The following is a 72089-nucleotide window of genomic DNA, read 5'->3' as shown; positions in this document are numbered from 1 at the left end:
GGGAAAGGAATGTATAGATGTAGTTTACACAATTGATATATGTATGGATTGTGATAAGAGTTGTATGAGTCCCTAATAAAATGTTAAGAAAAAGAAAAAAAGAATATTTCTAGGTGGCACAAACAGCTTGCACTAGACTGTTCCCCTGAGGCTTGATGGGGTAACCAGCCCACATTACTGTGGAAGAACAGGAGATCTGCTTCCACAAACATGATGCTCCAGAAACACTATGGAACTGTTCTGCTCTATAACACATGACATAGCCACGGGATGGAACTAACTCCATGACACCTCACCAAAGGGGAAATTGAGCATGATGATCGCATATTCATGTCTATGTATGCACATGATATTACGTTGACAATATCACTACATCAGAATAGCAAAAATAATTCCCAGTAAGAATCACCATGTCTATAATGAACAACATGTCAGCGTGGCCGATCTAACGTAGTCCATGAAGCAGCTCTACTACTCCCGTGGTTAAAGGACTGGCAGCTCCAGTAAATGAAAGCAGCTGTGTTCTATGAGGTGGCCACCTGGTAACGCATGGATTATAGCCTAGAAACCCTAAGGAGGAGTGTAAGCTGCTATGGCATCACTCATAGAATGCACTGTAGTGCAGTGGATAAAACAAGCCTTGCATCAAGAACACGTGGATAAAAGGCTAGAGCAAAAAAAAAAAAAAAAAAAGGCTAGAGCATTCAAGAATTACCATGCAGTGGGGCACAGAGAAAATGGTAGCTTATTTTAAATAAGATCCCATCTTACTATATGTAAGAGTTGTATATTTGGATGTTGCCTTGTATTAGAAATAATTATGACACAATTTTTAAAATGAGAGGCTATTAGTAGGACACACTTCTTGCCCAGTAAATTCAAACAAAATAAACAGTTAACATTTTTGAAAATAAACCAACAGGATAAAAAGAATTTATATACTTAGAATTTGGTTCCATGAAACTGTTATACGCAGGTCTGAAGTGTAATCACAGCCACACCAAAAAGGATCAAATGAAAAGCTTTACTGGTTTGACACGATGGATGTATGTATAGATTGTGATAAGATTTGTATGAGTCCAAAATAAAATGACTAAAAAAAAAAGCTCTACCGGAGCTGGGCGCACTCCAAAGCCCTCTGAGCCTGAGGGCCATATTACCTACAACCTTGCAGAAAGTGTTCAATGGAGGTTTACTCTCATGTGGGACTCTGCAATCCACGTGAGGACTGAATCTGTGCTGGTATTTGGGGCTGTCACTGCTATCGTACCCTTTTGCAAAGCAAGGTGCTGAAAAGTTAAGCTCTGATACATGTTTGGGTCGGGTCTGAACTAGGCAGCCCCCGTTTGGACTAAGCTGAAGCAGGTCCAGGCCCTGCAGGAGCTTCCCTGCTCATTCCCAAGGTCAGCACCAGCAGGCGCCAGGTAAGATAACCAGAGAAACCAGATGTTACTGGCTCAAAGAAAGCAGCAAGGAGTCCACCAGCAAGGAATCCACCAGTAATTCTCCTGGTTTCCACGCCCATATGCTAATTACCCTACATTCCTCACCACCCTTTTATTGTCCTTGCCCCATGCTGCTGAGCAGACCTCCCTGACCTGTTGGCCTAGGTCATGGAACTTCATCCGGGAGCTCTCCCCACCGAATAAAGCTATTTCTGTTTCTGCTCTCCCTTGTCCTGTCATGTCCATTGTCCTCCCTGTTCCTCAGTTTCGCCTTTACATTGGTGCTGAAACCCAGGAAAGGTAGGGACATGGGCTCCGTGCTCTCCGGGCCCTGCTTCGGCAGGGACAAAGTCCCCATCCCTCCTCTCCTCTTGATGCTTCAGAGCCTATCTGAACGAGCAACTTCTGGTCAGTATCTCTCTGTGTAGGTTGTTCTGTCTCGTTTGTCTTGTTTGTCACTCTGGACACCGAGGACCAGCAAACTCATACAGCCAGTTTTTCGCTCTGTCTACCTTCACTCATGTGGCCTCCAGCCTTTTGTCTCTGTGCTCACCTCCTGGGACTCCTGCTGACAACAGGACTCCTAGCAAGAGGCCAGCAGTCACTGCATTCTGCCTGGACTGGAATGCAGAGGGTGTGTCTGAGCCCTTTCTACCTGTTTGTGTGTTTGTCTTTGCAGCTCTGCAGTGCTTTCTCTAAAATGTTCTGCTTCCCCTTATTCTCACCCTGAACAAAGGCCTGACCAACCTCCATTTTTACCTGCCATAAAACCAGGGCCCCCTCCCCCTGCTCGCCTTCCATTGTGTCTCTCTCTGATCAAAAGTCCCTGTCTGCCTTTTAAAGCCACAGCCCTGCGCTAAGGAACCTTCCTGTTCCACAGAGTCCAGGACTCTCCCACTGGGCCCCTAGCTATGACCAGGACGCTGCTCTGGGTTACCTGGTCACCTCCTGACCGACGGGTTATCCTGCAGTCCCTCGCTGTGCATCTTTTTCAGAATGAGACATGGCTGTGTCCTCCATTTTCAGGTGGTCTATTTGAGGATATCGTCTGTTCTTGCCATTGTGTCTAGAGATGGAGAACTGGCCCTTCACAGTCTGTGTGGGATGTCCTACCAACACTATAAATGTATGAAACCCACTGCCGCCCCTTCTCTGGATATAGGCAGACACAGTACATATTAGAGCTACAGACAGTGAATGCAGACACTGCAGAGGAGAGTCTGAGAGATGCCTCGGGCTGCCTCAAGTCTCCCTCAGATTCCACCAGCTACACCTCTCACTGGACACCTGCAAACATGCAGACATCCTGGATCAAAACTATAGCCCCTATTCACTGTCTCTCACTCATGCCCACTTATACACGCTTGCTATCCATCAAATCATCTTTTAAAATTCCAATAAGTAAACATCAGCTCAATACAGACTCCACGGTAACTTAATGTGTTATATCCTGAATAGGTACACCTGGAAATTCCCAAGCTACAAGACTTTCAGAGCTGGGGCTGCTGGGTGGTTCTCATCAGCAAATGGGGGCTCTATTTGCATACCCTCTGCCTATATATCCATAAGTGAAGTCGAATGACTTCTAGGACGGTAACCCCAAGAGAAGATAAGAATGTTCTAGGTATCTTGGAGAGCCCTGTGGATTTGATTCATTATTCAGTGTGCTGCTAAACGAAAGGTCTGACATTCTAAATCACCAATTTCTCTGCAAGAAAAATACAATGCTATTTCCATTAAGGTGTACAGACTCAGAAGCCTACAAGGGTAGCCCTGCTCTGTTCTACAGGGTCCTTATGAGAAAGAATCGACTGAATGTAAATGTCAACCACAGTGCCCACCAGGTCCTGAGGTCGATGACCCCAATTAGGGAAGCCAGTCCACAGAGAGGATCACATGGCCAGCCCCACTATGAGACATGCCATCCGTCACTGACCCATGGCCCTGCAGGGGACAGCACTGGAGACACTGTGTGGGAACTGCGCTTACCTGATCCCACCACACCAAGTCAAAGCACTGGGGGAGTGCAGCGAAACAGCAAGTGAAGGCAGCGGCAAGGTCCCCAGGGAATGCTGAAAGTGGACTTTGGGGTCAGGGTGTGGTGCCCCAACAGACTGGACTGGAAAACACTCCTAAAGCCCAACAAATGATCCTTGAACTAAAAAAAAAAAATGTCAACCACAGTTAGAGACACTCCCCCAAAATGCGGGCTCTCTCTCTCCACCCCTTTAAGTGTGGTCCTCATTCTTTTAAATATTTCCATAGAAATAGACATTTAATTTGACACAAGCATCCCTTGTCTAATGCTGTTTTAAATTACCTTTTGGAAAAGGAAAATCCATGTGCTAAAAGGAAAACCCTCCCCAGCCCCCACTGGACCTGCCCTTAATTGTTCCCTTGAGCTGGATATGACAGTGGCCCCAGATTCTCACTCCTTCCCTGCAGATATGTTGTGCCTTCACAAGGCTGCTGCACACCAAGCATCTGAAGGTACCGAGTTAACCTTAGAAGTTCTATAGATACTGAAGGTCTCTGCATCCTTCAGAGAAGCCAAAGCTGTAAATTTGCATAACGCACTGGGAAGTTTCCAGGGAGTCTCCCATAGACTAGAAAAAGTCTCCCATGTTTGAGCAGTTGATTGTGTTCTCCAAATCTAGACATTATGCTTCCTAATACTATATGCTAATGACCACAAGGCACTTTGATGCTTTATTCAGAATCTCAAACCTTTAGTTTCTCCAACTTTCAAAATGATATACAACTATCAATTATTTCAAGAATTGTAAAATGATGCTTTTTTGTGTGTCATTTTCTCTTCAAAAGAGATATTTGGGCTGGGAAGTACACACATAGAGTTTCAATCTACTGGCAGTTTGGGGGAAATATAAGGAAGGACAGAAACTGAATGTGTTGAGAGAAGCACCTTGAGGTCAGAATGTAATGGCATAGAGAGGCCACTGGTCCTTCTGGGATTGATGTCAACTTCTCCCAAGTTTGACCTGTTTCTCCCCTGTCTTCTCAGGAAGAACCACGGCTTTTCATTTTCAGGAACTTCCCAGCAGGAAAATAGCTATGTGAACTGTGCTTGCTGAGGAGTCCCTGGAGAGGCTCTGGACTTGGGTAAATTGGGACACAAGAGGAAACAAACATTCAGCACCCTGCACCTGCTCCCATGGAAAAACCTGTGCCTCGTGTACCCTGAGCTCCCTCTGCTGCCCTCTTGGTCCTGACACTTGAGGTGTTTGTCCAATTCCCCTTCACTGTGTCGCCTGGTCCTTTTCCCACATAATACATGCCAGTGTCCCCAGGTTTCAGATTGTTCAGTTAAAACACACTCAGCTGGTTGAGCTATCGTGGTTGCTATGTGTGGATTTTTGAAGATGGGGTTGAAGCTAAAACAGTCACCACTAAGCTTCTTTGCCACATGATACAGGGTTTGTTTCCCAGAGTCTGACAGATCTGGAAACGTGTTATCTGCAGACATGGCAGTGAGATGTAGCCCTCTCAGAAAGCTTTCCTAACACATGACTGCTCTGTAGCAGCTCTACCTGCATGATCACACACACCTAGGAATAAGGGGGGAAATCTAATTTAAAACAGTTCTAAGATGAAAAGCACTATTTTTGACATTGAAGGTGCCCACAGGATAGGTCATCCATGTCACCAAGAAGGATCCAGAAGAGTGTCACCTCCACAGGCATCTCTGATCAACATGTGAAGAATGAAGGCCCAAGAAGCCTGACCTTCACATGTGAGTTGGGAGTTCTCCTGCCATATTTTAGACTGCAGGTGATCCACGTGTTCTGTGTTTGTGCAAGCAGAAGGAGGATGGCTGAGTAGGAGCAGGTGAGTAATGGCCCCTACATTCCTGACCTGTGTTCTGCGATTCAATCTCTCCCCTGGATCATTTGCACTGACTGTAGACAAACAAGTCCTCCTTGAAAACCATGGGTAGTTTGGTAGAAATGCATGTGGTTGGCCTGAGTTGTGAGCCACAATGCAGGAAATCCCTGGGGGTGACATTTTCCTTGGAAGGTTCCACTTTCTCTCTGGGCAGCTCAGTCCTATCCCAAGGAAAAGGGTAGTCTATGAGAAATTCAAGCTGCTGAGTTAAAGTGAGGGTAAAATGACGAGTATTTCTGAGCATCCACTTCTCTTAAAAAAAATCCACATTTTATTGATACTTCATCCACATATCATACAATTTAATAATTCAACCGTAGCAAAAGGGTTGTACAATCTTTCCCACAATCACTTTTAGAATATTTTCTCCCACATAAGTATTATTTATGTAATATTTTCATTTTGCAAAAATATACACAACAAAGCAGTCACCATTTGAACAACTTCTACACGTGTGCTTCATTGCCACTGACCATTCTTTTTATGTTGTACAACCATTTTTATCCTTCTGTGAATTGTTCCACAACCAATAAAATGAATTCACTGCCTCCTAAGCAAACTCTTCCTCCTTCATGCCTAGTAAAAAGTCTGATTTCTGTTTAAAAATAATTTTCTTGATATTCACACTTCCATCGTTAAACCACTTCTAAAAAGGGTTCCATATGCATCATCACAATCAGCTCTAATGCTCCCTCCTGCCTCCGGCTCCACTGATCACTCCCAATTACCCTCTTCCTCCATTCCCAGATAAACAATTGCCTCAGTGATTGTCTGTATGCATCTAAAAAACAAAAACAGAAAGGAATAACAACAAAGACACAAATAAAAATAAATAGGAAAAAAAGAGGGAGGGGGGCACCCACTTCTCTTCTCATTTCCTCCTCTCTTGCCTCAGTGGTTGTGAAGTCTCACCTGTCCCTTTTCCAGGTACTAGGTAGAAGTACCCATGGTTGGTGACAAGATTTAGCTAGATCAGTTCTCTAGGTGATCATATTCTGAGTTCAGGATCTTATAACATGACTCTGCACAAAGCTCGCCTTCATGAGGAAATCACTGAAGATAAGGGCATTAGAGAAATCTGTGGGCAAGAAAGCAAATGACACAAGGCTATAAATTATCTGGCGCCTTAAAAGTCTTGTCTTCAAACAAGCAGCCATCTCAGTGAGGCATTAAGTAAGTCCACCCTGAAGAAGCACATCAGCCTGCATGATCCAAAGATAGTGACAACAAAATCCAAATATGATGAAGGGAAAAGTCTCAAAGCTCAAATTGTGAACCTCCAATTTGTTGAAGGCTAAGTGGACAGTGGGAAGTCAAAATCCATCTGGAGAATATCTAGTCACATTAGACCTTTGGCAGATCCCATTGACAAGCTTTATTATCAGACAGAGATGATTACAATCTTGATCATGGGGGATCAGACCATGGCATAATATGATACTTGGTCAGTTGACCTAACTCTTGACCCAACCTGAATTTGCTCTAAGGTTAAATATTTCTCATTTGTTCCACAGAGATTTTTTTTCCTCTCTCGACTTTAAAATACTGAGGGTGATATTTTCTTTCTTACTCTTTATTTACATTTTTATAATAGTTTTTTCTTCTTGCTGTTTTCTTTCGTGTTTTGTTTTATTGTTTCTATTGGGTATCCAAATTTGTAAAGCACTAAAAGGGTGGACACATAGAGACAGTAACTGATGCAATGGTCTAGGGTATGTGGGGAGCAGAGGTGTCAGGAGGGTCAGCGGTTTGGGGGAGCAAACAATGAATACAAGAGGGAGAGGGAACACAAGAATTCATTACAATGATATATATTTGTGTATATATACATCTATATTTACAACTCTCTTAAAAAGCAATTTAACCTTATAAGTATATTGCATGTGATTATATTAAAAACCCCTACATTACACAAAGGAACAAAGCTTGACCAATGGTTACGATGGGTGAAGGACAAAGTGGTGTTGCTTAGGGGACATTCATTCAATTTATATTAATGGTGGAGGGGAAATTTGTAAAAGAAAATCAATAGTTGTAAGAGTAATACATGAAGCGTATAAGCAAATGCAGTGAGTTATATATGTAATAGTTGTTGAATTGGAGAATTTTTTGTTGTGTATATCTTGCCAAATAAAAAAAAGTAATTATATGAAAAACAATGAGTGTAAAGAAGAAAAATTTGGATCGATAATGATGATTGTATGTCTTTCTTTTCCTTTTCCAGAAACATATTTATTGATACAGTTTTTATTTGCCATCCCTCTGTCATACCCTGAGCTAATTACTATCCCTAGGCTGCCTGGGGAGGTGCAGGGAAAGGAACATATTGGGCAGACAGACGTGGGACAGAGAACTGTGGGGGGTGGTTACTGCTCCTTCACATGGCAGAGGATGTGGAAGGCCACCATCAGGCAGGAAAGCCCCATGGTCATCGAGAAAACAAAGCCCAGGATGACAAAAGAGAAGAGCTGCTGCTTCAGAGAAGAGTTCCTGGTAGAACCAAGGATGAAGCTCCCAAACCCAGTCCCAATGCCGGCTCCAAAGCCCGTCACTCCAACTGTGGCAGCCACAGTCACAATGAACTTGTCTGCTGTGTCAATGTCCCTCGAGATGGCGCTGGCTTAGAAGCTGTGCCTAGGGATCAGTGAGGTCAGGGAACTTGGGTTGTCAGTTACTGAAGTGCTCATCATGAGTGTCTCTGGCTGTTTGTGCAACAATACAGACAGGGTCGGGTCAACAAATGGAAGCTGCTCCTCACCAGGGGAATGGTGGAGACGAAAATGTGCACGCATACATTTTTAGGGGATGAGGGTAGTGTCAGGGGAGCTACTTTTAGTGCAGACAAGACTTCTTGATATGAATAAATTATTGAATTGCTGCATATGTGCCTGAAGTTCCAGTAGAACTTTTAAGAAGGAGAGGTTGTCTGTTACTTACACAGACCTTCAGGTAGGACTATGGGTAACAGGCTCATGGCCCAGGATCTCTCTTTGTGAATAAAATTCAATTAACACACAGCTATGTCCTTCTCTACTGCCTGCTATTGTTTTCACACTCCATCAGCAGGGTTGAGTAATTGTCTCCAAGGCTATATGACCAATGGAATAACAAATTATGGTTTTCAGGCCTTTTTCAAAACCCAAATTTGCTGATCCCTGATGTAGGGGAAGAGTCAGGAAGAAAAACAGCAAGGCTTTCTGAAATACATAATTTTAAACTATGATTATTTTACAAGATATTTTAAAATTTTCACCTGCATGGATAGGTTAGAACTACCAACCCTGGTTGCACAGTGGAGACTTGCCCAGCTGTTAAATGAAAAGTAAATCATTCGGACCCACCAACTGCTCTGTGGGAGAAATTTGTGGTAGAATAATCTCATAAGGAAATAGAGGCTGGGAAATCTTTTTTTAAAAAAACAATTTATTAGGGGCTCATACAACTCTTATTATAGTGCATACATATACATATATCAATTGTATAAGTCACATCCGTACATTCTTTGCCCTAATCATTTTCTCCTCTTTTCTTTTTTTACATTTTATTAGGGACTCATACAACTCTTATCACAATCCATACATATACATACATCAATTGTATAAATCACATCCATACATTCCCTGCCCCAATCATTCTCAAAGCATTTGCTCTCCACTTAAGCCCTTTGCATCAGGTTCTCTTTTTTTTCCCTCCCTCCCCGCTCCCCCCTCCCTCATGTGCCCTTGGTAATTTATACATCGTTATTTTGTCATATCTTGCCCTATCCGGAGTCTCCCTTCCCGCCCTTCCCTGCCGTCCCTCGCCCAGGATGGAGGTCACATGTGGATCCTTGTAATCAGTTCCCTCTTTCCAACCCACTCGCCCTCCACACTCCCAGCATCGCCCCTCACACCCTTGGTCCTGAAGGTATCATCCACCCAAGATTCCCTGTGCCTCCAGCCCTCATATGTACCAGTGTACAACCTCTGCCCTATCCAGCCCTGCAAGGTAGAATTCGGATCATGGTAGTTGGGGGGAGGAAGCATCCAGGATCTGGGGGAAAGCTGTGTTCTTCATCTGTACTACCTCGCACCCTCATTGACCCATCTCCTCTCCTGAACTCCTCTATGAGGGGATCTCCATTGGCCAACACTTGGGCCTTGGGTCTCCACTCTGCACTTCCCCCTTCATTCAATATGGTATATATACATACACATACATGTACACATATATACATGTACATACACACACATATATACATATACACACATATATATATTTTTTTGCGTGATGCCTTATACCTGGTCCCTTTGGCACCTCGTGATCTCACTGGCCGGTGTGCTTCTTCCATGTGGGCTTTTTTGATTCTTAGCTAGATGGCCGCTTGTTCCCCTTCAAGCCTTTACGACCCCAGGCACTATCTCTTTTGATACAGGCTGGGATATCTTATAGAAGTTCTAGTCTGTCCTATAGGATTACTATGAGTTGGAACTGGTCAATGTCAACAGATTTATAGTTTGTGTGAAAGGCAAATTTTTACAATATACTGTACTTGAATAAATGACACCAAGTTTCACACCACCAACTTTACAGCCATTAGCTGAGTCCTTAATAGCACCACCCAGAGACTCCACTGAGTCTGCCTGAAAGATATTCACTGCTGCAGTTACATGATCTCCTATCAACTTGCAACGGAATGAAGTCTAGCCTGTCAATCAGGTCATAGCTTAATGACCTCATTTGGAGGCACGAAGGACCTCACCGAAGGCCAGACACACTCTCTCCCTGCCAAGCATTCCTGTTGACAAGCCACATGGAGCTATGCAAATGGAAGCCAGAGCCTTGTAGCTGGGGAAGCCATATGGAGAGAAACCCATGCAAGCACTAAGATGCTTTCAATGCCACTGTATCCACAAGACCTTCCACCCACTAGCCTGTGATCTGCCTGCACTCAGCATTGTTGCATGAGTCTGAAGACAAACTTAGAAACTGGTATCAGACGTATGGGCTGATATTGGAGTGGGCTGGTATGTTTTCTCAATTTACAATTGCTCTTTATATAATGCTCTTTCTATACACATAGGAATGTCTAAGAATTTTTTTTCTACAGTCCACGCAGACCAACACACTGACCTTCGGAAAACATGCTGATCACCCCTGGCAGAGTAATATCCACTCCATTTAGAACAAGCTCATTTGCTTGGTTTTCTCTCCAAGACAATGTTTTCTCTTCTTAAAACTTTGAATTCACAGATATTAAGGGTAGGTACTGAATCATAAAAAAATATAGATTCCAAGTGGGAAACTGAGAGATGAAGAACCCTGGATTGAAGTAAGAAATCAGACTTGAACCTCCCTCTCCAAATGCTCCTGAGGCAGAATCCTTCCTTCTTTTCAGACCCGTACAGCGCCCTGCAACACAGCTCCCTCCCTGCACGGGCGGTTTGTATCTGTACTCACACTGACTTCCCTCAGTGTGTCTTCACCACAGCAATACATGGACGCGTGATTGACTTTTAGACTGTTCATTCACTGATAGTGTATTCTTAGCAATGTTTCTGGAGATGGTACACCAGCCTTCACAGAATCTGTATACTATGATAGCAACAGTAGTAATATATGAGACCCACTGTAGGCCTGGAGGTTGGCCGATACAGGTCATGGCAGGGCTACTCTAAGTGAATCCAGAGATTGCACAAAAGAATCTCAGAGACATTTTATGGTCCCTCAAGTCTCCTTCAGACTCAACCAGGTGCACATTAGTGTTGACATATGCAAACACAGTATATGCTGGTCATGAAAACCATCACACATTTCTACTGTCTCCTACTCACACACACTCACTCTCAATAACATGACTTGCTAAAATACCTGAGTGAAAAACCCAGACCAGCACAGACTCCATGACGACTCTGTGTTCATATAAACTACTGAATGGGGATACCTGGGGACTATGGGACTGAGGATCTACTCCCAGAGCTGTGTGGTTGGGAATGGTGTGGAGTTTACTAGCACACGGTGAGGAGGAGGGCTCTATTTGTATATCTTCCTATTATACAGTGGCAATTACGGCTAGATACTTTCAGAATGCTCACTCTCCCACCGTACACATAAATATCCCAGAAGGATTTGATGGGAATGGTATTTGGAAATGATTTTTTTTTCTAGTGAGAAAGTGAGTGAGAGAGTGAGTGAGTAAGTGAGAGAGTAAGAAAGTGAGTGAGTTAGTGAATGAGACAGTGAGTGAGTTAGTGACTCAGTGAGAGAGTGACTTAGTGAGTGAGAGAGTGAGTGAGAGTTAGTAAGTCAGTGAGAGTGACTTAGTGATAGTGAGAGAGTGAGTTAGTGAGTGAGTGAGACACTGAGTGAGATAGTGAGTGACTTAGTGAGTCAGTGAGAGAGTCGTTGAGGGAGTGAGGGAGTGAGGGAGAGAGAGTGAGTCAGTGAGTGTGAGTGAGAGAGTGTGAGTGAGAGTGAGAGAGTGAGTCATTGGGCGAGTGAGTGAGAGAGTGAATGAGAGTGAGAGTGAGTTACTGAGTCAGTGAGAGAGTGAATTACTAAGTCAGTGAGGGAGTGAGTGAGTGAGACAGTCTGGAAATGATTTATTATGTGATTGTGATACACAGAATAAAGTCCTGTTCATATTGTTTCATACACAATAAGTGATTTATATATAAATGATTTAAGACCGTATGTATGCTCATTTGCTTAACTTATTTCACTCAATTTATTTCATTTATGTGGCAATAGACCCATAAGTTTATATCTAGCCAGCACGAAGTGATTTTAATGCTCAACATCTTAGAGCAGGAACCCATGTACACCACTATTTCTTTATAGACATTTAGGTTGTTTCTCGTTTCTGGTTTTATAACAAAAGTTACTATTTGGGTCAACATTAAAAAGAGAGGAGAAAAAAAGCATTCACATTCTTATTACCAGAAATTACAGTAACAAACATGGCCATACTATAAACTTTTCTTCAACACAATTGCAATATTAAAAACAACAATAAATATCATATTTTTAGTGACAGAGTTCCCATTAGGACAGAAAACACCAAAGTCTTAATTTTACTAGAGGAGATGTCTTGGATGACATTTAAAGTGCATAAAGTTTTTTCGAAAATATTTAATAGTTTAAAGCTTCTTGTGTTAAAGTGAATAGGATGTCCCAGAAGCACAGACTTAGGACAATACTCGTTTTATTGCAGAACATTTCTTAAGATGTAGATAATAAACAAAAATCTATTTCCATCTAATCCTTTCATGGTGGCTAGGGTAGCAGGAGAGTAATCACTGACAAAATGCAACCAAATTTACCTCTCCTGACCCTTAGCAGAATAAAATCACTGAAATCATAAAATCTATGTCTAACTGGCACAGGTCAGAACAAATGTAAAATTTTGTCCAGAAGCAACTTTCTTTGGTTTGTCTATGTATGCAGCCTTCAATCTGAAGAGGAAGAATATAAAAATTTGTAGCTGAAAATCTTTTTCAGCAAGGGAAAAAGGAAAGGGCAGGCATAGCTTCTCGACCAGTACAACCTTTGCAGGAGGAAAGAAACAATGAGAAAGCCTTATCTCAGATCCAGGTTCTAAAAGAAAAGAAAAGGTCTTTCTTGAGACAATGGGAGTTACCTGGGCGCAAGATGGATGACCTTCAGTGGGGCCTAACACCCTGGCTATCTATCATCAATCCTCCAAGGCCAAGCCAAGCAGCTCTAGCACTGAGGAATCTTGGGCAGATTGCTCCGGAGGTCTAGTGGGATAAACGATCCCACCCACTTTCCGTCAAGTTGGGCAGTCATTTCCCAGTGACCTTTCTGTTCATAGTATGGACATGGCCTTCTTGGAGTTCACAGATTAGGGCACACATTTGCCCAATGCCCCGATTGGGAGCATTTGAAGCCAGGTCTTCATGGCACACTAGTGTGTGGCCCAATGACTAGTTTAGACACACCCACTCTGCCCTGGAGGGCACTTTCTAACATTTGACATTTAACCTTATCTCTTTGTAGCTTATGTAACTTTTCTTGATCCTCCCTAGAGTTGAAAACTTTTCTGGATTGAGAGATCTTGCTGTGAAGTCTGGGGTCCACATTGTAACCTTTTCAGTTTTCTTTTAATGTCTGGAGCTGATTGTGAGATGGAATTTGACTGAAGTACAATGATCCCTTATGGTGTAGTATGGTCTACTTTGGTATACTTAAACCTTCTGGAAGATGTGAGAGAAAATTGGCAGAATTTTGTTTTGGTTCCTGAATGATTTCCCTAATTTTGTAATAACTGACTTCCTTTGAGGCTTTTGGCAAGCCCTCAATGAGATACAAATCATATCATTTTGAAGAACACGGTCCTCACGACCATCGGATAATTCTAATTAGGGTTGTGCTGGGGACTGCCTGGAAATCCATGGGCTTATCCCGGTTCCGTGTATGTACTTTATCACGTCTCTTTGTGCAGCTATCCAGACTCGCTCCCTAACTTCAGGGGTAAAGGTAGTTGTTAAAATCATGTGGAAGTCATGCCAGGTAACATCATATGACTGAGTGAGGTATTTAAATTCTTTACTATAAATGTCTGGGTCCAATGTGTAACATCCAAGATGTTTTCCTAAACTGATGAGTAATTTAACAAGGGATATGAACTTTTACCAAAATCTCTGCTCCTGCGACTTTACAGAGAGCAATGAGGGGGTGAGGATTGAGGACGGATCCTTTGGTTTTGAAGCTGCTGCCTTTATGCTCGACGGAGCTGAACTTAAAAGACTGAGAGGCGGAGATGTGCTGCCAGTAGGGGGCAGGTGTCAGATGTCTTAGAACATGGCAAGGTTGGGAGGGGAACTGGTGACAGAGCAGAGGTGGGAGGAGTGGACAATCATGGTATGGGCAAGGGAGGAGTTTGGGTAGAAATTGTATGAGGTAACAGGTAGGGGATATTGGATTATAGTTTGAAGGCTCAGAGGTGGTGGGAGGAGGTTGAGACAAGGCAGGGGTGGGAGGAGGCGCTGAGGAGGAAGTCTAAAGAAGAATGAGACACGATAGCAGGAGATATAGGGTTACAGTCTGGCAACTGGGAGAATGCAGCAGTTTCCAGGGAGGTTGGAGAAACCTGAAGGGGGTTGTAATGGGGAGGGGAGAAAGAAGGCTCAGCAGCACTTTGGGCAGAGACAATAGGCACTGAAATTGGTGGCACAGCATGATCAGAAGGACTGATCTTAGTCTGAGAGGAACATTTGCCTGAACCAGTAGGACTTGCATGGTGGAACAATTCGGACATAAACGAGGTTGAGCACAAAGGAAAGAGAAAACTTGGATATAGGCAGTATCAGAATATATTTTGTAGATTAAAAGGAAGTTATTGAGATCCTGAATAATTTTTAAATCAAGTATACCACCTGCTGTCCATCTTGAGTTGTTGTCCAATATGTACTGCAGCCACACATTATTACATAAGAAAATCCGTTTTCCCCTTTGGATAAATGAGTTAAGACCCAGTGAATTGAAGTTTGTCAGTAAACAAACTAGAGGTGTTTTATGCCATTGCTTAGTGTGGTGTTTATATAATTGTTTGTGAATTTGATAATTAAGACGCAAGGGGGAGACTCCAGCCTGTCAACCAAAATATAACCAATGGCCCCTGTGTGGTTATGGCCTTCTCCTGACAATTCTGGGAATTCCAGAATTTCCTCCTCGGAGGCAGGACACAGACTCACTCTCTCTTTCGGCTCACTCCCTTAGAGACACACTACTGACCAGACACATGGAACTGTGCTGATAGACCCCGTGCCCTAGGAACTGGAGAAGCCATGTGGAGACCCCTGCCAATGCTGAGATGCTTACCCCACCACTGGATCCAAAGACTTTCTACCCACTTGTCTATGATCATCCTTCATTCAGCGTTATTGCATAGGTTTAAGTCTGAAGAGGATTTTATAGACTGATATTGGACATGTGGGCTAACATCGGACTTATGGGCTTGAACTGGACTGGACTGGGATGATTTCTTAATGTACAATTACCCTTTATATAAAACTCTTATACACATGAGTTCCTATGGATTTGTTTCTCTAGCCTACCTAGACTAAGACACTTAGAATTCTTACAAACCATTTTAAAAGGCTGAACAAAAATTTGAGCTCTCTTAAATGAGGTAGCAAAACAGGAGAGTGTCCTTACACTGAATAATTACCACCTAAGCCCCTGGACGTGGGAAGGCCATCTGACTGCGCAAAGATTTCTGGTATCTGGACATTTTCAGAAAGGCCAAGAGTAAATGAGCAGACGACCTTGGAGTAGGGAACTTTGGATTTAACACTTACCGATGCGTTTTCAGAAGGTCTTTAGCAGAAGATGTGGAGATCCCTTTGCTAGGCTTGCTCGAAGAGGGTCCAGAAAGGCAGCTGGGGCCTCTAGTGAATAGGGAAAGGAAAGTGTCACTCCAGTCCTAGCCTAGACAGCCTCCCCATGCAGGCCACCATGTATTAGGTTTTACAGAGACAAGAGACAGAATGAGACCTTTAATTTATACATTTATTGAGGAGGTGCGGTTTGTAGGGAACAAGAAATCAAAGGAAATTAGGTGAAAGGGGTTTAGGATAGTAATATTTAGAAAGGTTAGAGCTGGCCCATGGTGTAAAGCCAGAGGATTAGCTAAATTAAAAGGTGGAAAGTCCATGAGACCCGCTATTACATAAAGGAAGGAAACATTAGGTTTCATACAGACCCAGGAACAAACTACAGCAGAACTGGTGAGGAAGGGGGTAAACAGCTCTAATGTCAGCAAGAATCTAAGCGGGAGGGAGAGGTAGCCTTAAAGGTAGAATGAAGAGGTGAGAGCAAAGGAGGCCAGAGCAGCAGGAGGGTAAAAGGAGCCCAGTCCAAGCAAGAACAAAGGACCAATTTGGGTATGTAAGTCTTCGGGAGGTCTGCAACTGTTTTTGATAGGAGGGTGTCCCCACATCTTTCTGGTAGGTGTGCATAACGCCAATGAGCTGGCTGCCAGCTCCCACAGACCTACATCACGTAATTGGGCGGCAAGATGGGTGGAGGAAGCTTTGTAAACAGAAGAAACCTACGTTGTCCTTAGTAAAGGCTTCCAACGGACCCTAGAAGGGGCCCAGCTCTTCTATAGAGACTTGTAAGCTTTCCCAAAAAAGACTGGCTTCCCTTTGGCTGAGTTCAAGTTCATGGAACCCCATCTCTCTAGAGCTGGGCCTATCTCTTCTTCACTTGCCAGCTGCCACGGTGTTGACTAATAGCCACCAAACTGGGCCATCTCCTTGAGGTCCCCAGTCCTGGAAGGGCTTAGCCCAGCAACCTGGGAATACCAATCACGTTTCGTGCATGGTGGTTGTGCTGGGATATCGCTTCCAACACCCACCGGGCTGAGTGTGTTCCCTGCGGCCACATACCAGCTGGCACGATGAGCCAGGGAGTTTCCAGACCTGGACCTTGGGTTCCCCCCACACCCACCCCCACCCAACCCCACGCCCTGCTCCTGGGAGAAGGTACCGTACAGGTGACAAGGCTTAGGAAACCTCGGGAGGAAACCCTAACGTTTGGTGCATCAGCTGCAGCCACTGGCTTCCTGGGACACGTTGAGTCCTCTTCTTAGTGAGAGAAACAACAGATGTCGGGGCCTCCCCAAGGAGTGTCTGGGAGAAGGCACCGGTGTATGAAGAGGAAAACATGGAGGGTGGTTAACAGAAAACCACAAGGCAACGAACCTAGGAACCCCGAAGACAAGACCCCCAGCCCGGGATTAGCCCTTTCTCCAACAGGGATTCCCGCCACAAACCCCAACCAATCCAAAGGCTAGGGAATGCGATCGGCCTCCCGGGGCACCCGCTCACCAATCACCACTAGAGGCGCCACATGGGGGAAGGGGAGGAGAGAAAGAGCGCTTGCACCCCAGCAGGGCTGCTGTGTGCACCAGGGTACCCCACTCTGGCCGGTGCCCACACGCAGGTCCCCGGAGAAGGGCACCCCTCACCTAGGAGCTTGGGTTACACAGTGAGGGAGCTCCTCTGGCTCCATTAACAGCGCACAATAAGTAGGACCCTCCCAAGAAGCCACACTTCTGGCTAGGACACCGCCACTTCCTCCCCGTCTCACAGCAACCCTGGATGGGAGGAGCTTGCGGGGTCAGGGTCTCCGCCTTCACTTCACCTTTGAGGCGGCTATGGACCCGCCCATTGCTATTGCTGCTGCTGCTGCTGCTGCAGCTGCTGCTGTTACTCAAACCCAGGTGCCTGGGGAAGTGCGGAGGGGCGGTGCTGTTTGGGCCGGGGGCAGGGGGCGGGGCCTGGGGCGACGCGGGGAGGAGCCAGGGAGAGGCGGTCCTCGGGCAACAATGGGCCCTCAAGCTGGCTGAGGCTGCAGCTGCAAAGGCTCAGGTAATGATGGCTGAGGCACCTGCGGGCAGAAATGATACTTTCCCCCAGCGCCGAGAGCGTGCTCGGGGGACATAAAATGATGCACAATGAACATGTGCAAGCCTGTGATCAGATTCCCCAGATGGGGACTCCTCGTAACTAATGCGAACCACCCAGCCACCCAACCCTGCCAAGGTGTTAATGGGGCTGAAGCAAGAACCGAAACTAATGACCTTTGAGGTGAAGGACCTTTCCGCGCCCCAAAGCATTGTCGTGTATGACTGCCTTTAGGAAAAGAGAAATACCTGGCATCATATGGTCTAGGTAAATTATATGTCAGTGTAACAAAATTTAAAAATAAAACTCATGCAGGAGCACTAAAAAGTAATGGGAGGAAGGGGGCGGGGTGGTTGCTAAACTTGACTATGCTTAGAGTTAAAGTTTGTACTTTTATCTTGTTTTATTTTGCTTGAATGCTATTGGGCAGTTAAACATGACAGTTCAATGATGCTTATCATGATTTCCGCACCCTGATAATTTAATTTATCACTCTCCAGAGGTTCTATCAATCCAGTGGTTTCAAGTGCATGTGCAGAATGTTTGTAGAGCCACTTCCAAACTGAGAAGTCTGGAATTTAAATTGACTTCCTCCAAGTAACTCTTGACTGCAGTGTCTCTCAGAACAAGGGTTTTTGGGGCAGACCAAAGTGAAGCATTTACCTATTAATTTTCATCCATAAGGATTATGCTTCTTTTATGGCTGTTATACTAGAAAATTCCTTTATGAAAGTTCTAGTCAGATTCCAAAGTTGCTGGCTGAAAATGGAGATACAAGAATTTCAACGTATTGTTACATATCCCTATATGGTCAGATAGTTCTGCAGACTATGTAGAAAACTCAGGGTCACTTATCAACAAATATTTACTGAATTAAACTGATTTATATTCCACGTTCTGATGGAGCCACCTTATCCTTAAATCTTGGGAAACAGAGGCTAGATTTGCAACTAAAAGGGATCAACAAGACTTTCCAACCATTGGCCTGTATCTTCCTGCATTCAGTGTCATTGCATGTGTTGTGTGAGTCTGCAGAGGAATTTACAGATTGGTATCGGACATAGGGGCTAACATCTGACTTATAGACTTGATCTGGACTAGGCTGGGATGTTTTCTCAATGTTCAATTGCTGTTGTATATAAAGGTCTTTCTTATACAGGTATGAGTGTCTGTGAATTTGTTTCTCTAGTCTACCTGAACTACCACATAACCCTGAAAGGAATCCCTGTTGGATTCTGAGATTAACCAGTAAACCAAAGCATTGTTCATTGTTCATTGTGACCTCCACCTGCATTTCTGTCACAGCCCTCCAGACATCATCCTAATTAGCAGTCCCACCAAATGTGTAATGAATTTTTTTTTGCCACACTCTCCTAAGGAAAATGGTGTAAGCCTCTGAAATCAGTAAAGGCTTATATGAAAAAAAAGAAACTCAGTATAAATAAAACACTATTAATAAGTTAAAACAAAGTAGGAAGTCTTTAATAACCAGACATTAAGACATATTATATAGCCATGGTAAACAAAACAGACTGGTACTGGTATAACAATTCATATGAAGACCAATGGATTAGAATTGAAAACCCAGAAATAAAATCAATACTTACAGAAATCAAATATTTAGTAAAGGTTTAAAGACAGAGTAAGTGGGGCAGAGATAGCCTTTTATCTCAGAGATGCAAGTTAAGTTGGATCTTCTCCTTCAAAAAAATTTTTTTAAATGAAGAGGACCCAAACTGTCCACCATGTACAAAAATGAACTCACCATAAATCAGAGACCTAAATAGAAACCCCAGAAACATAAAGAGTAATAATGAGAAATTAGGGGCAAACTAAAGGCCACTAACACAGGACACAAACACACTGTGAACATAATAAAATATCTGCAGTATAAAAGAAAAGAACTGAGACCTACTCAAAATGCAACATTTATGCACATCGAAAGACTTCATCAAAGAATTTACAAAGAACGCACAGATTGAGAAAACCATTCAGAAATAATACATCAGATTAAGGGAAAATCTCCAAAACCTGTAGGCAACCACAATATTTAACAAGAAAAATACAAATACCCAATCGAAAAATCAGCACTAGAGAATTCATTATAGATGGCATCCCAGTGTCCAACAATCATATGTGGAAATGTTAATGTTCCCTAGGAAGAAGAGAAAAATAGATTAAAACAATAATCAAATACCACCTGATACCCACATTTTAATCAAAATTCAATAAGACAAAATAACAAATGCTAAAGGAGAAGAGTAGAAATTGGAATGCTCATACATTACTGGTGGAAATGTACAATTTTAAAATCTCCGTGGAAAACAGTATGACCCTTCCTTAAACAAATGCACACACTAATGTCTTATAATCTAGTAGTCTCTTCATTAAAAAAAATAATTTTATTGGTGGCTCTCACATCTCATCACAATCCATACATTCCTTCAATGTGTTCAGCACAATTGCAAACATGCCACCATCATCATTTTCAAAGCATTTCTTTCCCACTTGAGCCCCTGATATTAGTTCCCCATTTCTTCCCCCTCCCTCCCCTGCCTGCCCTCCCTCACGAACCCTTGATAAATTATAGGTTATTTTTTCCATATCGTACACCTTCCTCTGTCACCCCTCACCCACTTTTCCACTATTCGACCCCCTGGGAGGGGGTTCTAGTTTGATCCTTGTTCTTGATTCCCCCTTTTTCCCCAACCCTTCGCTATCCTACTGGTATCGCTACTCTCCTTATTGTTCCTGAGGAGTTTTATCTATCCTGGATTCCCTGTGTTGTGGGGTTTTATCTGTAGCAGTGTGCATGCTCTGGTGTAATCCAATTTGTAAGGTAGAATTAAGGTCATGGTAGTGGGGTGAAGGAAGCACCAAGAACTAGAGGAAAGTTGTGTGTTTCATCAGTGTTAAACTGCACCCTGACTGGCTCATCTCTTCCCTGTGACCCCTCTGTAAGGGGATGTCCAATCTCTACAGATGGGCATTGGGTCTCCACTCCATGGCCCACCTCATTCATATTGGGTATGGTTTTATTCTGGGTCTTAGATGCCTGATCCTGGATCCCATTGACACCTCATGATCATACACGCTGGTGTGCTTTTTCCATGTGGGCTTTGTTGCTTCAGCGTTAGATGGGCGCTTGTTTATCTATAAGCCTTTAAGACACCAGATGCCTTATCTTTTGATAGCTGGACACCATCAGCTTTCTTCACCACATTTGCTAAATGTACACACATTTTGTCTTCAGAAATGGTGTTGGGAAGGTGAGCATCACAGAATTTTGGATTGTTAGAATGGAGTGGTCTTGTGTTAAGGGTGTACTTGAGTTTAGGTCCAATATCCACCTGCAAACTTATTTCTTATCATATAGATATAAGTACATAGGTCTATTCCCCTCATTATATATATTTACATATGTACATTTAATATATGCCTTAAAGAAATAATGTACACAACACAGACATATGCACATCTATGTTTATTGCTGAATTTTCCAAAATGTAAAATACAAGGAAACAACCAACGACACCTATTAGAAAGCAACAGACAAGCCGTGGTACTTCCATGCAATAGAATATCATGCATCAATCTAAACAAAATGACTGTCGGGTTAGGCACAAGTGTAGTGAGGCAAGGATCGCAGACTCAGTTACCATTTACACTGTGTAGACCATATCTCTGCAAAGATGGTCAATGTATCCCAAGCCCAAAGAACTTTCTGTAAGAAGTGCGGCAAGCATCAACCTCACAAAGTGACCCAGTATACAAAAATCAAGGATTCCCTGTACATGCAAGGAAAGTGGCGCTACGATGGGAAGCAGAGTGGCTACAGTGGGCAGACAAAGCTGATTTTCTGGAAGAAGGATAAAACCACAAATAAGATCATGCTGAGGCTTGAATGTGTTGAGCCGCATCCTGAACTGGGAGGTGATAAGAGAAAAAGGGCCATGTGACCCAGTTCTAAGCCTTGTTTTATCTGGTAAATTTGAAAAGTGTTGAATTATCTATATAAGTCATATTATCTATATAAGTCATATTATCATATTATAAGTCAAATATAGTTACATTCTTACTTGAAAAAAATGTCTTAAACACCACAAGGCATGGAAAAAACTATTATGCTTCGCAAACTCAGTCAATTTTACAAACATAAATATTTAATAACCCTAGCATTATAATGAAAAACAAAGATAAAGAAACTTGGATACTTGAGAAGATAAGACTTTGATGACTGTGAGGAAGTAAAGCACAGGGAAAAACAGGGATGTGAGAGCGACAGGTCATTGAGGAAGATGGGGCAGAGAAAACAAAGCGAACCACTTACATGGAGTGTTTAAAATGATATTGCTTTTGATTTCCATTTCTTGAGAGATGGGCTGTGTAAATATTTGTAGTGTACATCTATTTTTAATCCCCCAAGATTTATTATTCCTCCAATCTAAATATTGGTCTAAGTGACTAACAAAAACAAAACAAAACAAAGAGCAGGAAAAGTAAAACTGTACTGGATAAGGTCTTTAACTATAGAAAAAAGTTCACTTCAAACAAAAAAGAAAAAAAATTAGTAAAGCCTTTTTTTAAATGGGTACCAAGCTACTAAGAATCATTGATTTTATTAATTCATTATGCTGGAAACTGAGAGCAGCATAGTAAAACACTACACAAACACGTAAGTAAAGAAGCAGACTAAGACTCGGAACAAGAGAAAAGAGGGAAGAAACTGGTGTTGCTGGTTTTTAAATTGAAATATGCTTTCTTCCAGAGTTGATAATGAACACATTTCCGTGGCAGAAAAATTCATTCTATCTCAGTGTCCAATAGAAATTTTCCTCTGTCAAAGGTCTTTTAATTCATTTTTACCATGATTGCCTGATGATCCCTGACCCCTTTTCATTGTGAGCCCAACTTCTGCTTTTTCACTGGCTGTTTCAATAGCAATGATAAACAATCCTGGCCTCAGAAGAGTTTGGAAAGGTAAAAATCTTGTGGGTCATTGACCATCAAGGACACCCATTCTATATAAGGTATTGAATGGCATATTAGATGAATTCAGATTAAGATAAATGATAGCCCATGTGATTTTAGGTGAAAGAGTGAAATAGAGCAGAAACCTCTTCAGCTAATTTATTTTTTTTTTTAATTTTAACAATTTATTGGGGCTCATACAATTCTTTTCACAGTTCATATATATACATACATCAATTGTATAAAGCACATCTGTACAGTCTTTGCCCTAATCATTTTTTTCTCTTTTCTTCTTTTACATTTTATTAGGGACTCATACAACTCTTACCACAATCCATACATATACATACATCAATTGTGTAAAGCACATCCATACATTCCCTGCCCCAATCATTCTCAAGGCATTTGCTCTCCACTTAAGCCCCTTGCATCAGGTCCTCTTTTTTTCCCCCCTCCTCCCTCCCCCTTCCCCCCTCCCTCATATGCCCTTGGTAATTTATACATCGTTGTTTTGTCATATCTTGCCCTATCCGGAGTCTCCCTTCCACCCTTCTCTGCTGTCCCTCTCCCAGGGAAGAGGTCACATGTGGATCCTTGTAATCAGTTCCCCCTTTCCAACCCACTCACCCTCCACTCTCCCAGCATCGTCCCTCACACCCTTGGTCCTGAAGGTATCATCCACCCTGGATTCCCTGTACCTCCAACCCTCATATGCACCAGTGTACAGCCTCTGTCCTATCCAGCCCTGCAAGGTAGAATTCGGATCATGGTAGTTGGGGGGAGGAAGCATCCAGGATCCGGGGGAAAGCTGTGTTCTTCATCGATACTACCTCACACCCTAATTAACCCATCTCCTCTCCTAAACCCCTCTATGAGGGGATCTCCATTGGTCGACACTTGGGCCTTGGGTCTCCACTCTGCACTTCCCCCTTCATTTAATATGATATATATATACATATATATACATACATATATACATATACACATATATACACACACTTATATCTTTTTTTTTTTTTGCATGATGCCTTATACCTGGTCCCTTGGGCACCTCATGATCGCACTGGCCGGTGTGCTTCTTCCATGTGGGCTTATTTGCTTCTGAGCTAGATGGCCGCTTGTTCACCTTCAAGCCTTTAAGACCCCAGACACTATCTCTTTTGATAGCCGGGCACCATCAGCTTTCTTCACCACATTTGCTTATGCACCCATTTGTCTTCAGCGATCCTATCATGGAGGTGTGCAGTCAATGATATGATTTTTTGTTCTTTGATGCCTGGTAACTGATCCCTTTGGGACCACTCGCTCACTCAGGCTGGTGTGTTCTTCCATGTGGACTTTGTTGCTTCTGAGCTATATGGCCGCTTGTTTATCTTCAAGCCTTTAAGACCCCAGTCACTATCTCTTTTGATAGCCGGGCACCATCAGCTTTCTTCACCACATTTACTTGTTCACACACTTTGGCTCCAGCCGTTGTGTCGGGAGAGTGAGCATCATAGAGTTCCAATTTAATAAAAGAAGGTATTCATGCATTGAGGGAGTGTTTGAGTAGAGGCCCAAGGTCCTTCCGCCACCTTAATACTTGACCTATAAATATAGACACATAGATCTATTTCCCCATCCTCCTATATATATTTGCATGTACATGTCTTTGTCTAGACCTCCATGAATGCCCTTTGACTCCTAGCTCTTTCCTCCATCTCCCTTAACTTTCCTCCTGCCCTACTACCATGCTTCATCGCCACCTGGGCTAGAGTATACCTCTTCTCTAAGCAACCTTACCCTTGATCATTTCCCAGCAGGCCTGCCACTCCCACTTCTCTACCATTTGGGGTCCCATGTTTTTCCCTTGTCCCTGGGTTTGTTAACACCACTTCCTTACCCCCCCCAACCCCCCACCCCAAGTCCCCCCAAAACTGTCGGTCCCGTTGTTTTTCCTCCAGATAGTTCATCCAGCCTGTCCTATTCAGACAGACCTGTGGAGTCACTAACATGCACGAAAACTAGACAGAGGAAAACAAAGCAACAGTATACAACCAGACAACAAAGCAACAAAAACAAACCACTGACAAAGAACAGAATAAAACAGTTCACAAGAGAAAAGCTTGTAGTTAGTTCAGGGATCGTTTGCTGGCCCTTAGGAGCGTTTTCCAGTCCAGTCTGTTGGGGCACCACGCCCTGGCCCCGAAGTCCACTTTCAGCATTCCCTGGGGACCTTGCCACTCCATTCCCTTGCTGTTCCGCTGCACTCCCCCAGTGATTTGCCTCGGGTGGTGGGATCAGGTCAGGTGCAATTCCCACACTGTGTCTCCGGTGCTGTCCCCTGTATCGCCCTTAGTCACTGAGGGGCATCATGTCTCATAGTGGGGCCAGCCATGTTGTTCTCTCTGTGGACTGGCTGCTCTACTCAGGAACATCATCATCACGGCCTGGTGGGCCAGGCTGTGCTCCACTCTCTCCTCCTGCCCCTTCATCTGCTCCCGTGTGCTCTGATCAAATATGTCCATCTCCCAGAGCTGCAGAGTCAATGTCGTCCTTTGGAAAAAATTCTTTTCGGGGGAGGGGCAGGAATCCACTTAATTTATGGTGCTGGGGCCAGCCTCCCAGACCTCTCCACCGGTTCCCTCCTCCACACCGGGATATTGCGTTCACACCTTGTGACACTGGGTTGAAGTCTGGTCCCACTTTCCCTGTGGAGATATAAACAATACCCTCCCCTTGGGTGGATTTATGCCCTATGACCCCACTACACTTTTCTTCCTTGTATTTATCCTTTTGTTTTCCTTTCCCCACCTCCTCCACCATTGTCTACCATGTACATCCCTGGTTTTGGTCTGGTCTCTTTCATACTACCCCGTCTTCACCCCTAAAATGTTTGTATATAGTAGCTTTTTTCCCTGTGCCACTTTTGCTTTTAAAAAAAAAATTTTTTTTTTAATTCTTACCTCAGCGGACTCATGTTGTACTTGTCCTTTTTTGCCTGACTTACCTCGCTTAGCATGATTTCCTCCAGTTCTTCCCATGCCGCTATGTGCCTCATACGTTCATCACTGCTCTTTAGTGATGCGTAGTATTCCATTGTATGTATATACCACAGTTTTTTAATCCAATCGTCAGTTGATGGAAATTTGGGTTGCTTCCAACTCCTTGCAATTGTGAACTGTGCTGCAATGAACATTGGAGCACAGATGTCTGGTCTTGGTTTGCTTCTTGCCTCTTCTGGGTGTATGCCCAGTAGGGGGATTGCTGGGTCATATGGTAACTCTATTTCCATCTGTTTTAGGTATCGCCAGATTGATTTCCATAGTGGCTGTACGTACTTACAGTCCCACCAGCAGTGGATGAGAGTTCCTGTCTCCCCACAGCCCCTCCAACACTTGTTGCTTTCTGATTTTTTGAATTGGGCTACCTTTGAGGGTGTCAGGTGGTACCTCATTGTTGTTTTAATTTGCATTTCTCTTATGGCTAAAGATCGGGAACATTTTCTCATATGTTTGTTGGCCATTCGGATTTCTGCCCCTGTGAAACTTCTCTTTAAGTCCTTTGCCCACCTTTCAAGTGGGCTATTGGTTGTAGATTTTAGTAATAAGGCCTTTGTCTGATGTGTCATTGCTAAAGATGTTTTCCCAGTCTGTGGACTCTCTTATTACTCTCTTGGTGAATTCTTTAGATGTACACAAGTGTTTTATCTTCAGTATACCCCATTTGTCGATTTGTGCCTCCTCTGTGTTTGTGTCCTTCCCTATTTCTGATAGCCTGTGTATTCGCTGCGCCAAAGTTCTCAAGTTGGTCCCAATTCCCTCATTGATGGCCCTAATAGTTTGGGGTTTAACTTCAAGGTCTGTGATCCACCTTGAGTTTATTCTTGTGCATGGAGTGAGATAAGGGTCTTGCTTCATTTTTCTGCATGTTGATATCCATTTTTTCCAGCACCACTTGTTAAAGAGGGCATCTGCTTCCCATTTGATCTTTTTGGGGCCCTTGTCAAAGATCAGCTGTGTGTATGCTGATGCTTTTATTTCTGGGTTTTCAGTTCTTTTCCATTGGTCTGAGTATCTGTCATTGTACCAATACCATGCAGTTTTGAGAACTGTGGCTGCATAGTATGTGCCAAAGTCAGGTAAAGTAAGCCCTCCCACGGCGTCCTTCTTCTTGAGGAGTTCTCTGCTAATTCTGGGCTTCTTCCCTCTTCATATGAAGTTGGTAATCAGTTTTTCCATTTCTTTGAAGAAAGATGATGGTAATTGTATCGGGATAGCATTAAACTTATATAGTGCCTTTGGCAGAACTGACATCTTAACTATATTAAGTCTCCCAATCCAAGAGCACGGAATATTCTTCCATTTGTTGAGGTCGCTCTTGGTTTCTTGTAATAGTGTTCTATAGTTTTCCCTATATAGATCTTTTGTTTTTTCAGTCAAGTGTATCCCTAGATATTTCAGTTTGTGTTTGGCTATTGTGAAGGGTACCACCTTTTTGATCTCTTCTTCTGTGGTCTTATCTGATGTGTATAACAGTCCGATGGACTTCTGTTTGTTGATCTTGTATCCTGCCACTCTGCCAAACTCCTCTATTGCTTCCAGTACTCCCCTTGTGGAACTTTTGGGATTTTCCATATATAAAATCATATCATCTGCAAATAACGATAGTTTCACCTCTTCCTTCCCCAGACGAATACCTTTGATGTCACTTCTTTGCCTTATGCTGTTAGCTAAAACCTCCAGCACGATATTCAATAGGAGTGGAGACAAGGGGCATCCTTGTCTGGTTCCCTTTTTCAGTGGGATTGTGTTAGTCTTTTCTCCATTGACTACCACTTTGGCTGTTGGTTTTTCATATATAGCTTGTATTGTCTTGAGGAACTTTCCTTCCATTCCTATCTTCGCTAGTGTCTTAAACAGGCATTGGTGTTGGATGTTGTCGAATGCTTTTTCTGCGTCTATTGATATTATCATGTGATTCTTATACTTTTTCATGTCAATGTGACGAATAATACTAATGGTCTTTCGTATGTTGAACCATCCCTGCATCCCTGGTATGAATCCCACTTGGTCATGGTGAATTATTTGTTTTATATACTTTTGTATTCGGTTGGCTAGTATTTTGTTAAGGATTTTTGCATCAATGTTCATTAGGGATATCGGTCTGTAGTTCTCGATTCTTGTGGGATCCTTGCCCGGTTTGGGTATCAGAGTTATACTAGCTTCATAGAAGGAGTTTGGGAGTTTGCCATCTTTTTCTATGTTCTGGAAAAGTTTGTGTAGGATTGGTATTAGTTCTTCCCTGAATGCTTGGTAGAATTCTCCAGTGTATCCATCTGGTCCAGGGGATTTTTTTGTTGGTAATCCCTTGATAACCTTTTCTATTTCTTCTATTGCGATGGGTCTGTTGAGATTTTTGATGTCCACCGAGGAGAGTCTAGGGAGGGATTGTTTTTCCAGGAATTTGTCCATGTCTTCCAAATTGTTGAATTCATTGGAGTACAATCCTTCATAGTATTGTGTAACTATCCTTTTGATTTCATTAGGGTCTGTTGTAATGACCCCTCTTTCATCCCTTATTCTTGCTATTGAGATTTGTTCCCTCCTTTCTTTGGTTAGGTTTGCCAATGGTCTATCGATCCTGTTTATCTTTTCAAAGAACCAACTTTTAGCGATATTAATTTTTTCCAAAGTTTTTTTATTTTCCCTCTCCTGAATCTCAGCCCTGATTTTTATAATTTCTTTTCTTTTGCTATTAGTAGGGTTGTCCTGCTGACTCAGCTCTAGTTTTTGTAAATTTTGTGTCAGCGTATCCGTCATGAGTCTCTCTTCCTTTCTCAGGTGTGCTTGTATTGCTATGAACCTTCCTCTGATGACTGCCTTTGCTGTGTCCCATAAGTTTTGGTACGTCGTGTGCTCATTTTCGTTGGTTTCGAGAAATTTCCTGATTTCGTCTCGGATCTGCACCAGTATGCACTCATTTTGCAGTAGAGAGTTATTCATCCTCCAATTATTTGCTCTTATTTTCTTTGTCTTCCTTTTGTTGATTTCCAGTCTTATGGCACAGTGGTCAGAGAGAGAGGTCTGTATTATTTCAATGTGCTTAAATTTATGTAGATTTGCCTTATGCCCCAGCATGTGGTCTATCTTCGAATATGTGCCATGAGGACTTGAAAAGAATGTGAAATTTTTTGTATTTGGATGAAAAGCTCTGTAAATATCTATTAGGTCAAATTGTCTAATTGTGGAGTTTAGCTCTCTAGTCTCCTTGTTGAGTTTCTTTCCCTGTGATCTATCTTTCTCAGTGAGTGGTGTGTTGAAGTCACCCACTATAAATGTCGAGTCTGTGATTTCTTTCTTAATCTTTTGGAGTGTTTGGTTGACGTATTGAGCTGGTCTCTCATTCGGGGAATATATGTTTACAATGCTTAGTGGTTCATTGTCTATCATTCCCTTGAGCATTATATAGTGTCCCTCCTTATTTCTTTTTATGGTTTGCACTTTGAGGTCAATTTTATCCGAGATAAGGATTGCAACCCCTGCTTTTTTTGTGTTGCTGTTTGCTTGGTAGGTCCTTCTCCAGCCTTTGATTCTCAGCCTATTTTTGTCTGTAGCCTTGAGGTGTGTCTCCTGTAGGCAGCAAATTGATGGGTTGTGTTTTCTAAGCCATTCTGCAAGTCTCAGTCTTTTAATGCCTGAATTCAGGCCATTGATATTCAGGGTTATTATCTCCATGTGCGGACTCTGTGAAGCCATTTTATACTTTTTGTGTTGGGAGTTTTCCTACTTTCCTTTCTCATTAGTGTGTGTTTTGTGTGTGTATCATTCTTGACTTCTTTCCATCCTTAAGTCATTGCTATCTTGGGGTCTGTTTTCTCTTTGTTGTGCTCTGGGCGAAGTTGTTCTATGTGCTGGTGTCTTATTTGTGCCTGGTGAGTGTTGTTCTTCTGCCCATACTGAGTCGGCGAGGATCTTTTGTAATGCTGGGTTTGTTGTAACGTATTTTTTGAGTTTTTCCTTGTCTGGGAAGACTTTTACTTCTCCATCGATCTTGATCGATAATTTGGCTGGGTAGAGTATTCTTGGATTTGCGTTGTTTTCTTTCAATTTTTGGAATATGTTACTCCACTCTCTCCTTTTTTTCATAGTTTCTGCTGATAGGTCTGAGCATATCCTTATGTGGGAACCTTTATATGTGATTGCTTGCTTTTCCCTAGCTGCTCTCATGATTTTCTCCTTTTCCTCAAAGTTTGAAAGTTTAACTATTATGTGCCTTTTTGATTTCTTCTTGGGGTCCCGTCGTGCTGGTGTTCTTTCAGCCTCCTGGATGGTTGCTTGGTTTTCATTCATTAGGCTGGGGAAGTTTTCCTCCAAGAATTCTCTCGCTATTGTTGCAGATGACTTCTTTGTTGTGTCTTCCTCTGGTAGGCCAATAATTCTAATGTTGTTCCGCTTCATAGCATCAGACATAGCTCTTAGGTTTTCTTCGGCTTCTCTGATGCTCTTATTAGATTTTTGTTCACGTTTATTAAAGTCTGCTTGGCTGTCCTCCACGCCACTGATGCGGTTCTCTGATTCCTCCAATCGATTCTCAAGGAACATGATTCTGCTATTGTGTTTCGTTACCTGCTCCTCAAGCTCCTGTATTTTCCTTTGGTATGTGTCTTTTATATCCTCTATCATTTCATCCTTTTTCTGTAGTGTTTCCCTCATATTCTGCATCGCTCCAAGCACCATTCTGAGAGCTTCTTTGTATGGCATCTCAATGTCTGCTTCTTCTATGTATGTTGTTATGTTCAGGACATCTTCTTCCTTTGCCTTTTGTTTCTCTTGTTTTTTCGTTGAGGTCATTGGGGGTGATGGCTGTTTGCTTTGAGTTGTTTTTGAGGGACCAGGTGCCATTTTCTAGTCTCTCTCTGGAAGACTTATAGGAATTCTTCTTCGATCTGCCTACAGCTGATTTTGCTATGGGATTAACCTACCACTTTATCTTCCTGTGGCTTCCCTATTAGGGGAGTGCCCCAGATGGCAGATCAACTGCCTGCACCAGTGTTGCAGAGGCTGGGCTGAAGTTCCCGCTATTGGTTTGAATATTGATAAGTGTTGGCTGAGCTGCCTTATGTCCCCAGGTACACAGGCAGGAACTCCCTGGTGAGAAGTCTGAGGAGTATCCCCTGGAGAGCAAGCAGGCCTTACCCTAGCCTTGGGCTATCTATGCAGGGTGGAGTTCACCTAGCTGGGTGTGACCCAGGCGCAAATGCCCTAGGGCAATGGGAGTGCCCCGTAAGTCCGCAATGGAGTGTGAGAGAGCAGGGCAGGAACAAGGGGGGTGAGAAAAATCAAAAAGTGAGACTAGACTGTGCAGGGGTACAGGGAAGCGAGGGAAGCAAAGGAAACTATGTAGCTGAGTCCCACTCCCTGCCTGTGGATCTACAAGGGCTTACTCCCTGCCCCAAGCCCCAGCGGTAGTTCGCAGCTGAGCCCCAAGAAGGGTCGCAAGAAAACTGCTGAGCCGCCCCCAGAGAGCAGAGAGGGGGGACAGAGAGCAGAGATGTTAACAGACGCCGCCGTGTAGCTGAAGCTTGATCCCTGCCTATGAAGCTGTGGGGGTTTGGGTTTATTCCCTGCTCAGACCACACGGCGCGGCTGCGGCTGCGTCTGTGCCTTGAAAAAGCCCCTGCGCAGCCCTCCAAGGCTGTGTGGGAATATAAAGCAGAGACGCAAACAGAAGCAACAATGTAGATGAACCCCGATCCCTGCCGGTGGAGCCGCAAGAGTCCTGTTCCTGCCCTGAGGCAGATAGGGAAAAACTGTGGCTGTGCTGAGACCAAGCCCTGCTACAGGCTCCAAATGGTCCCGGCTTGGGCAGATCCGGCAACTGGACTAGGGTTGAGCCCCAGCCGGCTTCCACTGAGGTAAGCCAAAAGCCCCCAGCCCCTCAAAACCCCGTGGATCTGTGCCTACTTATCTTTATGATGCACCTCCTGCGATCCAGTGGCGTTGAATTTCACTCTGAGCAACTCTCCTGGGCTGGATTCTGGGGAGTCCCTCTGGTGTGTGTCACTCCGTCGCCATCTTCCCGCAAAACTCTGTCTCTTCAGCTAATTTAATTAGATGTTTTTTCTCTCTGAATTGCTAATTTTCAATAACTCAATGATGTGTTCAATTGTCACTAAGACCCATTTTTATCAGGTTTATGCTCACTTTATTACCTCTGTCTACTTAGAACTGTTCTTAAAGGAAAGACTTATCCCATTCAATTTTTTGTTTGTTTTTAATATGATGTACTTTCTCCCTGAATTGCTAATTAACAAAAAAGTCTGATAAATTGGAAAGCATGTCTTCCACCCACCACTTTTCTGTCAGTTTGTCTTTCTCTCATGGGTACTGTGCTGTTGTGATTCAAATGCAAAGGTGTTTCAAATGCAAGCGGGGGGTCATCCAGAGTGAAGAGCTTTTAACAGAACTTCCAGACTAAGAAGAAACTACTAGGAATGGATCAGTTGCCACTCCAGGACCTGATTTCACTTCCAGGCCCCTCCCTCCAGGAGTCCCTCATTACCTCCAGGCACTGCCCCTTCGGAAAGACCCACCCCTACCCAGGTGGTGCAATTTCCTGCCGAACCCACTTCCTCTGACTGAGAAGGTGCAGACTGAGCGGCCCACCAGGGTAAGTGAGTCTCTATTTTCCTATGCTGATCCTGGGCTTTGAGTCCGCTACAGGCCTGGCATATCCAGCTGTGACCCGATCCCTATGGATATTAAAGATCCTGCTCCCTTTCTGCCCAAGTTCCAGGTCGCCGCGACCCCCCGGGATATTTCCAGTTAAATCCTTTCTGAGCTGGTTACAAGCTTCTCTGCCTCCCGCTTTAGGAATATGCCGGTCCCCTTTTCCTGCCCAGAGCCCCTCATTCACCCTCACCCTTCACACCGGAAATGCCCGATTGAGGGTAGGTTCTTGCCTGGGGCCCGGTTCCCTCCTTGTCAGTTACCAGGCATGAGAGCAGGGGACCCCAGAGTGAGTAGCCTTTACTGAAAGGAGAGGCCAGCCTTGCAGTCATCGGGCCACTCCACTGATGACCGAGGTCTCTATTAGCACTTAACTTCTCAGCACCTTGCTTTGCAAAGGATACAGTAGCAGTGACAGCCCCAAATCCCCACACAGATTAGGTCCTCACATGGATTGCAGAGTCCCACACAGAGTAAACCTCCATTACTGCCTTCTGAGCAGGAAGCAAGGTTGTAGGTAATCGGGCCCTGAGGCTGCGGGCTTTGGACTGTGGATTACTTTCCCCTCTCTCCAGGCAGCCTGGGGAGGGGCAGTCTTTCTTAAAAGCTTGCCTGCCTGTGTATCCTTGATGGAGGTCACCAAACTGAAGACAGTACAGGTCTCCTAGCCATCCCTATGTGTCTTGCCCTGATTGCATGGGTCAGAAGGCCCTGGACCAATTGGAAGTGTCTGTCATTGTGATGTATTGTTTCGCCACCAACCATGCTTTTGTGACCATTTCTTTTGCCCTGCCGCTTCCCCACACCCTCTTTATCTCACATCTCAATTATTAGGGGCTCATACAACTCCTATCACAGTCCATACATATACATACATCAATTGTATAAAGCACATCTGTACATTCTTTGCCCTAATCATTTTCTTTTCTTTCTTTCTTTTCCCTTTTCTTTTTTTACATTTTATTAGGGACTCATACAACTCTTATCACAATCCATACATATACATACATCAATTGTATAAAGCACATCCATACATTCCCCGCCCCAATCATTCTCAAAGCATTTGCTCTCCACTTGAGCCCTTTGCATCAGGTCCTCTTTTTTACCCCCCTCCCTCCCCGCTCCCCCCTCCCCCATGTGCCCCCCGTAATCCATACATCATTATTTTGTCATATCTTGCTCTATCCGGAGTCTCCCTTCACCCCCCCCCCTTCTCTGTCGTCCCTCTCCCAGGGAGGAGATCACAAGCGGATCCCTGTAATCAGTTCCCCCTTTCCAACCCACTCACCCTAAGCTCTCTGGGAAGCCATTTCAACCTCCTGGTGTTGGCTTCTCTCATGCAGATGACGTGTGTGTGTCTTTGTGCTGTCTTTGTCACTTACTATTTAACAAATGTTCCCTTTAAACTATATTTAAAATGGGGTTTCCTTTTTACTCTAAAACAGATCTTTCCTGCTTGTGCCTCCTCAATCATTTCTTCCCATGAGAAACTACCTTGTGCTCTGTTTTAGACTGCAAAATGGACTCCAATCTCAAATATAATTTAAGGAGAACATTTATTAAGTCTTAGTAGTGATAAAGAGAACACAAAGATGCAAGCAGAAGTCACCTGGATGAAGGTGATCATTAATGTAAGTCAAGGAAACATTCAAGTCAGGAATCTCATTAAATAATATTGGAACATAGGAAACTGTCACAAGTTGATGGTTGGTGGACGAGCAACATCATTGTTATAAGTGGGACTACAGAAGCAGGGACAGGACCATAATTGGGGCACCCACACTGTCAGAACATTTTATAAAACTGGTCCAGGGCCATCTGATTTAGGCAGTCAGGGCTAAATATAAGGAATAGAGGACCCCTGGATTGGCTGGAGAATGGTGGAGGTTTTCTACTTTCAAAGTTCCTCTGCCTCTGGGCAAATTTAATCTATATGCTTGATTAATAATCAGAAATAATTCAATGGAGAATTAATCTATGTGGAGACCCTTCAATTGGACTTTAGGCAGTCATTGCCATCCACAGTCCTTTACTAATTTGGGTGCTAAGACTTTAATCTCTAACACAGCGCCCAGGACTTGTGTCGTAATCTCTACTGATGCTGTAACTTTCCACTTGTAGTGTGAAGAGTCCAACTTGGGGATGTCTCCCCAAATAAACCTCACCTCAGAGATCTATCCTATTATTGGTTCAATTCTCTTCAGCACTACACTCTGCAACCAACTGCCACCACCCCATACCATCCTATTGGCTCTTAGAGCATTGCTGGCCCAGATATAAAATCCACTCAATTTTCTTAGTACAGAATTTTGAATTCCTTTTATATTCTCTTAATTTGCAGAATCCAGCAATTATTTATTGATGTTTCAGGTCCTCTTATATATTAATCTGGAGAACGAATAGGTTTTCTTCACCTGTAAAGAGTTTGTTTTGAAAATCCACAGGGTAGTTCTCCTCTCTCCTATAGGATCACTATGAGTCAGAATTGACTCGATGGTAGTGAGTTTTGGTTTTGTGCATTAATATTATATTTTAGTGACACATGCCCTCAAGGTCAGCACTTCTTTGGTTGTTTTATTTTATTTTCACAATGACATAGAATTTAAATTGGTCCTTTATCAGTTATCCTAGTGCAGTGGTTCTCAAATTGTGGGTCGCAGCTCCCCTGGCATGTTTTTCATTTTTGACATGGTGATTTCCTAATAAGATTTTTGTGTTTCTGTGCACAGAAATTCTTTGTTTTAGGTCATTAATTCATCACTATGAGGAGCTTCAACACTACAGAAAACTACAGAACTTTCCTCACAAAATGGGTGGAAACAAATTCCCTGTTTCAGGGTCCTTAATTGAATCATTTTGCAGTTCCTTTTGTGTAAGATAACTGCTGTAATTTTGATCAAGATGGTGCTTTCTTCTCCCAAAAGTGGCACGGCTCTCTACTCTGCTAAAGAGATACATTCTTTGAAACCCACAGGGGCAGTTCTACCCTGTCATATAAGCTCTGTGTGAGCCAGTGTTAACTTGATAGTATTGAGTTTGGTTGTTCTGGTTTAAGAGGCTTGTGCAGCTTCCCTAACAATAGATTTGTACCCTTGGAGCTATGCAAATAAGATGTCTAAAAACCTAACCTGGCAATTAGTCACAATGGACATCGCGTTAGGCTTCATTGAGCCATTTCAGAAACAGAAATTAGGATCTCATTACCATCTAGAAAGAAGAGTCAGGAGTTAGGGGCCTTTGCACCCTAGATTCTTGTAATGAAACTCTTCAATCCAGAAGACAGAGAGCTGTGACACAAGAAAGAAAGAATTGGGGAGAAGCAGAAGCTTCGCTGTCAGCCAACAGCCAACTGTGTGACCTTTGGGACACCATCTTTCTTTCGAGGAGAAATATATACATATCAGTTTCAATCTTAAGTAATATGTAAGTTTTTTTTGGAGCCCTGGTTTTGACATGTATTAAGAGTTGGACTGCTAACCTCATGGCGAGAGGTACAAACCCATTAGTGGCCTGTTTTGGCTTTAGAGACTCAGAAACTGTACAGCAGTTTTGTGTCCTATCAGGCACTTACATATCTAACTCTTCTTTCTTGATGGTGCGTTGTAAAGTGTTTCTAAAGTGATTGTGCAATTTGTAGATTTTTTCCTCGAGAAAAATCATTTTCAATGTATAATAGCCTTTTATATAGCCTATTTAAAATATTTCCAGATGCTTTCTTTAACATTATAATCTTCAAAGTTCATTGACTTTATTCTCCTTGAGTGTCACACAGTAAGGAATTGATGGTTTTGTGTGCTGTGAGGTAGGGATCCACCGCTTCTCTTTCTTCCTTTTGACATGTATTTTTGATTGTCCAATCTCTATTTTTTGTAAGTCATCTTATATTCACTTGTCTGAAAATTATGAATTTTAGATTTTATTGCTCATGGCATAAGCATGTTTTCTGTCAGTTAATAAAGTGAGTGTTACCAGTATTGGGGACTTTGAGTTAAGAGGGAAGAACAGTAACAGCACCTGGACCTACAGGTTATGTGTTACATTGTATTTTCCCATCAGCCTGCAGATTGTGCATCACCAGCATCTTAGAGGAAAGAGGAAGAAGTGCCTGGTTTGGGTAATATTATTTCTGTGGTGACCACATGAGAGATTCAAATTTGTGAACATCATTAGGGCTGATCCAGATAAGGAAAAAATAGAGCATCTCAGTTGCCGGCAGTGTTCTAAGGACCAAAGAAAATGGCCAACTTTCAGGTGATTTTGATGTACTTTATCCTTTTCTGTATTTCCTACTCGAATTGTAGAAACCTGTATAATACTGATTCAGTTCATTGAAAATGTGGAGATTTGAAATAGTAGAAGTTAGAGATCCACGTTGATTCTGATTTCAGCATTGTACTGGAGAAGATTAGGAATATATTGATCATAGGACTAACACTAAACTACTGACATTGAGCATAACATGTCACTGATGATTCTTTGGATGATGTTAGCTTTCAATTCATAATTCATTATTCTATGGCCAACCCATGAGAATCATTCAAATGAAATGCTATGCCTTGCTTTTAATGAGGAAATAAGATCACATCTTTCACAAAGTTCATTATTCCATGGGATTTTTGTCTCAGTAAGTTTCTTTAATGTTTCTTTCTGCAGGTGACGTGTTAGGTCTTCTCCCAAACAGCATTCTCTTTAATGCATCTAAAATGGGCCTTGTAGCAATACTGGTTTAAGCTTCTCACTTCCTCTAACTATAGATGTACGAGAGATCATCAGCACCAGCTCTGATTCCTATATGGGAGAGCTTAAACATACCTGTACCCTCCAATGGTTTTCCAATTCTGACAGCAGTTAATTTACCACAGTTCTCTCCTCAGTTCACTAATTCGTTGCAGTGGCCACATAGAAATCACAGTCCAGAGTCATAGGTTCAAGTTTTATTAAGTAACAGAATGTCATTTGGGATCAGAGTCAAAAGGGATTCATACTAAGGAAACATCAGGCACATTTGCTCTTCTTCATTGCAGGCCTGTTTTCTCTTTCCACTATCAGACATTTTTCCTTCTAAAGATAAGCTTATTCCTTACTTCCATCTGCATAGACACCTTTCAGCTCCTTGAGGATATCCTCCTCTTGATCTTGCTTGCCTGTCCCACTATCTTGGCCGAAAAGCCTTCTCTGGACTTGGCCCCATTGGCTCCGTTGCTGTGTCTTTTCTGCCCTGGTCATTATCTCCATTGGTACAGCTCTTGACCCATGAATATTACAGTGCATTGCGCAGGAGCAGCAGTAGACCAGTCCCTAGGAGGTAGAGGTTTAAGCTGTTCTATGATTTACTCTGCAATATCTCACAAAACCAAATAGCCATCAGGTAAATAACTCTTCAGGATGTGGAAGCTGGTGAGTCCCAAATCCACATTTCCGGTATCAATTTGGAATGTTCTTTTTAGTGATGTGTTTGCAAAGGCTGATGAATCAGATCCGCAGGTAGACAACAGTCCACGGCCTCACAAGTTAAAGTTGTTGAATCTGGTCAGAGAGTAGGTTGCCGGGGTGTAGGAGCCCAAATGGGAAGGTCACACAGTTGGCTGTTGGCTGACAGAGTAGTGAAAACTCTCAAATCAGGTCACACAGGTGTCTCCTACTTTCAGGGATGTCAAGAAAATGGTTCATGCATTTCTGGAAGCTGGCAAGTCCCCAAACCATGGGTTCATTATGAACTATGTGGCTACTAGGGCTGACAAAACCAAATCAACAAGCCAGCATCTCACTGTCCCTTTTGAACCATGCCTACAGGCAATTCTCTCTCTCTCTCTCTCTTTCTCCCACGTGCTCTGTCACGCGCATGCTCTTACTCTTTATATGATACGTTCTTGGGCCATCCTAGCGCATTCCCCACCTAGGCAAGATTAAGAGGGCTTCAGATGTCAAGCCAATGGCAACAGAACTAGGAGGGGCCCATTGGTGAGCATGTGATTACAGGTAGCAGTTCCAAAAGGACCTTGTAATTAAAGTGAAGGCAATACTGTCCTGTCCGTAGGTGGCTGAGACGAGTTTGTTGTAAGGTAGGCAATACTGTCCGAAGATGGCTGAGAAGAATTTGGCTATGGTATACAAGAGGCACGTGTCATAAGGTGGCCTCCAAGAGCTTAGAAAGTTGTTCTGCACTCAGGAAGGAAGGTTTTGCCTTTGAGCTTTCTGTTCTTTGTCCTGAGTTAAAGGTTCTTGTTCCTGATTCTGAGTTAGACCTCGTTCCTTAGTAAACCACTTTGACTATGAGTTTTGTTTGGCCATAGCAATGGATTATCAAATCCAGAAGTGAGACAGAGTGGTGTGGGAGGAATGATTTGTGTAAGAATTGACAAAACGTGTTGGAGAGCTGAGGTATGTTTGACCTCCCCCTCATAGGGATCAGCTCTGAATTGCGCCTGATACATATCACAACTAAAGGTACAGAGCATCTCATAACGGTGATACTGCTAGATCTCTTAATTACATTTCTTTTTTTTCTTCTTTTTTGCTTGACTTAAAATTTACTTGCAAAAATGGAGAGACTTAAAGGACCTAATAGCTTCCCAGGATCCAACTACTTTTTTAAAAATTGTTTTCGACAGTTTGTAATTACTACCACCTTTAGAGCAAAAGAAAACATTTCAAAGGAAACATTTCCTGGCAGATATTACTGTGGAACCCAGCTAACTGCTCTTCTTAATTACATTTCACAATCTAGTGTAAACTTGTTTGTTATGTAAACAGGTATGAGTTTATCTAGTGTGTGTGAGTATAAATGTGAGCTATTTCTAGCTCACTCAGCTAATTTCACTGCTAGAAAAAATTCTAATTTTATGAGGGGGTACATTGTTGGGGCAGTAGTGTCTCCAACACTGGATCGGATCCTTAGGAATGACTTTGTGATTGTGGAAAATATTAAAGACAGACAATACAGGCACAGGAACTCCTCTTCGCATGTCAGGACTAAGTGAGTGAATGTATTTTCCACTGGATATATGTATATATAATAGCTCTTACAGATCTTTCATAAGGCATGCACATCACGGAGTTAACATACATAGTCCATGGGTAATATCACTAGGTAACAATAACAAAGCAAGATCATGAGTCACTATCTTGACCTATGGCTAGTTGACGTCCAAATACCCCGTGTCTACCTCTTCCCTCACCTTTCCCAGGGGTTTATTACATTTATGGTGGGTTGGTTACACAACATGATTGCTCTAATCAGCAGATAACCTTGAGGTATAGTAAAGTAGTCTAGTCAACACAAATGATTCCTCTAGTATGGTAGCTCCTTTAAGACTGCTCCTTAATGGAGTGCTATTGCGGGGGGAACATTAGTTGGCCTGGAGAATGTGTATTTGAAAACATTTCTCTCTTGGAACAATGGAGAGTTTTCTCTGAATAGGGCTTGTTTCCTGTGCCTATGGTAGCAAGTAGAAATAAGGTCAAATACTTTCTACCAAGTCCTCAGTTTACCACACACCATGGAATGTACTAGCACAGAATAGTTTTTATTTCTGTTTGGCTTTCTTTATTGTAAATATATTTTTAAATCTTCAATAGAAAATAATTAAATAGACTCCTTTTACTACAGGAATCACTGACATTCAACGACGTGGCTGTAAACTTCACCTGGAAGGAATGGCTGCTGCTGAACCCTGCTCAGAAGATGCTGTATCAAGATGTGATGTTGGAGAACTATCACAACCTGGTTTCCATTGGTGAGGACCATTTTGAAGTCATTGGTTTTTCCTATCTTATGTGTTAAAATCTTTGCCGTGTCTGTGGTGTTCTCAAAGAGGTAGATTCTCATTGCATTCTCTAGTTCTATGTTAGTGGGTAAGGTCTTCTACCCTTGAGAGAACACCCTTTCCTCTGTTCCTTTGAACATGATTTTCCTAGAAATACAACATTCTGCAGGCTTTACAAATCTTAGGTTCATTTTGGTGTGTCTGATTCTGTAATTTCTCATGAACCAGGTTATCTAGTTGTCACCCCCGTAGCTTTCACTCAATTGGAACAAGGAGAAGTGTGGTCTATATTAGAAACAAGCTATAGTGGATTATTTTCAGGTGTGTGGCCAAACTACCTTAAGGGGAATTGCCCGGGTTGGTTGATGTAAGTGGTAGAAGACCTCAAAAACATGATAGGTGTCGGATAATGCATAAAACTGTGTCCTTCTTCGAATGTGAGAACTCACTTTTTGTAGAAGTTGAGATAAGTATGTCTGTAGCTCTTCTGAGATTAGATTTCCATTTATTTGATTTACACTATGTTATGTTTGTTTTAGTAATTTTCTTTCTTGAATATACTCAAACCTTTCCCTCCTTTATGTTCTTCCTCCTTACTATGAAAGTCCATCTTATAAGCCTCTCTCAATACAGAGAACTGTCAGTTTGTAACTGTTGTCCAAATACAGCACATTCTTCCCCTATTGAGTAAGAATGGATTTCCCACCCCACCTTGGATCTTGAGCTCTCATCATAAATGGTCTCCATTGTCCTTCCTTAGCTTTCCCCCTTGGAGTTTCCCTAAAGGAGTTGGTTTTATTTTTCTCGTTTGTTCTCCCAACCCTTTAAAGTTTTCTTCATTCTGGTGATGTAAGTTCTTTTTGTTTTCTAATAGAGATGGTCAAATTGCCTTCAATGTTGGAATTACTTGAGACATGTTTCTCCATATTTTACTTCTTTTGGTGAAACATGTTTATGACTTCTATTATTTTCAGATATCTAATATCATCTTCCCAGCAGGAAAAATTGTTATCATTTTAGTATATCCTTTAGCACTGTACCTTCAATTTTGTTACACCTGTAGGATTTTCTGTAAAGTTGTCTGCTCCTCTGATAATCTTGTAAGTGGAAAGGACATTTTTAACATCTTGCATTCTTGGTTCTTTCATTCAACGCATATCTGCTGTACAGTCCTTACTATGCCGTTTGCCTTCTTTAGGCCCACCCCTTCCTAACATGTCCAAAATGGGAAAGACGACCTTGCTGCTTTTAAGGAACTCTTTGGGCTGTATTTTCCAACATTGAATTTTTGTTTGATATTAAAACAATGCATGGTATAGCCAGTACTACTCTCTCTTTTGTTTTCTGTCTTTTGAGTAACCTTTTGTTTTCCATATGTATGATGTCTTTGGTATCATCCCACAATTTATTTGGTCTTCAGTCATTAGTCATCAGTCTTTCATTCCTCAAGTTTATTCTTTAGATTGTCTCTAAGCTCAAATGAGGTGGGTACTTTAGCTACTGTCGACTTCTTTTAACTTCTTCAGCTTCAACTTGTATTTGAGCAATTGATGATCTGTCCTACGGTTGATTCCTGGCCCTGTTTTGACTGATGAGCTTCTCCATCATTTCTTTCCACAGATATGGTTGATCTGATTTTCAAGTCGTTTATTCAGAAAATTCCATATATATAGTTTTCCTTTTTATTTTTTCATAAGGAATTTGCTATGAATTCATCATTAGTTTCTCAAAATTGTATTGTTGGTTTTGCATGTCACTTTTATCACTAAGGCCACATTTTTCAACTACTGATACTTTTTTCCAAATTTCACATTCATCATTGTACATGATTACATGGTTGATCAATTTTAGGCTACAAAAGTTAGGCGAAATTTTCAATACATACATTTTTAATCATTGTATTTTGAGCTCTTACAGAAGCCATAACATTCCATAGTTCAATCACATCAAGCAGTATTACACAATTGCTACCACAATCACTTTCAAAACATTTTCTTTCTTCTAGAACTCCTTGCTATCAGCTCCCTTTTATCCCCTCCCAGCTCCACTCTTCCATTTCCTTATTGTGGAAAACAGAACCTGTATGAAAGTGTAAGCAGCCTCATCTCTACATTCCTGACCATAGGGCTTGGAAGACAAGTGCTAATGCTAGAGGAAATCCTCCACAGTCCAGAGGATATAGATAAAACTGATAATACACAATCTCCAGATAGAGGTTTCTCTACAACTGCCTTCCATTAAGACGCTAGTATAAAGCTGTCTCCTACAGGCACCTGACTTTCATTACTCGGCTAAAAGATGCCTCACTTTAAGAGCAATCAGGTTCTCCTTGTTCTTATCAAGGAGTTAACTATTCCTTTGGCTCTTATATGCCTTCTGGATGGGTCTTAAGAGATAGTTGTGTAACTGAGGGGCAGAAAAAAAAAGGGACAGCAAAGTATTTAGGTGGTCACCTCTTCCATGATGTCAGGTCTGAGCTGGATAGAGGGAGACAATGTATACCTTCACCAATTTATAGAATTTCAGGGCATGCAAGCTTGCCCCCCAACACACAGAGACACCGACCCACATAACAAGGTGGGTAGTGTCTTTGCAGTGGAGGTCCCTGAGTTCAGTGGTTGAGTAACTTAACATCAGTGTTGAGGGCAGATATAGGGGAGTAACTTGACCCTGAGCAGGGAGAACAATAAGAGTGTGTCTGCTCCTATAGATAAATCTGGTGGCTGTTAGAGATAAGCCATGCACTCTTATGAGGATATTGTGGAGATGAATTTTCAATAGGACATTATGACTGGGACTCTTCTCTAATGCACAGATGTGAAGGCCTCCCTCCACCCAGAATCCTGGCCTTGCAGGCTTCTTTAATACAAACATTAGAGAATTTATCTGCAAATGCTGTCTTCCTGGTCTTCAGTTTCCCACAGCCTGAGACTTATCATGAAGTGTTCTAAAAGGATTAGGATATCCCAAATTCACCTTTGTCCATTCTGTTGTGTGTTTGGCTGCTGGAGACTTGCATGTCTCACGACTATATAAACTCCCTGCTAAATGACCTCGATCACTCATCAGCAACGCAGTTGAGGCCCCTGTACCCTGCATTTGTTGTCTGCTTTATCTTCCTAAATTTCACACGCTGCTCCTAAGGTCCCACTTGACTGTGGGGATCGATCCCACATTTTATGTTTGCATTAACAGTGGGTGCAAAAATTTAAATTACACTTGGTAGTCACTGCTCTTACTTGCAGGCATATGAAAAATTAACCTACCACTGACAACATGGTATTTCAGGAAAGATATTTGCAATGTACTTTTTATGACGATGAATATGACACCAGTCTTCTTGGATTTCTCAGCCTTATAAACCACTTCATAATCAAAAAGCAGCTAATGCTTAATTAAAGTCCAATGATGCATAGCAATCTTTAAACATTTCATTTTGATAACTTGCAATTTTTATTGGTAGTACTTCATAAATTCCGTCTTCCATTTAGGAGTGGATGTTTGCCGCTGCTTTTTTCTCATTTTCAGTCATGCCATGTCAGCGACTGTACGTCCCCAAACAGTTACTCCATCCACATCATTACTGTTGACTGTACTTTGATAAGTTAGTACTTCTAAAGTGTTATTTCAGTGCTATTAAAACTGGGGGGGGGGGGCTCATGTTCTAGAAGTTAATCACCAGTTTTTCCTCCCAGTCTGTATTTCTGGAAATTCCACTAAGACCTGTACAACATGTGGGCTCCTGCTGGTGTTTGAAATACTGGTAGCATTGCTTCTGGCATCACAGCAACATGCACGCCACCACAGGAAAACACTAGAAGCTGAGTTTTGTAAGCTGAATGTAGGCTCTCCATAAACATAAGGATTAAGTTTGTGTACCATAGTACCTCTCGTATACCTGTAAAAATGTGTTCTCCCAAGGTGAACATTCTGCATTTTTCACATTTCCAATTTGTCTAGTACTTGGTTGTCTTTCAGTAAAGATTAAGGAATGAATACATCTGACCTATAGCAACTGAAATTAGCAAGCCTTGCCACCCTTGTGGTCTATGGGTCTCAGTGTCTTGCTGGTATTTACATTCTTTGTATATTTTCATGGTCCTATTAAGCAACTACCAATTCAGTGCTCATTATTTTCGCATCCAACCTGATTTCTACAGTAACTGCTTTGACCATTTGGATTGTTTACACAATTATGTTTGTACCAATGGTTAAGAAACATGAAGCATAGTATTTTATTTACATTCATATAAGCGTTTGTCACTAAAGATCTACCTTGTATCAATGCATGTTTTAAGGGGTGAATTGTAAATCAAGATGATGGAGAGTTTCAATGTTCTGTTCTTTTATAGAGGTCCACAAAGTTGATGATCATTTGGTGGAGCACTCGCAACATAAAAGAAGTGTGGACAGAACCGAACAATGCTATAAATTTAATACATTGGAAAATATTCTTCATCAGCACAGAACTAATTTTCCTCTAAAGGAAAATTATGAGATATTAGGCTTACATGGAAAAATTGTAAAATCAGATTTAATCATTCTGGCATTAAATCTTAACAGTAGCAGCAAATTAAAGAAGTCAGTTGTTTTCAATGGAGACGAGAAAAATTTTCTCGGTATTGAACAAGATCAATTTTGTACTGAAATGAAATTCCCTAAGTGTGAACAATCCAGTAGCATGAAGTCACGATGCATTCAGCATCAGGAATCAGACAAAATTGAGAAACCACGCAGAGGTGATAAATGTGGGAAAACCTTCCAGGAGTCTTTCCTCTGTGAGCATCAGTTCATTCATATTCTAGATAAGACTTATGAATGCAGAGAGTGTGGGCAAGAATTTGACAAAGTATTCAAACTCATTGTATATTATAGAACAGCACATAAAGGACAAAAGCCATATACATGCTTGGAATGTGGCAAAGCTTATGACAGCAAATCATTTCTGAAGGATCATCAGAAAATTCATGTGACAACGGTGCCCTGTGTATGCAATGAATGTGGAAAAGGATTTAACAGGACCGGTGAACTCACTGTTCATCAACGAACTCATACTGGAGAGAAACTCTATGTATGTGGTGAATGTGGCGAAGGCTTCATTCAGATAGCACATCTCAAAACTCATCCACGAACTCATACTGGAGAAAATCTTTATGTATGCGGTGAGTGTGGTAAAGCTTTCAGCCAGAAGCGATGCCTTACAGCACATCAGATATGTCACACAGGAAAGAAACCCCATGTATGTGGTAAGTGTGGAAAAGCCTTTACCTGGAAGAGTAAACTTACTGTTCATCAGCAAACTTGTACTGGAAAGAAAATCCATGTATGTGGTGAATGTGGAAAAGCCTTCAGTCGGAAGAATGTTTTCACTGATCATCAGCGAACTCATACTGGAGAGAAACCCCATGTCTGTGGTAAATGTGGAAAAAGCTTCATGTGGAAGTGGAACCTTATTGTTCATCAGCGAACGCACACTGGAGAGAAACCCTATATATGTGATGAATGTGGAAAAGCCTTCAGCCGGAAGAATGTTTTCACTGATCATAAGCAAACTCATACTGGAGAGAAACCCCATGTCTGTGGTGAATGTGGAAAAGCCTTCATGTGGAAGAGGAACCTCACTGTTCATCAGCGAACTCATACTGGAGAGAAACCTTATTTATGCGATGAGTGTGGTAAAACTTTCAGCCAGAAACACTACCTTACAGCACATCAGGCATTTCACACAGGAAAGAAACCCCATGTCTGTGGTGAATGTGGAAAAGCCTTCATGTGGAAGAGGAACCTCACTGTTCATCAGCAAACTCATACTGGTCAGAAACCCTATGTATGTGGTGAATGTGGAAAATCCTTTTCCGGGCAGAGGAACCTGGCTGTTCATCAGCAGATTCATACTGGAGAGAAACTTTATATATGTAATGAATGTGGAAAAGCCTTCACCTGGAAGAATGCTTTCACTGATCATCAGCGAATTCACACTGGAGAGAAACCCCATGTCTGTGGTGAATGTGGAAAAGCCTTCATGTGGAAGAGGAACCTTACTGTTCATCAGCTGATTCATACGGGAAAGAAGCCTCATGTATGTGGCGAATGTGGAAAAGCCTTCATCAGGAAGCATGAGTTCACTGTTCATCAGCAAACTCATGCTGGAGAAAAGACTGTATGTATATGATGAGTGTGGGGAGGCTTTCAGCTGAAAGCACTGCCTTATACCATATCAGACATTTCACAGAGGAAAGAAACTGTTTTCATAATATAAATGTGGAAAATCTTATCGGAGGAAGTCAAGTGTCATTCAACATGAGAAAATTCTTAACAGGAAAACCTGAGGTGAGTGTAACAAGGCTTTCAAAACAAAGAAAGGGACTAGAGTTTGGTCCAGACTGATTGCGGGATCAGGTGATTGTAACTTACCACATGGTTCCCCATGCTCTGACTTGCTGTCAGTTTACTGACATGGTCCTCAGGCATGCGCAGAGGGACTTCCAGATTTCTGCATGGTGCATGGGCTCCTCTGTTCTCTTTAAGCTTTCAATGCCCGAAACAGATCTGGATCTTGTGTTTCTAGATCACAGCTCTGCCTAGTAATACAAGACCTACCCAGATGTTAGTAATGCTTGCCCCACCTCCATGTTCTTTGTCACCACCCACCACCCAGACACAGCACAAAAGTACCATAAAATATGATTGACAAAAATAGAAGAGATATGAAAATGATTAGTCCAGAGGAAGAATGGACCACAGTCAACTTCAGCCTCCAGGAATCTGAGACCATTAGAACTAGATAGTACCCGCTACAACTGCTCATTACTTTGAAAATGATCACAAAAGAGGGTCTTGAGTAGAGTGGGAGAACAAAGTGGACCAAATCTCCAAATCATAAAATAGATAAGGCTTTGCCTGAGAAATAAAGAATATTCTATTGTTGAAAAAGCACTTGATCATAAGACAGGTTTACTTATAGAAAAAATGGTGAAATCTGGACTATTGGAGGCAAACACTGACTGTATTAGTACAGGAAAGGAATCTCTTGTCTTTCGTGCATATGGAGGGAGCATGGAGGATGCAAAGGAAGATAGTAACGTTGTACCTACAGAATGTGCCATCAAGGTATTTAAAACAACCCTTATTGCGTTTAAGAATAGTGATAAATATATTAAAGATGATTAGAGGTTTAAAGCTCGCTTCAGTAAACTAAATTCATGTAAGATCATCCACGTGTGGGCAGCAAAAGAAATGCACAATTTCAACAATGCAGAGCAGTGGAATTTCTTGTCCAACAGTTGTTATGCTCAAGAAACACATTTCAGTTATGTCTTTTATTGGCTACGATCAATGTTCCCACTCATAAATTAAAAGTAAAGCTCAGTAGTGAAGAATTGAAATATGCCCACCATCAAACTCTTGATTTAATGCAGCGGTTATATAATGAATATGCAGTGATCCATCCTGACATCAGTAAGTATAACACGCTCTGGCATGCTGGAAAGGTCTGGTTGATTGGTGTCAGTCAGTCTGTAGAACCAGCTCCTTCTCACGGCCTGGAATTCCTGTTCTGGGACTGTCGGAATGTCTCCCGGTTTTTCCAGAAAGGGAGCATTATGGAAACTCAGTGAATGAGAACTCTTTAATGCTGTTTCAGGCTTAAACATCTCAGCAGATAATGAAGCCAATTTCTCAGCTGAGATAGAAGCTTTGGAGAAAATGAATGAAGATCATGTTCAGAAGAATGGCAGGAAAGCTGCTCCACTTGTGATGACGACAGAGGTCACCAGTACTACATAATGAATAGCATCAATGCCTGCTGCCTTTCAATATTAACAGTGACTGTGGCCATGATTGTAAAGGAAAAGTGCAACTTTGTTTTCATAAAATCTGCTTTGAATAGGCATGATTATTGGGGCATCATTATAAGGAATTGAATGGAATGTCTTCTATACTTTAACACCCAAAAAGAGACATCATGGTTTTCTGGAGAGGACCGTCGTGAACCATGGAGACGCGTGACCGGCACAGCCATGTTTGTGGCCCACAACATTGCCGCAGATCACAAGGATCTGATACATGATGTCTCTTTTGACTTCCACGGGCGGTGGATGGCGACCTGTTCCAGTGATCAGAGTGTCAAGGTCTGGGATAAAAGTGACGATGGGGATTGGCATTGTACTGCTAGCTGGAAGACTCATAGTGGATCTCTCTGGCGTGCGACATGGGCCCACCCTGAATTTGGGCAGGTTTTGGCTTCCTGATCTTTCGATCGAACAGCTGCTGTGTGGGAAGAAATTGGAGGAGAATCAAATGGTAAGTTGCGAGGACAGAGTCACTCGGTTAAGAGGACAACTCTAGTGGATAGCAGAACATCAGTTACTGATGTGAAATTTGCTCCCAAGCATATGGGTCTTATGTTAGCAACCTGTTCCACTGATGGTATAGTAAGAAAATATGAGACATCAGATGTTATGAGTCTTAGTCAGTGTTCCCTGCAGCATGAGATCGCATGGAAGCTAAGCTGTAGTTGTATTTCTTGGAACCCTTCAAGCTCTTGTGCTCATACCCCCATGATAGCTGTGGGAAGTGATGACAGTTGTCCAAATACAATGGCCAAGGTTTCAGATTTTTGAATATAATGAAAATACCAGAAAATATGCAAAAGCAGAAACTCTTAGGACAGTCACTGATCTGGTACATGATATTGCATCTCCACCAAATTTAGGAAGGTCGTTCCATATTCTAGCTGTAGCAACCAAAGATGTAAGGATTTTTACATTAAAACCTGTGAGGAAAGAACTTACTTCCTCTGGTGGACCTACAAAATTTGAGATTCACATAGTGGCTCAGTTTGATAATCATAATTCTCAAGTCTGGCGAGTGAGTTGGAATATAACAGGAACTGTACTGGCATCTTCAGGGGAGGATGGTTGTGTAAGACTGTGGAAAGCTAATTATATGGACAGTTGGAAGTGTACTGGGATTTTGAAAGGTAATGGGAGCCCAGTCAATGGGAAGTCTCAACAAGGAAATGTTAATCCTTCCCGAAGCTCAAATATCCCAAATCTGAAAAATTCACTAAATGGATCATCTGCTGGCAGAAAGCACAGCTGAGCACAAACTAATTGGAGTAACTTTGCTGTTTTGCTGCCACTTCCTTACACGCAAACAGGAATGGAAATCAAACTCCTTTTCACTTAGCAGCGAAATTTGTCCTCTCCCAGATACACCAGCAGCCTCCATATTACTAAATGCAATTAAAAGCTCAATTAAAAAAATAAATGTATATTCCTTTTCTGTACTAGACAGTATGTTGACACTATTCGAAACTTTTGTAATATAAACGTTAAGGATTTTTGTTCTTGGCTACTGTGAAGGGTACTTCCCTCTTAATCGCCTCTTCCATGGCCCTGTCCGATGTGTACAGAAACCCTACCGACTTCTGTTTATTGATCTTGTATCCTGCTACTCTTCCGTATTCCTCTATTGCTTTAAGTATTCCAACTGTGGAGTTTTGGGGGTCTTCAATGTATAGGATCATGTCATCTGTAAATAGCGATAGTTTCACCTCCTCCTCTCCCAACTGGATCCCTTTGATGTCCTTCCGCTGTCTTATGTTGTTAGCCAGAACCTCCAAAACGATATTGAATAGAAGAGGGGACAGGGGACATCCTTGCCTTGTACCCTTTTCCAGTGGGATTGTTCTTGTCTTTTCTCCATTGACTATGATGTTGGCTGTTGGTCTTTCATAGATAGCTTGTATGAGCTTGAGGAACTTACCTTCCAATCCTATCTTCATGAGTGTTTTGATTAGGAATGGGTGCTGGATGTTGTCAAATGATTTTTCTGCATCTATGGATATTATCATATGGCTTTTATCCTTTTTATTCTCGATGTGATGTATGATATTGATGGATTTTCAGATGTTAAACCATCCCTGCATCGCTGGGATGAATCCTACTTGGTCGTGGTGAATGATATGTTTGATGTTCCTTTGTATTCTATTGGCCAATATTTTGTTAAGGATTTTTGCATCTATGTTCATTAGAGATATTGGTCTATAATTCTCTACACCTGTGGGGTCTTTTCCCTGTTTGGGTATCAAAGTAATGCTGGCTTCGTAAAATGACTTTGGGAGCTTACCGTTCTTTTCTATTTTATGGAATACTTTGTGGAGGATCGGTGTCAGCTCTTCCCTGAATGTTTGGTAAAATTCTGCTGTGTAGCCATCTGGCCCTGGGGCCTTTTTCCTTGGTAGGTTTTTGATGCCACTCTCTATTTCTTTCTTCGCTATGGGTTTGTTGAGGTTCTTGATCTCTGTCTCAGATAATCTAGGGATAGATTGTTTTTCTAAATATTTATCCATGTCTTCCAAGTTTCTGAATTCATTAGAATACAAACCTTCATAGTACTTTGTGATTATCCTTTTTATCTCATTGGGGTCTGTTGTTATTGCCCCCGATTCATCCCTCATCCTGGCTATTGATGATTGCTCCTTTCTATCTTTGGTAAGCTTTGCCAGGGGAGTGTCAATTTTATTAATTCGTTCATAAAACCAGCTTCTAGTTGCGTTAATCCTTTGCATTGTTCTTTTGTCTTCCCACTGGTTTAACTCCGCCCTGATTTTTATTATTTCTTTTCTCTTGCTATTGGAGGGGTAGTTCTGTTGACTCTGTTCTAGTTGTTGGAGGTTTTGTGTTAACATATCTGTCATACGCCTTTCTTCTTTTTTCATATATGCATTCAGTGATATGAAGCTACCTCTGATAACTGCCTTTGCAGTGTCCCATAAGTTTTGATATATTGTATGCTCGTTCTCATTAGTTTCTAGAAACTTCCTAATATCCTCTCTGATCTGGACCTTAACCCATTCATGTCGCAGGAGATCGTTGTTTATTCTCCAATTGGTTGCCCTTGCTTCTCTGGGTGCCTTCCTATTAATCTCCAGCTTTATGGCATGGTGGTCTGAGTAAGACATCTGGATAATATCTATGTGTTTGAATTTACTCAGGCTGGCCTTGTGTCCCAGCATGTGATCTATTCTTGAGAAAGATCCGTGTGGATTGGAGAAGAATGTGAAACCTTTTGCTTTTGGATGAAAGGCTCTATAGATGTCTATCAGGCCCTGTTACCTAATTACATTGTTTAGCTCTCTAACCTCTTTGCTGAGCTTCTTTCCCTGTGACCTGTCTTTCTCTGATAGTGGAGTGTTGAATTCCCCCACTATTATTGTTGTTTTCGTGATTTCTTCTGTCATTTTTTAATATTTTGTTTGACGAAATTTGCCGCGCCATTATTAGGTGCGTAAATATTCAGTATGCTAAGTGCTTCTTGGTTTGCCTTTGAGCATTATAATGTCCCTCTTTGTCTCTTTTTATGTTTTGGATCTTGAGATCCATTTTGTCGGAGATTAAGATAGCCACTCCTGCCTTCTTGGAGTTACCATTTGCTTGGTAAACTTTCTGCCAGCCCTTTATTCTCAGCATATGCTTGTCTGCTCGCTTAAGGTGTGTCTCTTGCAGGCAGCAGATTGATGGGTTATGTTTTCTAATCCAGTCCTCCAGCCTCTTTCTTTTAACATATAAATTGAGCCCATTTGTATTCAGAGTGATTATTACAATCTCTGGCTTCATGGTTGCCATATTCTGTTTTGTGTTTGGGGTCTTTGCCTATCTTCCTTCATATCAGTGTACTGCGTTTGAGTGGAGGGTTTCTATCCTGTCCTCTTTTCCATCTGAGACCGTGTTGTCCTGGTACGTGTTGCTGGCATGTTGGCTTCTAGATGGAGATGGGCTATATGGTGGTCTCCTGTTGGTTCTAGTTGGAGCTTGATCTTCTGGCCATAGTGAGTCAGCCAGTATGTTCTGCAGGGTCGGGTGACTTGCAGTATATTTTTTGAGTTCTTCCTTGTCCTGGAAGACCCTTATCTTGCCCTCTATCTTAATGGATAACTTGGCAGGGTATAGGATTCTGGGGGAGACATTTTTATCTTTCAGTTTTTGGAAGATGTTGCTCCATTCTCTCCTCCTCTTCATGGTTTCTGCTGATAAGTCTGAGCATATTCTTACCTGCGCTCCTTTGTATGTGACTGTCTTCCTTTCTCTTGATGCTCGTAGAATTTTCTCTTTTTCCTCTAAGTTGGATAATTTTACAATTATATGTCTTGGCGTGTTCTTCTTGGTGTTTAGCTTAGCCGGCTTCCTCTCTGCTTCCTGTATGAGAGTCAGATTCTCCTTTGTTAGGTTGGGGAAATTTTCTTCCAGAAATTCCTTTGCTATCTTGGCAGTCGATTTGTGTGTTATGTTGTGTTCCGGTAGACCGATTATTCGAATATTATTCCTCTGCATAGCATCTGCCATTGATCTTAGGCTGTCTTCTGTTTCTTTAATTTTCCTCTCTGATTGTTTTTCTCGCTTGCTTCGTTTGATTTGAGCGTCCTCGAGTTCACTGATACGGTTCTCAGCCTCCTCGAGCCTAGATATAGCTTCTGTGACCTTTTGTCTGGCCTCTGCTACCTCCTCTGTTAGTTTCTGCAGTTCCTTTTGGTGGATAGTATTCATCCCCTCTATTGTGGACTTCATCCCCTCTATTGTGCATTTCATCCCCTCTATCATTGCATCCTTATTTTGGTTTGCTTCTCTTAGCTCCTGTATTACTGCAAGCAGAGTTCTGAAGATTTCATTTTGTGGCTGATCTATATCTGTTTCTTCTATGAGTGACGTTAGGTCTATTAAAGTGCCTCGTTTCTCTGCTTTTTTTGTTGGGAGTGATGTGGTCTGTTGATTTTTCCTTGATCCTTTCATAGGCCCCATGCTTCTGGGAGACAGGAGTAACCTTATTGTGTGGACGCTCAGGCCACTGTGCCGTCTCCTGGGGTGGCTGGGGCGGGCTGCGGCAGGCTTAGGGCTGGCACTGGGGACCCCACAGGGTCCCCAGGTGGTGAGAGCTGGCTGGAGCTCACTGACGGCTCCTCAGGGACTGCAAAGCCGAGTCCCAGGCGCCACTGCAGGTGGAATGTTTGATCTGCCCGGGGTGTGAGCGGGCGTGGGGAGGTCCCTCGGACAGCTGCGCAGACAGCGGCGCGACACTGCAGGGAACAATGGTGTTCGCCCTCCGCCCTGCTCTGAGCTCAGAACCCCGCGGACCGTAGTGGCTTGGCGCGATACCGCAGGGGGTAATGGCGCCGGCAAAGGAGGCTTGGCGCGAAACCGCAGGGGGCAATGGTGCCCTTCCTCCGCTCAGGCTCAGAGTCGCGGCCGCCGGGGTCCCCGCAGCACCATGGGGAGGGCACCTACTCTTGTGCCTTGCGCAGGGAGGGGCCCTTGGCGGGCAGACTCAGCAGCGCGGGCCGCGGCGCTCCGCGGAAGCTCAGGGTCTGGGACAGGCGCGGGTTGGGCTATGGCTCCTGTCGGCGGGAAGTGCTCTGCGCAGGGTCCCGGCCAGGAGTGGAGCTGGCGCTAGGCTGCCAGGGGCGGGTGGGGGCGAGCGGGGGTGGGAGGCCGGCGCAAGGAGGGCAGATGGAGAGGTCCGCGGCAGCGGTGCGGGTGGATGGTCCCCCGTGGGGGTCGCCAGACAACCCGCGGGTCCGCTCCCCTGAGCTTGGATGAATGGAGGGAGGGACGTGGGCCCGAGGGCAGATCACTGCCCTGCGGGGAGAGGGGAACCGCGGGAGAGGAAAGCTTCTCTCCCAGTGGGGATCCGCGAGTGGGCCGCTGGTGTAGGGGAGCGTGACCTGCTGCGCCTGTCTAGGCAGGGCAGGCAAGCGGCTCTGGGCTGGGGTCCGGTGTGGGGATGGAGCCTAGGCCGGTCGCCAGTGAGCTCACGGCAGCTTAGTGACCAGAGATGTCCCACGAGTCCGGTCCTCTTTCACCTAGACCCCCTGCTCAGGACAAATACGTGGGGTGGGACTGGGGTGCTGTCCCAGGGGGATATTTCACTCACCAGACTCCTACTATTCAGCTACCTGGTCGCCAAGCCCGCTTTGTTTGGAGGAGCTCTCAGAGTATGCGGGTGTCCCTGTCGGCCATCTTCCCGGACTCTCAAAACTAATTTTTTATAATCATTTTACTAGGGGCTCATACACCCTTTTCACAATCCATGCATACATCATTTGTGTCCAGCACATTCGTACGTATGTTGCCATCATCGTTCTCAAAACACCTGCTTTTTACTTGAGCCCATGGTATCAGCTCCTCATTTCCCCCTCCCTTCCCGCTAGCCCCTCTCTCAGAACCCTTGATAATTTATAAATAATTATTATTTTATCATATCTTATACCATTCAACCTCTCCCTCACCCAGTTTTCCGCTGTCCGTCCTCCAGGGAGGAGGTTATATGTAGACCGTGTCATCTGTTCCCCCTTCTCCTTCACCCTGCCTCCACCCTACCGATATTGCTACTCTCACCACTGATCCTGTGGGGTTCATCTGTCCTGGATTCCCTGTAATTCCAGCTCCTATCTGTGCCAAACATCTTCCAGTCCAGCCAGTTATGTAAGGTAAAATTGGGATCATGATGGTGGGGGTGAGGGGGAGGAAGCATTTAAGAACTAGAGGGAAATTGTACGTTTCATTGTTGCTACACTGCACTCTGACTGACTCGTCACCTCCCCATACACCTTCTGCAAGGGGATATCCAATTTCATCCAGATGGGCCCTAGATCCCCACTGTGCACTCCCCCTCATTCACAATGCTATGATTTCCTGTTTTTGTCTTTGATGCCTGATACCTGATCTCTTCAACGCCATGTCATCTCACAACCTGGTGTACATTTTCCATGTGGGCTTTGTTGTTTCTCAGTTAGATGGCCCCTTGTTTAATTACTAGCCTATATGGGACCCCAGATTCTATATATTTTGATAACTGGGCACCATCAGCTTTCTTCAGCACATTTACCTATGCATTCGCTTTGTCTTCTGAGTTTGTGTTGGGGTAGGCTGGTGTGCTTCCATGTCGGCTCTGTTGTTTCTTAGCTAGATGGCCGCCTGACTGTCTTCAAGCGTTTAAGACTCCTAATGCTATAACATTTGACAGCCGGGCACTATCAGCTTTCTTCACCACATTTGCCAGAAAACTAACTTTAAAAAGCCTTACCACTTAAATGTTTTGTTTTGTTCAAGACTTTTGCTTATGCACCCACTTTGTCCTCAGTGATTGAGTTGCCACAGGCCGGTGTGCTTCTTCCATGTAGTTTTGTTGTCTCTCGCCTAAGTGGCTGCTCGTTTATCTTCAGGTCTTTAAGACTTCCGGTGCTATATCTTTTGGTAGCTGGGCACTGTTAGCTTTCTTCACCACATTTGCCAGAAAACTAATTTTTAAAAGCCTTACCTCTTAAATTTTTTGTTTTCTAGCATAGGCTGTTTCACATACAGCAATAAACCATTGCTGTGTGACAGTCTTAAAATGTGTTGTGAACATACTTTTTAAAAATTAGGGTGTGAGGTAGTATCGATGAAGAACACAGCTTTCCCCCAGATCCTGGATGCTTCCTCCCCCCAACTACCATGATCCGAATTCTACCTTGCAGGGCTGGATAGGACAGAGGCTGTACACGGGTGCATATGAGGGTTGGAGGTACAGGGAATCCAGGGTGGATGATACCTTCAGGACCAAGGGTGTGAGGGACGATGCTGGGAGAGTGGAGGGTGAGTGGGTTGGAAAGGGGGAACTGATTACAAGGATCCACATGTGACCTCTTCCCTGGGAGAGGGACAGCAGAGAAGGGGGGAAGGGAGACTCCGGATAGGGCAAGATATGACAAAATAACGATGTATAAATTACCAAGGGCATATGAGGGAGGGGGGACTGGGGAGGGAGGGGGAAAAAAAAAGAGGACCTGATGCAAGGGGCTTAAGTGGAGAGAAAATGCCTTGAGAATGATTGGGGCAGGGAATGTATGGATGTGCTTTATACAATTGATGTATGGATTGTGGTAAGAGTTGTATGAGTCCCTAATAAAATGTAAAAGAAGAAAAGAGAAAAAAATGATTAGGGCAAAGACTGTACAGATGTGCTTTATACAATTGATGTATGTATATGTATGAACTGTGAAAAGAATTGTATGAGCCCCAATAAATTGTTAAAATTAAAAAAAATTAAAAAGGAAGAGATGGACCTTAGCGACTCTTCACTCCTGGAATTGTACTGGCTCCTCTGATTCAGGTTTCTGCCAAACAACATGCAGTCTTGGAGGGGAAGGACAACATCTGAGAGGGATGCACTCCTTAAAAGATGCAACTATACAAAATCAAAAGGATAGTGTTTGTTTATGGATCAAAACCTGAAAGCAGGAAGGGACAGGAAGAAGGATGAATAATCTTGGAAAAATAGGGAGGGAGGGCAGAAGTGCGAAGAGTGCAGGTACATCTTGGGGACTGCAATCAACGTATGAATTGTTGAATGGAAAACAAAGGAAACTTTATTGTTTCCATTTGGTAACCAGGTTAGGGGAGGGGCTCCAGTGCTGGACGGGGAGATTCAGGTAGATGGGCTAAGGCCGATTGCGGTGGGGCAGAAGGCCCCTCGCAGATAGCTTGGCACTGCAGTTTCTAGTCCGGTTTGAGTGTGAGCCTCTTGAGATACTCTCCCAGCTCGGCCTGGGGACTGGCCAACCTGCCGAGGTGGGTCCGGTGGTCTCCCATCTTCTTAAGTTTCACTCCTCATCCAGGAAGTGGTTCTCCAGAAAGTCACAAGATGGGGATCAGTGTGAGTGGACCCCATGCATGCAGTCCAGAAGGGCCTGGTTGAGGGTGTTCTCCGTGGACAGCGCAGCTTCCATGGCATCCAGGTTCTACCCCACTCATCTTGGGACAGCTTCTGTACATCCTGGAAGAAGACACAGCTGCTGCGCTGGTTTTGCAGCTTTAAGAGATGATCGGTCCCCTCGCACTTCTCCGGCACCAGCTCGCGGAAAAAGTGTCCCATGCCCTCCAAGTCCACATCATCCTGGTTGCAAAAGGAGCCCACAGGCCCGCAGATGCAGATTGACCAGATGGTTGACGCTGACCTCAGCTTTGGTGGAATAATTGTGATGGATCTGAGACCTCATGACTGGTCAGTTTGGAGGTCACCACACACAAAATAGAAGTGTTAACTGATCCCAATAAGGGGATGGCCAACAAGATGGCCCCGAAGATTACGCCAGGAAAGGAAACTGGAGAGTGGTCGAAGGTTGGAGGCAGGGAGTCCCCGGCTCTGTTCCATTCAAACACTGTTGAAGTAAGACACAGATCCACGGGACCACAGGGCGAGCTTCTGTAAAATTTTAAATCGATAAAATGTTGAAAAATATGAAGAGCTCAGGTCTCATTGATGATTTCATATAGGACAGTTACCATGAAGCTATAACGAGTGTGAGGAAACTTCTCCCTGTATTACTAAGTTTTCTTGACATGAAGAATCCCACAAAACTGAAAAAGCTTTCAATTCAAACAAGGTCGGAAAAGCCTCCACAGGAGTCATGTGTCATCACATACCAGTCATCTGCAGAAGGAAAGCCCTGTCAATATAATGACTTTGTATATGCCTTCTCTGGCTTCTCTCGTGTCAGTGGGATGGCTTTTAGCCAGAAAGGAGTCAAGTCACAATAGAGGATTTGTACAGCTCAGAAGCCATGTGAATACAGTGAATGTGGCACTGCATATTCGTTTAGTGACTCTGACAGTACCTCCAGTGTCCAGTTACATTTTATTTTATGTTCCACAAAGCTCAGGATCAACGTCGATGCACTAAGTATACAGGAGGGCTGAAAACTGTCTGCTTCATTTTGACTACAGTGCGTATCCTGAGAGAAATCATGAAAACAGAGACTGGAAAAGTCTGAGAGATTCATCCTCTGTGTGTATATACATTGATACCAACACCAATCTGATTTGATGTCCCTGTTGATCCATATTAATCTAGTTACAGTCTTTAAAAAGTGGAGAGATACTCTGTCCATAGACCAGGAATGTAAATGACCTTGATGTCATGCAGAATGCATTGGAAAGTGGATTGTTGCAGATGCATTTAGGTTAACATATAGCCCTTTGTCTTTTGAGCTCCTTCATGACACACTTAAATCTATTGCAGTTTTTAATATTCCTGTTCAACCCAGCTTTATCTCTTTTAAGTTGTTATTGTTGTTTAAAAATATATATTTCCTGTAAATGAAACCCATGATGGCTTATTTTAGTAATGCTGGATCATATAGGAATTCCGCTTCTGTTTACTTTAAGTATTTCCCTATCGTTTTCCACAGTGTCTGTACGTATTTACAAGTCACCAGCATTATATATGAGTTCTCATCCCTCCATAGCCTCTTCAACATTTGTTGTTTTCAGTCTCCTTTATTTGGGCTGGCATTGTGAGTGTAAAGTGTACTCTGGTTTTAATTTGCATCTCCCTGCAGGCTGATGATTGTGAGCATTTTTTCATGTATTTACTAATTATTTGTTCTTCATTCTGAGTGAATTGCCTGTTCATATCTTTTTCCAATTTCTTGACTGGGGCTCCTGTTGTTTTCTTATTGATATGTTTTAGAGTTCCATATATTTTTGTAATTAGCCATTTGTCTGATGTGTCACTGGTAAAAAAAAAATTCCAATTCTGTGAGCTCTCATTTTATTCTCCTGATGAAGTCTTTTGATTTCCATAAGTGATGTCATTTCAGCAAGTACAAAACATCTGTCTTGTCTTTGCTGAATGTGCCTCCTCCATTACACTTGGTAGTCTATGCATGCCCTTCAATAGGGTTGCTCTGTGCTGTATAATGTCATCATAGGTGGTAACCACCAAACAGTTCTGTCTTGGAAGAAATACAACCAGATTGCTTCTTAAAGGAAAAGGTGGCAATGCTTGTATTACATATTTTGCATACATTGTGTTATGTGCTGTGAGAAATTAATAAACACGATGCCATTTCTTTCCAAATTGGGAGTCTTTTTTCTAGCTGGTGGCTACTGGGAGAATTCAAGTCTCAGAAATGCTCTGAGGGCGAGCCCCAATCACAACTACACTGACAACTCCCTCAGAAGAATTCACTTCAGAGGACATCACTGAAGCTATATCTCAGGGAGAGGGACATGTCTGATCAGAGCACACAGAAACAAACTAAGGGGGAGAGAAAAAGTGGAGCATATCCTGGACCACCAAGCCCCAAGGATGATATTCCTGTTCAGACTAGCCAATGCGCAGAGAGGATCATAGGGCATGCCCCACCATGACTCACAATGTCCCTCATTGACCCACAGTGCTACAGGGGACAACACTGGAATCACAGTGCAGGAATTGTACCTAATCTGACCCTATCCCACCTAGGTTGAACACTAAGGCCATGCAATAGAACAAGGGGAGCAGAGCAATAAAGTCCCTTGGGAATGCCAAAAATAGAATGCGGGGCCAGGGCGTGACACCCATCAGACTTGACCAGAAAACACTCCTAAAGGTAAAAAACAAAACAAAAAAAAAACACCCCACCTTGAACTATCTATAGGCTTTTCTTTGTCGTTGGGTTTTTTGGTTGTTTTGTTGCCTTGATTTCCTGTCTTTTTGTGCTTATTATTGTCTCTGCATGTCTAGCTAGATAAGCTAGGTGAAATAAGCAATCCAGAGGAGAAAACAATGGACTGATATTTCGGGGGCCAGGGCAGGGGTGAGGTGGGGGAAGAATTGGGAGAGAGATTGGCTGGGGAAAGGAAGTGGGTGTTAACAAACCCAGGGACATGGGGAAAACCACACCCAGTTTGACAAGCAGGAGGGGTTGAGGGCTCTGCATTCCTTTTAGCAAGTGGTTTACAGAGGCTAAGATAAGTGTTACTGTTTTCTAACTTCAGGAGGGTGAGAGGGAATGGAGTAAGGGACATAGGGCACATTCAGCGAACAGGAGGATGTTGACATTCAAGTAATAATTCACTGTGAAGCACATTTTGGAGCAAAGCCTGGGTGGAGAAGGAGGTTACATTATTTAGGCATGACAGAGGCTTGGGAAGAATATTAAAATTAAGTGGGATCACGCAAGTCAAGTTTCAGAGAGGTTCTTACATTCCCTACTGGTATTAGGTACAAATCAAATAACTGATTTTATGGGGGTATTATGGAGCTCCGTTGGATTTTCCCAAGGGTCTGTTGAATATGTAAGACCATTCATTTAACTGGTTATATAGGACTGAATGAACTTAACTAATGCAAGTTTTAAGAAAACCAAGGACCTATTAAGCTTGTTATTATGGCAGTAATCTATGTTGAGTAAGAAAACAGCTTATGACACTGTCTCTGCCCTGCCTTTCTTTTAAGGAAAATCATTTTATTTTGGCTTCGTACAACTCTTATCATGATCCATCCATCCATCCATTGTGTCAAGCACACTTGTACACGTGTTGCCATTATCATTTTCAAAATATTTTCTTTCTACTTGAACCTTTGGTATCAGCTTATTTTTCCCCTTCTTCCCATGCCCTCCCTACTTCACGAATACTTGAAAATATATAAATTATTGTTATTTTTTTCATGTCTTACATTAACTGATGCCTCCCTTTTCCCACTTTTCTGTTGTCCGTCCTCCAAGGAGGGGGTTATAAGTAGATCGTTGTGATCAGTTTCCCCTTTCTCCCCCAACATTTCCCTTACCCTCCTGGCATCGCTACTCTCATTATTGGCCCTGAGGGGTTTATCTGTCCTGGATTCCCTGTGTTTCAAGCTCTTATCTGTACTAATGTACAATCCTGGTCAAGCCAGATTTATAAGGTAGAATTGGGATCATGATAGTAGGGGGGAGGAAGCATTAAAGAACTAGAGGAGAGTTGTATGTTTCATCGGTGCTATACTGCACCCTGACTGGCTGGTCTCTTCCCTGTGACCCTTCTTTAAGGGGTTGTCCAGTTGCCTACAGATCGGCTTTAGGTCTCCACTCCACATTCCCCCTCTTTCACAATGACACGATTTTTGTATTCTGGGTCTTTGATGATTGATTCTGTTGTTGTAAATGAAGATACAGAGGAATGAGAAGCACATGGAATGAATCTGTTAAAAAGCAGAGGGCTACAGCTCACTCAGGCATGTAGCAAGGAACTGAGCTGTGTCCTTTCTATTGGTGTTCAAGTTTAGGAATAAGTGACTGGTTACATTTACTCAAATTGTTTTTAAGTCTGAAATTTGACTTTCTCAAAACGACATTATCTAAGACAACAAATCATCTGGTGGTGTAAAGATACAATCTATAAAGCAAAGAACAAAGACCAAACAAACTCCAGGAATCACACACCCAGGAAATGTTTGCATTTCCTTGAGAATCAATACGATCTGGTTGCAGAACATGCTGACCTCAAAGTGCATCCTTAAAGCCTTGATTTTTTTCCCAATTTCTAGCCATATTCCGGCTTTAAATGCCTGATACTATCGACACCTCATGTCACATAGGCTGGTGTGCTTCTTCCATGTGGGCTTTGTTGCTTCTCAGCTAGATTATCTTTAAGCCTTTAGGATCCCAACCATTATATATTTTGATAGCCGGGCACCCTCAGCGTTCTTCACCATATTTGCTTATGCACACACTTTGTCTTCAGCGATTGTGTGGGAAGGTGAGCATCATGAAGTGCCAGGTTATTAGAAAAAAGTGTTCTTGCCTTGAGGTAAAACTTGAGTAAAGACCCAATGTCCATCTGCTACCTTAATTCTTAACAAATTGATGTATACAGACATCTATCCCCTCTCATTATAAATAAATATATTTACAGGTGTATATGCCTGTATTGAGACTTCTATAAATGTCCTTTGCCTCCTCGTTTTTTCCTCTATTTCTTTTTACTTTCCTCTTGTCCCACCATTACATTTGGCCTTCTTTCAGGTTTAATAATTCCTTGCTGTTACTTTGCCCTTAATCAAGCCCCACTAAGCATCCTACGACCTTATCTCCATTGATTTTAGTTCACTTGTTCCCTTGTCCCTGGGTGGGTTTCCCCCCACCCCTTCCTTTGTCCCACTTCCCCTTCTCCTGTATCTCCCCCAGAACCATTGATCCCATTCTTTTCATCTCTAAATAGTTTATCCCACCTATCTTATCTAGCTAGACATGCAGAGATATTGATAAGCACAAAACTCAGGTAAAGCCAACCAAAAAAACAAAGGAAGTCAAGACCGAAACAGTAATAACAACAACTACAAAACAAAATAAGAACAACAAAAAGAAAGCCGCTGACAAAAATGGAAAGCCTATAAGTAGTGCAAGGTCTGTTTGTTGACCTTTACAAGTGTTTTTCAGAGTCTGATGAGGTGTCACACCGTCTCCAAAGTCTATTTTTGGTATTCCTCGGGGATTTCATCACTTTGTTCCCCTTGCTGCTCTGTTGCATTCCGTTAGTGTTTTGCCCCAGTGTGATGGGGTCAGATTGTGCACAATTCCTGCACTGGGTCTCCAGCATTGTCCCCTGTAGTTTTTTGGTTTCGGGAGGGACGTCGTGTCTCGTGGTGTGGCCAGCCAGCCCTATGGTCCTCTCTCTGCATGTCTGCAAGCAGGAATATCATCCTCCGTTCTTTGTGGGCGAGGACATGTTCCCCTCTCTCTCCATCCCTCTTTTATTTCTCCTGTGTGCTCTAATCAGACGTGTCCCTCTCCCCAAGCTGTAGCTTCAGTGCTGTCCTCGGAAGTTAATTCTTCTAGGGGAAGGGGAGTATCTACATAGATGGGATTGGAGCCCGTGATGCAGACCTTTCTATTGGTTCCCACATGCCAGTATGATGTATTCACGTCTTGGTGCATCGAGTTGAAGCCTGGTCTCTCTCCCTCTCCTGTGGATATATAAAAAATTCCCTCCCCTTGGGTGGGTTATTGCCCTCCTCCCCCTCTACTCATATCTTTTATTTCTCTCCTTCTTTCCCCCTTCTTTTCAAGTGGCTTCCATATTTATCCCTGCATTGGGTTTGACTGTCTTTAATTCTTGCTCATGTTTTTTGACATTCTTCTGGATTTAGGTGGGGCTTCTCTTTATAGTACGAGTCTTGTTTGCATGAAAATAGCATTCTTGAAATTTTTTATGCCTATCTATATAAGATAGTCAGGATAAGCAATACTTAGGAGAAAGCAAGAGGATGGATGGTTCTGGGGGACAGGAGAGAGGAGTAGCTGGGGGAAAAGGAGGGGGAGCCAACAAGCCCAGGGACAAGGGAACAATAAGAGATCTAAAATTAATGGTGAGGAGGGAATAGAATGGCTGGGGGCAGGAGGGGCTTCGATCCAGTGAAATGTAGGCGAGAGGAAGTACACACAGCCGAATGAAGGTCAAACATGATAATGGGATAGGGGGAAAGTAAAAAGAAATAGAACTAGGAGGCAAAAGGAATATATAGAGTTATAAACATAGGCATGTTTATATGTATATATATATCTATATATAATATATTTTAGGTTAAGTATTAAGGTGGCAGGCAGACATTGGGTCTCTATTCAAGTCCTCCTTGCAAGAACACATTGTTCTCATAACCTGGCATTCTGTGATGCTCGCCTTCCCATCATGATCACTGAAGACAAAATGGGTGCATAATACAGCACCTGGAGTCTTAAAGGCTTGAAGGTAAACAAGTGGCCATCTAGCAGGGAAGCAAAAAAGCCCACATGGAAGAAGCACACCAACGCCTGTGATCACATGGTGTCCACGAGATCAGGTATCAGAAGACCCAAAACAACCCTTTTGGTGCAAACATGGGGTGTCAGAATGGTGACTCAAAACCCATCTGTAGACTATTGGACATCCCCTCACCAAAGGGTCACTAGGGAGGGATGAGCCAGCCATCATGCAGTATAGCACTGACAAAGCACAACATTTCTCTAGTTCTTTAATGCTTCCTTCCCCCCACTCTCATGACCCCAGTTCTGTCTTACAAATCTGGCTAGACCAGAGCATGTGCATTGGTACAGATAAAGAGCTCTCAACCCACAGAATCCAGGACGGGTAAAACCCTCAGGACTATTAATGAGCGTAGTGATACCATGAGGGTAGGAGAAAGGTGGGTGGAGTAAGGGGAAACCGATCGCAATGATCCACTTACAACACCCCCCTCAAGAGGGATGAACAAGAGAAACATGTGTCAAGGGACACAGTGGACATGAATGAAGTGAGACAGAAGATGGTGTAAAATATGAAAATTAAAATAATTATAAATTATCAAGAGTTCACAAGGGTAGGATGGAGAGGGAGGAGGGGTTAAAAGGAGAAGCTGATACCAAGGACCAAAGTAGAAAGAAACTGTTTTGGAAATGAGGTTGGCAACATATGTACAAATGTGCTTGATATAATTGATGTATGAGTTGGTATAAGAGGTGTAAAATCCCACAATGAAATGATTTATTAAAATAAAAATTTAAAATAGCAATTTTCAACTAGATCAGCACATAACCTCTCTTTTAGGAACAGGAGATTTAACCCCTTACAGTTTGGGGGAGTCACTTCTGCCAATGACTACTTTCTCTGAAAGTTGGGTTATGGAATTTTCTAAGAGACCGATATCTATCCTTACTCTTTGGGATAATTCTCTGAAATTTAGGTTATTTTCCTATTCCAGTAGCAGCTGAGCCAGCTACTCCAAACCCTACTAGTTGTGGGATTACTAAAGGAACTCGTGTACATCTTATTAAAGGGAATTCAGGGGAAGCTAGGTGATTCAAACTTTGTTCTCCCTGGTACACTGAGATTCAGGTAGCCTGAACAAGTTTAACTGAGAAGAGCAGATACAATTGAGTAATCCAAAAGAGCAGGCAAACCAGCTGTAGTCAGGGGCATGGTGAAACAGGACTATACCTTTCAAAGTGGCTATTCTGGTACAATTATATTCAGCTGAGTAGGACAATGTGGATGTTGGCTCCTGAGGGGAGGTGAAGCACCATACTGATCCCTGTAGATCTCCAATGGTCAAGGGGGCTTCACACATGGCACAAGCAATGGTTTTACCTGGGGCACTAAGGGGAAGAGCACTCCATGGTAGAAAGTGGGTTTGAGCCTTGTGGCAATTGCAGAAAACTAGGAAGTAAATATTAGGAAACACCAGAGAGTCTTAGCTTTAAGGCATCTTCTGGGGTTGAGCTTATCACCCATGAGTTTTCTTCTGGAGCAGCCTTCAAGTGGGAGTGGTGAATCCAGACGGAGAGCCCATTGATCTTAACAGCCATAAGGGTGGTGAGGATGGTGGCATAAGGTCCCTTCCAGTGAGGAGTAAGTCCTGTAAAGGTCAACCAATTTACCAGAAAGTTGTCTCCTGGCTGGAAAGGGTGTGCAGGTGGACGGGCGACATCTAAGCGGGATGGGAGAACAGTATTTCACAGGGACCTGTGTAGCGCTGCTGAGTCATTTGTAGGGCCCTTAAAGACGTAAGCAAGTTGTGAGTAAGTATGTGCGCACATGAGTTTCCACAAGTTTGCAGAGCAATGGAGGAGGTCTTTTAAGCACTATTTCCTACGGGGTGAATCCCTCCTTATAGAGGATCAATGTGCCTATGGGTGTTGGGAGGGGAAACAGGCAGAAGATTTGTCCAATTTCCACAAGTTTCCAGATTGAACTTAGTAAGGACCTCTCTTAAGGTCCTCTTCATCCTCTTGACTTGCCCCGAGTTCTGGGGTGTATAGGCACAGCGAAGTTTCCAAACAATTCTGTGTCCCTCTTAGATTCAAGTTGAAATACCTGGGCTGTAAATGTTCACCCTGTTGTCTGACCCCAGACTCAGACACAAGCCAGAACAGGCTTGATTTCATGCAACAACATTTTAGTAACAGAGTAAGTGGGGTAAGCCTTAACCTATCCTGAAAAGGTGTCTACAAATACTGATACTCGTATCCTGAAGCTGGGGATTTTATTTCAGTAACATCTAATTCCCAATGTTCGCCAGGTGAATTCCCTTACATCTGGATTTCGGGGGGTCCTGCCGACTTGGATTTTGCATTTACTTAGCACAGTGGTTTTAATGCCGTGACCTTTAATACAGTTCCTCATGTTGTGGTGACCCCCCCAACCATAATTTTTTTTTCATTCCTACTTCATAATTACTTTTGGCACTGTTATGAATCATAAGGTAAATATCTGATATGCAGGATGTATTTTCTCTTTTTTCTATCTTTTATTTATTTATTCAACAATTTATTAGGGGCTCATACAACTCTTATCACAGTCCATACATATACATACATCAATTGTACAAAGCACATCTGTACATTCTTTGCCCTAATCATTTTTTTCTTCTCTTTTCTTTTTTTACATTTTATTAGGGACTCATACAACTCTTATCACAAACCATACATATACATACATCAATTGTAAAAAGCACATCCATACATTCCCTGCCGCAGCAGGATGTATTTTCATTGTTACAAATTGAACATGATTAAAGCATAGTAATTAATCCGAAAACAATATGTAATTATATATTGTGAAATATTTATTTCTAATTACAAATCAATGATGTTATCTTGAAGCATGGTGTACCATGTTGACAGTCTTAATATAATAACAGTAAACTACATTGCTACATTTTGCAACAGTATGCATAAAGAGCCAACATCAGTGTGAAGGTTGAAAGAGCTTTCTCACCAGATCAGAAATTTTCAGAGCAGTCTTTGCAAGAGCACTATGAAGATCTTCTTCCACAACAAGTCTACTTCTGTATTTAAACTTGAAAAACAACCAGCTGGAAAACCCAAAAAAGATGTCTTTGGAAATGGAAGAAGAAGAAGCGCAACACAGTCTCAGACACAACAGGATATGGCTGCACACACTTGATCCAGAATTTTGTAACTGTCATTATAGGGAAATCAGTTCTCACTGCATCACTGTTAATAAGTTCTATGAACTCCTCTTGTGCTGTCTCAGGAGCATCTTCAACTTTGACTGTGAATGGGCTTCTGGCAAGTACAAATGGGTGTGAGGTAGATTTGGAGAGTATGATGAAATTTTGTCTGCAAGCACGTGCAAGTATTCTTTCACAGAAATGTTCATCATAATCCTTTTGTCTGGTTCAATGTCATGTTCCTCGAAAGCATATAAGGTAGGAAACACGTAAAGTTTGTTTATTTTCATCCTTTTTTTTTTTTTTTGCCAAAGCTGAAGATTCATTTGGAATGATTGGATCTTTTCCGACAAATCAAGGCATGTTGCATTTGGTCCTTGCAGTGATAAATTTAACTCATTCAAGATGGCACAGATGGCAACCAAGTAAACTATTTTCTGCAGTTCACTTTTATCGCTGAAAAGTGCTTCGAACTGAAGTTGAGTTCAACACAAAGCTCGAAAACACGTTTTAAACCTTTTTCTCTCAACAACCATCTCACTTCAGTGTCAACTAGCAGAGCATTATTCGGCGCATCCAGCTCATTGCACACTTACAAAAACAGTCAACTGTTTAAAGTGCTCACCTTTACAAAATTGACCGAACTTATGATGCTTTTCATTACTTCTTGTAAATATTGTGGCAACGTTGCTAATATTTACTGATGAGTCATGCAGTGAGTTCTGATGACTTTTGGTGATTCATTCAGTACTAAACATTGAAATCCATTGTGACATCCTAGCATAGCCGGACCACCATATGTGCAAACACTACAAACATTTCCCAAAAAGATCGTATGCTCTATACGTAATGGAATAACTGTGTCAAATATATCACATGCAATAGTTGTTGTTTCAAGAGGTTTTCAGAAAAGGAACTCCTCTTTAAAGTCGCCATCATTCATATACCTCTCATAAACCAGTAGCTGAACAGGTTGCAACGTCTGTAGATTCATCAAGCTGCATGCTAAATATTGGAAGTGGAGCAGATTTAATTTCCTGGATTACTTGATCAAGAATATCAACAGACACGTCATCTATTCTTCTGCAGAGAGTGTCGTTAAATAAGGAAATTGCACTCAATTTCATAACAAATTTGTCTCTGATCATAACTCAATGTCTTTGGCCATCGGAACAGTAAATCCTCAGCAATAGTGTGAGGTTTCATAGCTCTGGCCATTCTGAGTGCCACCAAATATGAAGCTTCTATGGCTGCTACGTTTTGTTTCTGGTACTTGCCACCAGTGTCAAGTCTGGCTGTCCTGTGTCCATTAGCTTTTCTTCTATAATAGGTGGTATCCTTGCCGGCAAAGCTCAGATGCTTGCTATCAAAATGGCATTTTAGTTTGCGGGGCTTCATTGATTCAGCTGATAAAACTTCATAACAAATAACACATTTCAGTCTCTCAATCCCTGCTGGAATGATTCAGGTCAAATCATATTGTTAAAAACGCGCACTATATTTTCTTTTCTTTACGTTCTTCTATATGATCCATGGTCATAGGATGGTTTGCTAATTAAAATAATATATAATAATAGCTTTAATAATACAAAAGATGATACATGGCATAGTTCAGTCAATACAGATCATTAAATTTCCCCCTGATTTACCGTTCGGTGTTTTTATTTTTACGTACCTTTTACTATCACAAGGGTGCAATATTCACATAAACTGCAGGTGATTTTAAAAAGACTGTTCAGCATCCAGATTAAGTTCCTGTGGTACAGAAATATTTTTTGCCTAGTTGATGGTTTTACCGTAAACGATTTTACATTATCCAGTATTTATAATTCACGAAGTGTTGTTTTACCTCCAAATCTGTTGCTTTCAACACAGTTGCTTTTACCAGAGTAGCTGCTTTCTGCTCAGTAGCTGCTGTCTACAGAGTAGCTGCTCTTTACATGAGTAAATGGTCTGCATGAGTACATTATGACACCAACCCTGCCACATACACCTGTATTTGTATGGCGTGTATGTGATAGTGTTGGCATGATAATTTCTTCATGCTGGGTACTCGTATGTGGGGGTATCTGCATGTGGGATCCACCTGAAGATGGATAGAATAGTGGTATCTCTGTTTGTAGGACTATCAGAAATATGTGTTTTCTGATTGTCTTAGGAGACCCTGTGACAGGGTTGATTGACACCCAAAGGGTTCACATCCTACAGGTTGAGAACCACTGACTTAGCACACACAACCTGTGTACATGGGAAGTTATTGAGAAACAATTTGGTTGAGCTTTTCGACATAATACCATTCTTGGACCAACTGAGCTAACTGAGTCTGACCTCCATGAGTGGACTGGTACAAATCCATTACCCAGGAGTGGCCTAAAGGTTCTGGGACCAAGATCCATCCATCTGTCAGGGAGCATTGTGCACCTTTTGGATTCCTTTTTGGCTTTTGATTGTTCTGAAAAATCAACACCTTCTGGGTGTAAAATGGTGAGGGAGGAAGCACCGCAGATGGAGGCATTACCATGGCCATAGGAGCCGGGCTCGTTTGGATGCTGTTCCCTGGGCCTCTTTGTCAGCATCTTGGTTTCCCTTGGGTCTAGGGGAATCACCTGTTTGGGATCTGGGTAGACAAAATATTCAAAAGTGTATAAGAAAGAGCTTTATATACCAGAGTAAGTAAATATTGATAAAACATCCCAGCCCACTCCAGATCAAGCCCATAAGTCGGATGTTAGCCTATAGGTCTAATACCAGCCTATAGATTCCTCTTGAGATACATGAAACACATGCAATGATGCCAAATGCAGGAAGATCACAGGCTAGTGGTGTTTGGGTCGGGTCTGAACTGGGCAGCCCCCATTTGGACTCTGCTGAAGCAGGTCCGGGCCCTGCACGAGCTTCCCTGCACATCTCCAAGGTCAGCAACAGCTGTGCCAGAGAAGATAGCCAGTGAAACCAGATGTTACTAGCTCAAAGAAAGCAGCAAGGAGTCCACCAGCAATTCTCTTGTTTTCCACGCCCCATATGCTAATTTCCCTAAATTCCTTACCACTCCTTTAAAAAGCCCTAGTCTCCAGCTGCTGAGCATGACTTCCCTGACCTGTTGGCCTAGGTCATGGAACCTCGTCTGGGAGCTCCCCTCACCTAATAAAGCTATTTGTTTCTACTCTTCCTTGTCCTGTTATGTCCGTCTTCCTCCCTATTCCTCAGTTTCACCTTTTACATTGGAGCCGAAAATTGGGAAAGGTAGCTACATGCTGAGCTCTGTGCTGTCCAGACCCTGCATCTGTTAGGACACAGCCCATTCCTCCTCTCCTGTCGAACCTCTGGAGCCTGTGTGAACAAGCGACTTCTGGTCAGTATCTCTCTGTGTATGTTTGTTCTGTCTCGTTTGTCTTGTTTGCCACTCTGGACACCGAGGACCAGCAAACTCATAGGGCCATCTTTTCTCTGTGTCTACCTGCGCTCACATGTCTACCTTTGCTCACATGGCCTCCAGCCTTTTGTCTCTGTGCTCACCTTCCTGGGACTCCTGCTGACAACAGGTCTCCTAGCACTAAGCTCAGCAGTCACTGGAATGCAGAGGGTGTCTGAGTCCTGTCTACCTGTTTGTGTGTTTCATGTTTGCAACTCTGCAGTGCTTTCTCTAAAGTGTTCTACTTCCCCTTACTCTCACCCTGAACCAAGGCCTGACCAACCTCCATTTTTACCCGCCATGAAGCCAGGCCCCCATCCCCCTCCTTGGCTTCCATTGTGTCTCTCTCTGATCCGAGGTCCCTGTCTGTTGGTTAAAGCTGCAGGCCTTCACCAGGGATCCTTCCTGTTCAGCAGAGTCCAGGACTTTCCCACTAGGCCCCTAGCTATAACCGGGACCCTGCTCAGGGTTACCTGGCCACCTCCTAACCTACGGGTGTGAACGAAGGGTGTGAACGGGGAAGCGATGCCCTTCTCCTGTCTGTACCCCCTGCAGTTTGAGACACAATGAGAAGTCTTCGGGCCCAATCCCCTAAGGACAGTGCTTTGGGGTGCCTACTGCCAACCTTACTGAATTGGGTTTGGCTCCTGATCTCCGCCTTAAACGCCTGGTCTTTTTCTGTAACCAAGTTTGGCCTCGATACCAATTGGACACTGAGTTGTGCTAGCCAGAAAATAGCATTTTCAATTTTAACATTCTCCACAACCTCAACAGTTTTTTACATTAAATTCACAAATAATCAGAAGTCCTATATGTTCAGGTCTTTTTCTTTCTTCGCTCCCATCCCTCTCTACTACCTGTTACCGTGTTCAAGATCTCTTAGCCAAAATCTCTTAATCAGGCCCAGACAGTACTCCCCTTCTGTCTTTCCCTGGACCCCCTGACTCCTTATCTGTGCCCCTGGTAAGGCTTCCTCCATTTTCTGGGTACCTCTCGCCATCACCTCCCCCACTATCCCCTCAACTCCCAAAGGCTAAGGCACTGGGCCTCCGATATCCGTCCCCTCCCCAGAGCCAGACCTCTCAGACTCCGTGAAGTCTCTCCTTCTCTCCCCTTCTGGGCTCCCTCCCTGCTCAGCCTCCTCTGAGCCAACACCAGCACCCTCTCACAGACCCCCCAGATAGGGAATCAGAGCACAAATCCATGGTCACCACCCTGAGAACAGCGAGGGGGAGGGGTCAGAAAGCTCTGGTAAGTAACAACTTTTATCACTGCTCTTTTGATTTTAATGCCCTCTGAAATCTCCACAATTTCTGCCAGTAAACTCAAAAAGAGTCTGAGATTCTGTACTTCCAGGCTGCCTTTCTTCTGAGTTCCGTCCTTTTCTCTGTATTTTCTGCTCCCCTTCCCAAGTCCTCTTGACTAAAAATTTCTCCTCTCCTCCTGCTCCTGGACCCCCTCTGGTGTCTGCCTTTTCAGACCTGCCTGAACACCTTGTCTCCCCTCCTACTCATTGCTCTCCTATTCTGGCCACAACCACAGCGCCCCCCCCCTACCCCCCATGTCCTCTTTTCGTGATCTACCTGCCTCCATGCAGGAACCCGGATCTGTACTCGCCTGCCCACCAGTTAGCAAGCACTTGTGATCGCAGAACCCCCCTTGTCCTTTGTCTACTCCGGAAAGTGGCGGGAACTGAAAGAGTGGGTCTGTTCATGTTCCCTTCTCTCACTAATTTATTT

General features: G+C 42.9%; 1 protein-coding gene and 2 pseudogenes across 1 annotated transcript; all 3 read left to right on the top strand.

Moving 5' to 3' along the window:
• The first annotated feature begins 21453 nt into the window (after nucleotides 1–21453).
• On the top strand, nucleotides 21454–46380 carry LOC142457127 (uncharacterized). Its single transcript, XM_075558484.1, has 3 exons — nucleotides 21454–21694; nucleotides 45014–45924; nucleotides 46009–46380. The coding sequence occupies exons 1-3, from the start codon at nucleotides 21454–21456 to the stop codon at nucleotides 46378–46380; spliced, it is 1524 nt and encodes a 507-aa protein (XP_075414599.1).
• Nucleotides 46381–46508: 128 nt separating this feature from the next.
• LOC142457125 (serine/threonine-protein kinase RIO3 pseudogene) lies at nucleotides 46509–47993 on the top strand (annotated as a pseudogene).
• A 233-nt stretch (nucleotides 47994–48226) lies between these two features.
• LOC142456298 (nucleoporin SEH1-like) lies at nucleotides 48227–49310 on the top strand (annotated as a pseudogene).
• The last annotated feature ends 22779 nt before the right edge of the window (nucleotides 49311–72089 follow it).

The sequence above is a fragment of the Tenrec ecaudatus genome, chromosome 9 (genome assembly GCF_050624435.1).
Source record: "Tenrec ecaudatus isolate mTenEca1 chromosome 9, mTenEca1.hap1, whole genome shotgun sequence".
In the NCBI taxonomy this organism is placed as follows: domain Eukaryota; kingdom Metazoa; phylum Chordata; class Mammalia; order Afrosoricida; family Tenrecidae; genus Tenrec; species Tenrec ecaudatus.
The sequence above is the reverse complement of the archived record's forward strand: the minus strand, read 5'-3'. Positions and strand labels throughout refer to the sequence as shown.

What these genes read in the sequence shown, in the direction of transcription:
- LOC142457127 (XM_075558484.1), top strand. Translation starts at nt 21,454, where the DNA reads ATGGTCAATGTATCCCAAGCCCAAAGAACTTTCTGTAAGAAGTGCGGC. An exon ending in GCCGCATCCTGAACTGGGAG is followed by an intron (nt 21,695 to 45,013) that starts GTGATAAGAGAA and finishes TTCATATTCTAG; the next exon opens with ATAAGACTTATGAATGCAGA. An exon ending in ACTACCTTACAGCACATCAG is followed by an intron (nt 45,925 to 46,008) that starts GCATTTCACACA and finishes ACTGTTCATCAG; the next exon opens with CAAACTCATACTGGTCAGAA.